Source organism: Neofelis nebulosa, chromosome 4 (genome assembly GCF_028018385.1).
Source record: "Neofelis nebulosa isolate mNeoNeb1 chromosome 4, mNeoNeb1.pri, whole genome shotgun sequence".
Classification (NCBI taxonomy): Eukaryota; Metazoa; Chordata; class Mammalia; order Carnivora; family Felidae; genus Neofelis; species Neofelis nebulosa.
Genome location: NC_080785.1, coordinates 24,654,912 through 24,725,450, shown reverse-complemented (window position 1 = coordinate 24,725,450; position 70,539 = coordinate 24,654,912). Strand labels below are relative to the sequence as shown.

Sequence of the window (70,539 nt, the reverse complement as noted above, 5' to 3'; positions counted from 1 at the left end):
CAAGGAGGCAGTTTGAGCAGGGGAGGGAGGACAGGACGATGGAGAAGCCGGAGACCCGGGGGCCCCCCAGCCCCAAGCCTGCCCTCCTCACGAGGCCCTTTGCCCTGGGTTCTCAGAGCTCTTCTTTTGTTTCCCCCAGTCACAATCCTGTTGAGCAGTTCTCTCCTGCTTTGCATACAAAGCCCAGGCACAATAGGTGCCTGGTGGAGGCTGCAGATTCCCGGGCTCTCTTTCCCCGAGTCCCCTTTGTTCGCACCGAGAAACTCATTCATCTGGACCTCGTTCATGACCATTTTTTTTCCATCACTTTTCTACGCAAAGACTAAAGTGCACTTTGCTTTTTCTGTGAAGAAAGATTATGTCGAGTAAATTTGTCAACGAATTTGCGGGGAAGCATTTAATTGACTTGAGTAAAGACTTTTCCCGAGCATTTAATGATGTCTTTGCACACTGGATTGTTGGATGTCGAGCCTTCTCTCCTTTGTCTTTCCTGCCCACAGCTGGCTAGGAAGCCCACAGAGGGTGGTTCCCCGTCCCCTGGTCTCTGACCTGCTCCGGCTGGGGCCCCTAGGCTGCCTAAGGGCCTGGAGAGGCCATTTGGTTCAAGTATCTGGATTCTAATTCTCAACACAGGCCAGGCCATACTTTTCTCCATCACCTTGGGAGCTTTAAAAATGCGTGTGCCTAATGCACATGTCCCACCCCGGAATTTCTGCCTTCATTGGGTGGTGCCCAGGGCAACCGTCTGGCTTAAAAGCTCCTGAGCTGTTCTAAGGTGAGAGGGGTGAAGGCTGAGAGGCAGCGTGGCTCAGGTCAGGCCGTCTCTCCTAGGCCGCTCATTAAAGCACCTGGGCAGCTCTCAAAAAATACCAATGGCTGGCACCAGGCTTAGTGATTGTGATTTTTTTAGGCTCGGTTGAGACCTGGGCATCAGGAGACACTGATAGACAGCCAGGGCAAGAGCCACCCCGACAGGGAAAAGAACCCTGACTACTCAGACTGATCACGACTAGAATCGGGGCTCTGCTGGGCGACTTTGGGCAGGTTGATTAACCTCTCTGAGCCTCAACTTTCTCATTCTCAACATCGGAATGGTGTTACCCACCTTGAAGCTGACATCTTGGGGGCTTTCTCCACGCTCCTGGCACTGCGTGGGTTAAGTATCTCAGTAACTCTCTCTCTCTTGCAAATTTACTGTCAGTAATCAACTGTACTACCAGTAAAAATTCAGTTTGTATTAGTACAAGGGGCTGCTTTTTGAGATGGGGAACAGAGGATGCCAGGGCCTGCTGTCCTTCCAGTCTTGGGGAAGTGTCATGACAGTGGCTGCTTATCTGAAAAAAAAAAAACACACACAAAAAAAACCCATTTCATGGTGCTGGCACTTCTGAATCAAATTTCAGCTCATTAAATCCTCCCCTGCAATTTACCAGGAGAACTCTTGGCACATATTTAAATTCCTGTATGCTTGATGGTTAAGAAAGGCACTCTTTGCTATTAGAAATAATCGTATTTGGGGCGCCTGGGTGGCGCAGTCGGTTAAGCGTCCGACTTCAGCCAGGTCACGATCTCGCGGTCCGCGAGTTCGAGCCCCGCGTCGGGCTCTGGGCCGACGGCTCGGAGCCTGGAGCCTGTTTCCGATTCTGTGTCTCCCTCTCTCTCTGCCCCTCCCCCGTTCATGCTCTGTCTCTCTCTGTCCCAAAAATAAATAAAAAACGTTGAAAAAAAAATTTAAAAAAAGAAATAATCGTATTTGTATCACAATATAAATATGAAGGAGCTTGGCTCAGGAAATGAGCCTCAAGCTTAAAATCTGATGACACCGGGTCTACACCATTTGTGTGCCTTTGGCCGAGGTCCCTCACCCCCTCCAGCTTCCATTTGCTCAACTAAATTTTAATTTTATTTTATCAAAAAAATTTTAATCTAATGATTTATTTTTTATAATTTACATCTAACTTAGCTAGCACAGGGTGCAGCAATGATTTCAGGAGTAGATTCCTTAAGCCTCTCACCCATTTAGCCCATCCCCCCTCCCCCAACCCCTCCAGCAACGCTCTGTTCTCCGTATTTAAGAGTCCCTTCTGTTTTGTCCCCTTCCTTGTTTTTATATTATTTTTGCTTCCCTTCCCTTACGTTCATCTGTTTTGTCTCTTAGAGTCCTCGTATGAGTGAAGCCATATGATTTTTGTCTTTCTCTGACTGACTAATTTCACTTAGCATAATCCCCTCCAGTTCCATCCACGTAGTTGCAAATGGCAAGATTTCATTCTTTTTGATTGCCAAGCAATACTCCATTGTATATATAAACCACATCTTTATCCATTCATCCATCGATGGACATTTGGGCTCTTTCCTACTTTGGCTATTGTTGATAGTGCTGCTATAAACATGGGAGTGCATGTGTCCCTTCGAAACAGCACACCTGTACCCCCTAGATAAATGCCTAGTAGTGCAATGGCTGGGTCGTAGGGTAGCTCTATTTTTAATTTTTTGAAGACCCTCCGTACTGTTTTCTAGAGTGGCCGCATCAGTTTGCATTCCCAGCTCAACTACATTTTAGATTGAGAACCTAGAAAATGGGTTTGAAATGTCCGCAGCTCCTATGAAGAGCACACGTTTCCAGGGCTCGTGCCCGATGCCAATGTGCCGACATCAGCGGGCAGAAGGGTGCAGCTGCCCAGCACTGCCGGGCATGCAGAGCACATTCTGCTCCCAAGGCCACCCTTCTGTCAGACTTTCTGAGCCTGATGTTGGTAGTGTGATCGGCCAGGTGCAGAGGAGGATAAAGATAAATTAGGTGCGGATTCTACCTGCTTACCCTCCAATAGAGTGTGGTCTCGAAGTTCAAATAAGTCATGCATGAAACTCACTCTAACACAGTGGAGAAGATGTCCCTCGGCAGGTCAGGGCAGGTGCGCTAGAGGAGGTAGTGTTTTACCGTCTTGAGGAGGAGGGGAGTGAGGGTCATGGGGCAGGAAATGCTTCCTCCCAATGGCACAGATGCCAAGGAGCCCAGGATGCAAACGGAGAAGTGGAGTGAGTGAAGGGGGTATGAAGAGAATCAATGGGAAATTGATGGGAAAGGCAGGCGGTTGGGGGGGGCGGGGAGGGGCTTGGATTACTTTAGGGTATTCCTACAGGTGAAATTGCTGGTCGAAGGTATGCATATTTTAAGGCCTTTGGTATACATTGCTCAAGTGCCCTCCAGAAAACATGCTTTCATGTAGGCTTTGCTGGCCGTTAAGGTGCCAACAGCCTTGACCTTGACCTGAAAATGCAGGACAAGGAAGTGCAGAGGCTGTGAGTTGGGGTAGAGTTTGTCATGTCAGTTCAACAAATATTTACCAGTCCCTGGGCTGGGGGTGGGCGAGCAGCGGGGAACAGACACAACCCTGCCCTTGGGGAGCTCAGTCTGGTGGGATAGACAGACCACAGTCCAGAGGCGTGGGCACATCTGGGCCTCCCTTGAAAGCTACAGGCAGGTTTTGGAGCTGGGAAGTCTGTCCTTTCTGAGTCCTTCCTCTTTGAGGAACTGCACTCACCTCCGCCGGGCTCCTGGGTTCCATCAGTTCTGGGCAGGTTACCCGGCTCTCCAAGGGGCAGCTAAATTTTTTAATTGCACATCAGCTGACACCACTTTCTGCTACATTCTGAAGGCCACTTTCCTTCAGCTTTGAGGGAGTTTGTAAGGTGCTTGGTGGCATCTCCCCAGCTCCCTGCAAGTGGTATGGCTGGGTCTTCTCAGGACCATCGGGTGTCATCAGGGGAGCCCTTGCAGTAGGCTTCCAAGGCCTTAAAATATGCATACCTGTTAACCCAGCCCGTGGAAATGATCCTAAGGAAGTAAGCATGAGTATGTGAAAGATTTATGTATAAAATTATGCATGGGAGCATTGCTTATGAGATGAAAAAAAAAATCATTGAAAAGGATCTAAATTTTCAACCAGAAGAGATAGGTTAAACAATTTATGGCATAGTTGAACAATAGCACTATAAATTACATCATGGAAGAATATTTAATGACATGAAAAGAACGTTGAAGACAATTGAATAAATCACATTGCACAACAGTATCCACTGGATGATCCTATCTGTGATAGAATAAAGTACATATACACGTAGAGCGAGACACACGGAAGAGAGAAAAGTTATGCGTAAAAAATATAAAACATTGCTCGCTTCGGCAGCACATATACTAAAATTGGAACGATACAGAGAAGATTAGCATGGCCCCTGCGCAAGGATGACACGCAAATTCGTGAAGCGTTCCATATTTTTCAAAAAATTAAAAATAGACCTACCCTATGACCCAGCAATAGCACTGCTAGGAATTTATCCAAGGGATACAGGAGTACTGATGCATAGGGGCACTTGTACCCCAATGTTTATAGCAGCACTCTCAACAATCGCCAAATTATGGAAAGAGCCTAAATGTCCATCAACTGATGAATGGATAAAGAAATTGTGGTTTATATACACAATGGAATACTACGTGGCAATGAGAAAGAATGAAATATGGCCTTTTGTAGCAACGTGGATGGAACTGGAGAGTGTGATGCTAAGTGAAATAAGCCATACAGAGAAAGACAGATACCATATGGTTTCACTCTTATGTGGATCCTGAGAAACGTAACAGAAACCCATGGGGGAGGGGAAGGGAAAAAAAAAAAAAAAAAGAGGTTAGAGTGGGAGAGAGCCAAAGCATAAGAGACTGTTAAAAACTGAGAACAAACTGAGGGTTGATGGGGGGTGGGAGGGAGGGCAGGGTGGGTGATGGGTATTGAGGAGGGCACCTTTTGGGATGAGCACTGGGTGTTGTATGGAAACCAATTTGACAGTAAATTTCATATATTAAAAAAAAAAATATATATATATATATAAAACATTAGTTGACTTCAGGGTAATGGAATTATAAGAAATGTAAAGCATCTTCTCCGGATGTGTCCTACAAGAAATGTTTATGACTTGTATAACCAGAGCAAAAGATACTCTATTTTTTATAGTGACATCTCCCTGGACACAGGACAAGACACGCCCAGGCAGGTGCCAGGTGCTGGGGAACCACATTTCTGGGAGCAGGCCCGGCCCAGGAGGGTCCTCCAGAGCTCCTAACCCTGCACGGTGCCACGCAGCAACCCTACTCACGCAATGTACTGCAGAAACGCGCTCGGCAGCCTTGCTCAGCCCTGGGCACACAGACCTTCCCACTCTTCAGCCTCACCGCGGGTCATGACGGAACAAAGCAGGACTCGAACCGGCCAGTTGCATAAAAGCAGAATGGACGGATTTTCTGGTCACACTGTGTTCCATCCAGCCCAGCAGGCACATTTGAATTCCTTCCCTCCCTGACTGCTCAGCCCATAGAAACCTGGTGCCTTCCGCAGGAAGCCCTCCAGACTTGACCCCACCATGCAGTGTGCTCTGAATGCCCCTGCTCGAATTAATAGTTAACATTTGTAGAGTGGTTACCGAGTACTTTCACCTGAATTAACCCAAGCTGTCCTCACAACCCTATGAAGTAGGAGGACAGCGCTCTCATTACAAATGAGGAAACTGGCAGAGAGGGGGTAAGTAACTTACCCAAAAGCACCTGCTAATAAATGGCAGAGTCAGGATTCAAACCCAGGCAGTGTGGCCCGAGGGTCAGCCCTCAGAAACACCATGCCACACGGGCACTCTGGCACACAATTGATGTCACAGTCATGTTTCCGTGGTGATTTTGAATTGTTCCCAGATTTTTCCTGGAAGACTGAATTCTTTAAGCGTCCCGGAGGAGGTGCTGCACACACCCAGCACAATCACTACTCTAACTGCAGGAGAAGTGGGTGTATCCTACCGAGCTGGCCTCTAGCTGCTAGAGCGTGTCTACAGGTGACTCTGCAAGCATCCTGGTAAAACACCTCTTTCAGGGACAGATGTCATGCTGGAGACTGGAAGCCTCAGGATGCGTCAGTTCTCAGCTTTCTTCTTGCCGTTTCTCTGCAGCACCTTCCCAAATGCCTGTTCAGTCCCCAGGTTCCTGGGGAGGGTCCAGATCTACACAGGATCGTGGCCCGAGTCCTTCCACTCCAACCGCGAGGAGAGATTCGGTGAGAAAAAAAGAGCACGCAGCCCAGAGTGTGAGCCTGTTGGAGTCGACCTCTTGGCTGTCATTTCTTTCTTCAGAGTCTCCAGGCTGGATTCCAAGCCAGGATGGAAGAGGCTGTTATGACGCCTGGGCAAATCAGCACAACCATATTAACAGGGGTTATCTCAGCGTGGGGGGATTAGGGACGGCTTTTTTTTTCATCGCTTTGCTTCTTTGCATTTTCTAATTTTCTGCAATGAACATGATTATTTGGGCAATTAAATAATTAAAGGCAGGAGGAGGGGAAAACCGTACGATTCTTGCTCTGTTCTTCACAGGGCTCTTTCCCCAACCTTCTGTAGACAGCCAAGCTCCAGGGCACCCTCTGCTTTGTGGGGTTTCCTCAGAGCTCCCTCTGACCTTTACCCCAGCAAATCTCCCCACTTCTTTCACAACCCCCACTGCATACTGCTGTACTCAGACCTTGCAGATTACACAGCGTTTCACAGGCCTGAGCCTGCTGGTCCGCACAAACCTGATGTCATGAGAAGTCATCCTTCCCGTCTTTGAAGATGATGCCCGGAACCACATCTCCAGCCTCGGCGTCTCGCGTGGACTTCAGCCCCGGTTCGGTGCTGGGTGTCCGTAACTGGCCATTCCAAAGAGCCACGGTCACAAGCATGGAGGCCCCAGCCTGCCCTCTCCCCATCACACCCAGGTGCCTCCCACTTCCCCTGTCTCTGACAGCAGCACCGTCACTGAGCCGTAGGCAACAGAGTTTATGGAACCATGACTGCTTTTCCCTCCTAGGGCTGGTGTTCTTGTCTTCAAAACATCTCTCGGGTCTTCCCTTCCTGTTTCCCCAAGCCCCCTCGCTCATGCTCCAGGACCACTGTAGAGGCCAATCTTACCATCTGTTCATCTCTGGGTCTAGCACAGGACCCAGAACATGTCTGCTCTCCATGTATGCTTCCTGGTTGAATGACTGAACGAACAAATGGGCAAAAAATAATCTTTGCTAATTTCCCTCCATGATTTCAGCTTTTTCCTTGCAATCCTTCCTATATTTTTCTGCCGGCTGAATCTCCCAGAATGGTTCCTTGACCCTGTGAATCCTCTGTGGTGCCTTTAATGGTTCCTACTCTTTGTCAAGGCCCTTTAAAATCCAGCCCCTCTTTACCTTCCTTTGTAAAGAATTTGATCTCTCTCTCCCTAAGTCTCTCCTCCACTGACATGACCCTTCAGGTGTAATCCCATGGAAACCAGCAGAGTTCATGGTGGGTTGTCTGTCCACCTGGGGCACTGCGGGATTATCTGGCACCCTGACCCTGCTCTGCTCCACCCCAACCTGTGACAGGTGTGTTTTCAGGAAGTCACTGTTGTTCAGTCAAGGTTTCTCTCATGGATATTTACCGAGGGCCCCCTATGAGCCAGGCACTGCTAAAAACTAGGGATACAAACATTTGCCCAAAGCTTTATTTACCAGTTTATAGGGCCCTTACTATATATCAGGTCCTGATCTGGACCCTCTTGGAGCTTACATTATCATGATGCAGGTAAAAATACAGACAAATTAGTAATTACCTGATTGATCGATTGACTGATTACACTTTTTGATTGGTTCTATGTAGAAATAAACAAGGTCCTCTAACATAATAACAGAGAGAACATCAGTCATCAGCAGAAATAACTTAGACCATTCGTGCATCTGACAGGCATTTATGGAGCCCCTACTATGTTATTCGGTGCTGTGTCAGGGGCGGGGAATGGTGAGGTGCCTACGAGAAGGTCTTTGCCCTTGGGGAGCTCATGGGTAAGGGGCCACATACATACCAGTCCATCCCCCCATATACACATATTTAATATTAATTTTATTTAATAGACCTATTACTTGACTGAAGTATCCAGTTGCTTTTTTTTAAGTTTACTTATTTATCTTTGAGAGAGAGATGGAGACAGTGAGCAGGAGAGGGGCAGAGAGAGAGGGAGAAAGAGAATCCCAAGCAGGCTCCGCACTATCAGCCTGGAGCCTGACGTGGGGCTCAAACTCACAAAATCTGAGATCATGACCTGAGCCCAAACCAAGAGCTGGATGCCTAACCAACCGAGCCACTCAGGCAGGCGCCCCTCCAGTTTGCTTTTTTAGTCCAATTTATAGGCCGGTGTAAACTCCTCCTCAATGTAGATTGAAAGGCATATTTCATACAAGAGAAGCTCCTTGGGATTACCTAAACCCAGAGCAGAGATTTAATCTCTGTCTGCCTATCTTCTCCCTCAACAAAGCACAGGGCTCTGTGAGGCCACCCTCCGACCCCAGTGCACCCTTGTGATCCTGAAGCTCGTGGCTGACATCCATGCAGAACCACAGGGGCCACCTTGACTGACAACTGTGGCATCTAAAGATGCCACTTGCTAGGCAAGTCCTCTGACCGTTCCGAATTTCAGGCTCCCACCTACAACGTGGGAGTAGGACCTGCTCTACCTCTTTATGTGAGTTACTGCCAAGATCAGATGAGATTATGAAAGTGCTTTGAAAAAGAAAAAGCAGTATTGAAATCCAAACGGCTAGATTACCTTTTTGTTTATTGTGAAGGTTGTCAAGGCTCAAACAAAAAGGACTTTTAAGTTTTGCTATTTAATAATAAGTCAGGTCTATCAGAAGTTTGATAACACACCATAGTTGAATACAGCACGCATTATTTGCTGTCTACCCAAGAGCCATTTCTACTCTCCTTTCAAGGTCGTTGAACCCTAACTCTTTCAGGTAAGGACAGAGCTTTGCTTCAACTATCTTGATCTGCCCCAGCCCCAGGGGGAGACTTAGGATTGGTGGAAATCAGTCATGGCAATCACATTCCACTTTGCCAGCGATTGGTCTAGGGGTAGGCATAAGTCCCAGTCCTAGCCAATGAGAAATAAGGGAAAATGTGACTTCCCTTCCCCAGCTTGAAACAGAATTTCAAGACAAGAAAATCTTTTGCCTCTGTCTTACTGGGCACTCATGTGAGGACATGATGACTGAAGGGGTAGGATCTATCTTGCAACTGTGAAGCAATAAGCACAAGGACACAATGGAAGAATAGAAGTCTGAAGGAGCAAGATTCTTTTCTTCTTCTTCTCCTCCTCCTCCTCCTCCTCCTCCTCCTCCCTCTCCTCCTCCCCTTCCCCTTCTTCTCCCCTTCTTCCTCCTCCTCCTCTTCCCCTCTTCAGCTCCCCCTCCTCCCTCTTCTCCTTCTCTTTCTTCTCCTCCTTCTCCTCCCTCTCCCTCTCCTCCCCCTCCCCCTCCCTTTCCCCTTCTTTTCCTCCTCTTCCCCCTCTTCAGCTCCCCCTCCTCCTTCCCCTCTTCTTCTCTTTCTCCTTCTCCTTCTTTTTCTTCTAAGTTTTACCTCTGAAGTTTATTGTAGGGTCAAACAGACAAAGCACAGTCAGATGAGGAAATGGGACATTTATGTGTGATTATCTTAGGTGGAAAAGTTGTATCTGAACTAACAAAATCTATTCATACATACATCTATGTGCCTTTGATCCAGGCATGTTTAGAAGAAGCAAAATCCTTGATGATACCACTGAGTTACTCCACCTGCCTTCCTCCAGGCTTCTAGTTATAAGAGATAACTAAATGCTGTTGCTGCTTAAGTCACTGTTACTTGCAGCCATTTGCATATGTAAATTGGCACAATCTCTAAGGAATGTAACTTGGCAATGTATTTCTATTTGAATGTGCATACCCTCTGACTCAACAGTTCTCCCACAGAATTACCAGAATTTCTTCCACAGATATACTCACACATAAGTAAGCATATTTAAATAACTATTTATTCACAAGGATATTTAAATACAATTATATTAAATAGTAATTAATCCAATGAAATATATTGATTCAAACATCATGTATGCAACAATATGGTTAGATTGATGGCAGTGCATCCATAAAATGAAATATATGACTTAAATGCACACTGGTAAGAAGTGGTATTCTGGATATAGTAAGTGGAAGAAGGGAGATTAATAATGGTTGAAGCTGGATGATGGGGATTTGTTAGGTCATGTTTTCTTATAAATGTAGTTTGAAGGGGCACCTGGGTGGTGCAGTCAGCTAAGCATCCAACTCTTGATTTCGGCTCAGGTCATGATCTCATGTTTGTGAGTTCGAAGCCTGAGTTGGGCTCTCCACTGACAGTGTGGAGCCTGCTTGGGATTTTCTGTCTCCCTCTCTCTCTGCCCCTACCCCGCTTTCTCTCTCCCTCAAAATAAATAGATAAACTAAAAAAAAAAAAAAAAAAAAATAATAATAATAATAATTTGAAAAATGTAGTATGGAGATTTGAAATTTGCCAAAATAAAAAAAAATTTCAGGGGCACCTGGGTGGCTCAGTCAGTTAAGCGTCCGACTCTTGATCTCAGCTCAGATCTTGATCTCAGAATTGTGAGTTGAAGCCCTGTGTTGGGCTCGGCACTGGGCGGGAAGCCTACTTAAGAATTTTCTTTTGTTGTTATCAAGTCAAGAGGCAGCAGAGTAGTAGTGTGTTTACCCACTATTGGTGTGGGGTTTTTCTTTTTTTTTTTTTTTAGAGCAAATAGATATATGAAGGATATAACATGAATATACATGGAAGGACACACCAGAAATTGGTAACAACAACTGTTTCCAGGGAAAGAAAGAGGCCTGGGAAGAGACTGAATTTTGATTTCTCTTTGCCCCCTTTTGAGTTAAAAAAAAAAAATCTTATATATTTCATTAAAAATAAAATAATATCAAGATTTATTAATGAGCCAGATGTGAAAATAGGTAGGTGATGGATAAACAGAGAGGCAGTCTGCAACCTTGCAATGTGGTTGCAAGAGCTGCTTGATGTTCCCATGGTAGCTCTGTTCAAATCCACCCCGTCATGCTGAGGCAAGAACCCTAGGCTGCTAAGGGCCCTGCAAATAAGCTAAGTCCTTACTTACAGCCAAGTTAGAAAGATGTTGGGGACAAAGAAAACTTGATGGCAATGACTGCAATAGCCGATACACGAAAACAACACGAAGCACCATTTTTTCAGGAGGTAAAATATTTCTCTTTATTTTTTTTATGTTTATTTAATTTTGAAAGAGAGAGACAGTGTGAGTGGGGAAGGGGCAGAGAGAAAGGGAGACACAGAATCTGAAGCAGGCTCCAGGCTTCGAGTCGTCAGCACAGACCCTGATGCAGGGCTCAAACCCACGAATTGTGAGATCATGACCTGAGCCGAAGTCAGATACCTAACCGACTGAGCTACCTAGGTGCCCGAAAATATCTCTCTTTAAAATGTAATTCCATTGCAGACACTTTTTAAATGCAGAAAAGCCCAAAAAAGAGATTAAAAACCATTTCTAATCCCACTCTCAGTAGTGATACCATATATTTTGGTGTGAGTGTATGATCAGAAAACACTATTTTGTAAGTGAATTCATTTTGTAATTAATAACAATTTTTTTCAGTAAACTCTACCCCCAATGTGGGGCTCAAATTCACGACCCCAGGATCAAGAGTTCCATGCTCTACCGCTGAGGCAGCCAGGAGCCCGGTAATAGGATTCTTCCTAGTTCACAAAATAGAATGATTTTTCCTGCATCATTAAATATATTTGGCAACATGTTTTTTAATGTGTGCATATTGCTTTTATGTGGCTTTTCAATAATCTTATCAATTTCTTACATTGGACATTTAGTTGGTTTCTGACCTTTTCCGTGGCAGTACAATGACAACTCACAGGCAACGCTAACAATTTCTGACTTCCACAAATATTAGCTCAATTTCCTGTCTTCCTTCAATAAATACTTATTAAATAAGTGCAAAACAACCAGGCTCAAACGAAGTAACTATGAAGGACACTTTTGAGATATTTGGGGGACTTTGTAGACTTGCTCTTTCACGATGCTAAGGAATTACTATTGTGTGATAATGGTCTTGTGGTTATGTGGAAATGCTTCCTTATTTTTTAGAGTTACATACTGAAGTATTTAAGGATGAAATGACATGATGTTTGGGGGCACCTGGGTGGCTCAGTCGGTTGAGAGTCCGACTTCGGCTCAGGTCATGATCTCAAGATTTGTGAGTTCGAGTCCCGCATCAGGCTCACTGCTGTCAGAGCAGAGCCCCCTTCAGATCCTTCGAAGTTTCTCCCAGCTGTGCCCTCTCAAAAATAAATAGGACTTGGAGCGCCTGGGTGGCTCAGTCGGTTAAGCGTCCGACTTCAGCCAGGTCACGATCTCGCGGTCCGTGAGTTCGAGCCCCGCGTCGGGCTCTGGGCTGATGGCTCGGAGCCTGGAGCCTGTTTCCGGTTCTGTGTCTCCCTCTCTCTCTGCCCCTCCCCCGTTCATGCTCTGTCTCTCTCTGTCTCAAAATAAATAAACGTTAAAAAAATAAATAAATAAACAGGACTTAAAAAAAAAAAGAAGAAATGTTGTGATGTTTGTAATTTGCTTTAAAATATTTTAGCCAAAAAAAAAATAAATGAAGCAAATATAGGAAAATAATAATTATTAAATCTAGGTGATGGGTATATTGCCTACTGTCCCATATGGTTGAAATTTTCATTTAAAAGTATGTCTTAGGGGCGCCTGGGTGGCGCAGTCGGTTAAGCGTCCGACTTCAGCCAGGTCACGATCTCGCGGTCCGTGAGTTCGAGCCCCGCGTCGGGCTCTGGGCTGATGGCTCGGAGCCTGGAGCCTGTTTCCGGTTCTGTGTCTCCCTCTCTCTCTGCCCCTCCCCCGTTCATGCTCTGTCTCTCTCTGTCTCAAAATAAATAAACGTTAAAAAAATAAATAAATAAACAGGACTTAAAAAAAAAAAGAAGAAATGTTGTGATGTTTGTAATTTGCTTTAAAATATTTTAGCCAAAAAAAAAATAAATGAAGCAAATATAGGAAAATAATAATTATTAAATCTAGGTGATGGGTATATTGCCTACTGTCCCATATGGTTGAAATTTTCATTTAAAAGTATGTCTTAGCGGCACCTGGGTGGCTCAACTGGTTAAGCATCCCACTTCAGCTCAGGTCATGATCAGGTTCATGGGTTCCAGCTCTGCACCAGGCTCTGTGCTGATGGCATGGAGCCTGCTTGGGATTCTCTCTCTCTTCCTCTCTCTTTAGCAACCCCCTCCCCAAAAAAAATTTAAAAATAAGAACTTTTTTTTAAAAAAAACCCTCAACATTATAAAAAATTAAATGCTTCATGCTAGGTCCTGGACTATGAACTGGGGATATAGCTGTGAAGAGAACAGACCCCTGCGATCTTGGTGGAGCACACAGCCTTAAGGGAACGTGTCTCCATCGGGAAGTTTCCAATGCAATCTGATGGTGCTGCCTGGACCCGTGTCAGCCTGGCTTTCCTGGTTCTCTCTACACCATCATCACTGAAGGTATGTTTCCCCACGTTTTAAATATCTACCTCTCAGCGGCCGTGAGTCTGGAAGAATCCCCAGACTGTGGTGCACTAAGAGTGCACGTGGGAAATCAGCTCTGTGGTGCATAGTGTCCCCGGGGCTCCATTCAGGAAACTTTTCCTGGGACCCCACATATGCCTGGCACTGTGAAGGTACCAGGACTTAAAAGGAGGATGGCCGGAGCCCTGCTTTCCACTGACAGCCCTAGGAGGAAATGGGAGGAGCTCACCCAAGCCAACGGGAAGGAAGGGAGTTGGCTGGGAAGGCCACCAGGACAAGCTACTTCAATGAGGGAGGAAGAGACCCCCCCAGTGCAATGGGGCGATTCCACTTGGAGAAGGGCTGGATGAGGAGTCCTGCATGCCCGCCCATGACTGGCAGGAGGCAACGAGCAGTGTATTCTCTAGTTCAGGGCTTGGCAAACTTTCTCTCTAAAGTGCTGGATAATAAACATTTTAGGCTTTTCAGACCAAGAGGCAACATCAGAGATACGTGGCTACAAGAGGGGAAAAATTCCCCCCCCCCCAATTTTTTTGGACAAAATCCAAAACTGCATTTATGGTCCCCCAAATGTAAATTTCATATCGTGTCACGGAGCCTTAACTGTTCTTTGTATTATTCTTTTTTCAACTCTTTAAAATGCAAAACCCATTCGTAGCTCAGGGCCATACCAAAGCAGGTGGGGGCAGGATTTGGCCCACCCACGTAACCTGCCAGCTGCTACCTCAGGAGATGGGTTGGTTCTTAATGGAAGGGTTTGATGTCAGAGCCGCACTTTGCGGTGGGGACGGGAACGTGCCGGATCTCGTTGTTGGCGCCTGGGCTCCCGGCCCATCTCCACTTACCAGCTAGGGGTTCTGGGGCAATCACTTAACCACCCTGGACGTCAGTTTCCTCGTCCCCGAAGCCCGACAGAGGCTCTCAGGCTGGGTTTCGTACACTCTCCTGGGTACGTGGGAAATACTGGACTCACGGGCGCGCAGAGCATCCCCAAAGGCTGCAGTGCCCGTTCCTCCTCACAGCCCTCCGGAGAGGGCAGCGCACCCAGTATAGCGCGGGGACGGGCCCCTCACCACTCAGGTCCGCGGGCCTGAGCACTGGCAGCCCGAGCAGACCCCCATCCTGGGCGGGGGTGCGGGGTGTGCCCGGCGGGGCCGCTCCAGCTCGCCCTGGCCTCCCAGGCGCCCGGGGGCCGTCGGGTCGCGCGGTCCGCCCAGCTGTCGGTGCGCCTCCGCTTAGTGGAGGGCGCCGTCCGAGCTCCCAGCCGGCTTAAGGGAGCCCCTCGCCACCACCCTGGCCCCGAGAGGTCGGGATCTCAAGGACTTCCCGCTCCCGCCAGACGTCCCCAGCCTTCCGGGCCGTACCCGAGGGTGCGCGCGTGGCTCCCGGCGCAGCGGATGCCTTCCCTCGAGGCCCCGGACCCGCCGCCGCCCGGCCCTACGGTGTCCAACGCTGCCCGGCAGGGCGGGGCCGGAGCTGGCACTCGGGGTGCGCCCGGGCCTGCCGGCCAGTTGCGCAAGTTGTGCTCGGCGGCTATAAGAGGGGCGGGCAGGCATGGAGCCCTGGAGGAATCGCGGTGCCAGCAGCTGCGAGGTAAGGCCCCCGCACCCTTCTTTTCCATTCTCCGCGGGTCTTTCTTGGCAAGCGACCCCACCCCGCCCTTCCCTGAACGCCGGGGAAACTGAGGCGGGCGAGGGGCAGGGCAGATGCCCTGGTTCTGGCCTATGGTGGCTTTGTACCAGAGTTCTATCGGGAGAGAAGGCAGCCGGGCAGATCTGGATTCGTGAGCTGTGCCGGTGCCCATGGGGCAGGAATCTGTGCCATGGAGCCAGCCAGGGTCCCAGGAGACTGTCAGAGCAGCCAGCCCCGCTGCTGAGATGCTTGGGAAATTGCCTTGAGCACACCCCCAAAGATCAGGGTACCCTGCCCCCATCTGGAGGCGATAAAGTTGAGGGTGCTGGGGAATTCTGGTATGAGCGTTCAGTTCCTGAAGTCTAGCTTCGCTCTGCGTAGAAGAATTCAGGCATCATTCTCCAGTGGGGGTCTTGATCGCCGAAGTCTGAATGCCAGTGGCTGAGGCGGAGGCCTAGAAACAGGACCACTGCGGAGTAGAGGTGGAGAGAAAACTGTCAGGAAGAACCTAAATATCTCAGAGAAATTGTTCTGAGTCTCACCACATCTGGCCTCAAAGCCAAGCAAATTGCTTTCTTCACGATGGATAAAATTGGGGTATTCTGAGGTTATAGAGCAGCGGCTCACCGGAAGTCCTATGGTATGTTTCTCATTGTTACCGCCTCTCTGGTCAATACCGCAAATGCCCACTGTTGGCAGGTGAGACCTACTAGGCCTGCCTATAGTCCACCTTCTCTCCTGGCTTGGTTTAGATTTCACTGTGGGTGTGGTTGCCTTTACATTTCAGTTCCTATAGCTTCACGATGGTGGCATTTTGGAATTGCGAATCTTTAAATACAGTGAGATCCAAGACAAGTGGCCTGCTTGTCATTTGAGAATAGCAGTTTTGGAAAGGAGGAGATGACTGATTTCTGCTAGAAGGGTGGTCTTGCGGGCAGAGGGCGGGTCCTTGCAGCCACCACCCCGGGAGCACGATGGCTCCCCTTTGTAGGAACTGACCTCTGTCATCTCTCTTATGTTCATTCTGTAGAGTTTCAAGGTGGGCAGCAGTCGGCTGGGACTGGTGGGCGCGAGGGTACCCAGTCTCTTTCTCACCAGGTTGGTCTGCAGAACATAGTGCCTGCCATTCCGTGTCCTCAGGAGCAGAGATGATGCCATGCTGATCATTTCTCTTATTTAGGTAGGGGGAAAAGGCAAGAGAAAAACAGGGGATGTTTTTAGGTTCTTCCCTCTTCAAGCGATTGAGGACATTGGGCTGAGGGGAACATTTCCATGTTGGCCAAAGGAGCGTCCTTCTCGTATTTTGTACATCTTATGCCCAAAATAACTCTTCTTGGTATTTGGGGGAAATATTTTCCTCCCCCTCCGTTCCAGGAAATGTCTCCAAGCGCCAAGGACGGAGCCAGGGAGATTGCAATGAATTCCTGCCTCTCGGCCCCAGGCAGATGCCTCTCGTGTCTGAGTGGCCCATGCAGGGTGCAGAGGTGGCCACTTGGGAGAGCCCTCCTCACAGAACGCAGGTCTTTGTCCCCGCTCCAGCCTAGGTGCCGCCCAAGGGAACAGAGAGGAGGGGCTTCAGGGGAGTAGAGTCCTTGTGTGTGTGCATCCTTGAACAGCATGCATGTGATTTAAAGGAAAGTCGAGCCAAATTGTCCTGCAGTCAGTCAATCGGTAAGCCCTGTCCTCCCCAGCAGCAGGATTCCAGTGGCCATAGCTCTCCATTCTGGCCTGCCAGCCCAGAGCCTTGAAATTCTTCTTTGTCCGCACAGTTGTCTCAGAGAACTAGAAAGAGGTTGTGCCTGCTGAAAAACAGCACACCTGATGCCGGGGCTCATAGAATCCTTTGCACTGATTCCACGTGTGACAACGGATGTGCCTTACTTCTCAGCAAACTGCATTTTACAGTCTTTCCTGCTCAGTTTGTCAGCTGCCTGGAACTGGATCGGTGATCGATGCCCATGCGCACATCTTACTGATGTCACTGAAGATTTCATCCCGCATCTGTGTGCACCTTGAGTTTGTTCTCTGGGGAGAAGCGCAGACACAGTGGGAGAAGCCACGGTGGGGAGAGAAAGGAGGGGCAGCAGTCTCTGAGAAGGAAGGGCTGGAGGCCCAGAACGCTTCCTAGGGATTCCTGCTGGGCAAAAGCGAATTCTACAATGTGACTTTTAAGATAGGGGCAGGCGAACCACGGTAGATGTAGTTTAACCCGGTGAGACAGGGAAGATCAGAGATGGGAGGGATTTTGTTTATTCTTTCAACAAATATTTAATGAGCACCTACTCTGTGCCCGGCCCGTCGGAGATGCTGGAAAAGTGGCATGCCCGCGGCTCCTGCGCCCGGCAGACATCACAGCTGATCGAGGCACCCTCTCCCTCGGAGTCCGGATGCAGCTTCAGATTTCCCTCCACACGGTGCTCCAGGGAGCCGCTAAAAATTGATCAGACTGACACCAGAATTGAAACCAGTTCGTAATCCTTGATGGGATCAGATCTAAGGGTGGTGTGTGATGAATGGGAAGAATATAATCCCCACACCCACACCCCGGCTGCTGGTTAAGTACGTTACTGTTTCTCAGACAAGGCTCTTGATTGCAAATAAGAGAAAACCACTCATGCTAGCTCAGTGTGTCAAACAATATACGGCAACCAACATCTGAAAAACCAAACTCTTAGCAGGGCATCACTCATGGTAAGGGGGAATTTTCTTTCTTGATACTTGTTCCTTTTGCGTGTGTGCATCTATATGTCCCTTGGATATAGAAAAATATATTCAGAGGGTTGAAATATACTCAAGTGAGTGTAAATAGAAGAGTGTCTCACACTGGAGGCTAAGGACAGGGAGGGCCCAGAACCAAGAAGGTCAGGAAACAGAAAGAAGGTCAGGAAGGAGCACAGGCACTGACTGTAACTCACCTGTCAGTGGCTGAATGAACTCTGATCTTTCTCAGCCACTCCACGCACTTGAAGGCAACTGTGGCTACCCCGGAGCTTCTGAGCCCTCAATAGAGACAAACTGGGCTCTCTGAAACCTACTTTAAATTCCTGGGAGAGATGCTAATTGACTTCATCAGGGTTTGGAGGAGGAAGAGATAAGGAAAGAGAGAAGCGTATTCATGGTCTCTTGCCTGTCACTGGTCATGCAAACATGGACTCCAGGGCCTGTGTGTGTGTGTGTGTGTGTGTGTGTGTGTGTGTGTTATGAGTAGGGCAGATGCCCCACAGGTGGAATCAAGCCTGGGACATTGTAGCTCTCTAGCCTCACATGTTCTACCCTTCCGCCATATTGAATCCTCCTGAACCCACCCTAGTTTTCCCCAACTCCACACTGTCGCCTTGGCCTGGAATGCCTTCCTTGTCCTCTTCCCCTGTCCTTAAAGTCTCAGTTCAAATACTGCCTCATTTGCAAAGCTGTCTTCACCTCCCCAGAGTCACCCCCTTCCTCTGTGCTCCCCAAAGTCTATGCTCACAACCTTTATGGGATTGGGTTAAGGTGAGTTATTTAAGCTTCTGTCTGTTCCACTGGATTCTGAGTAGCTTAAATAACCAGGATCCAGTCTTCCCTGTCTCTACTCATCCTTTGTTTTTTTCCCCGTCCCCAAGTCCCTTCCAACTTGGAATTGTGGAGAAAGGAAGGAAGGGAGAGTAAAAGGAAAGGATGGGAGGGAGCCCACAGGAAGAATTTCTGCCAGGAGAAGCACAGACCGTCCAAAGCTTTTCCCTCATAATTAAAAGCAAATACTACATTATTTGAATTTAATTCACACCAGCACACTAGACATTATTGAAGAAAGGGGTGTAGAAATCCCAATAGCTGGAGGAGAGAAGAAGGAAGAGAAAAATGTGTGCTGGGTTCCTGCTAGCCCCTGGCACCTTAAACCAGGAGATGACATGGGACTCTGGATAACTCAAGGCTAGCAGCCTCCACCAGCAAATTTTTCTGTGACTCTAAGGTCTCCCCATCACCCCTACTGCTGTCATCAGAAGGCTATAGGCAGCCTGACCTTGGCCCAGCAAACCCTCCAGCCTGTATCGAGAGAAGCACCCCCCTATCTTGACATACAGGCCCCACATGGTCTGCCTCATCCTCTAGGACCAGAGGGAAGGTGAAGAAGGTCACATGTGGAGGCCATCAGCTTCTTGGGGAAATGGGAGGTGAGCTAGTCTGGGAGGAGAAGGCAGAAGTGGGGTGGGGGGTGGCACCTGCATAGACATAGAGCAGGGCTGGGAGGAGTCCACTAGGGATGAATACATGTGGGGCCAGCACTCAGGACCTGGCTGAACTTGGAGAGTGGGAAACTGTGGGGGGATCGGAGGTGTGGTTATATGAGCCTCTCCTGCTGGCCTTGGAACTGTTTTCTGCGATGACATTCCCTTATCTAGTGCTGCCCTGGGAGGCTCCATTTTCTGGTTTCTCTCTTTTCTTCTCCGATGCACCCATGACAGGGGATGCCAGTAGAGATGACAGGGAGTGGCAGGGTCTTAATTAAAGGAGAGGGGGGGGGCGCCTGGGTGGCTCAGTCGGTTAAGCAGCCGACTTCGGCTCAGGTCGTGATCTCGCGGTCCGTGAGTTCAGGCCCCGCGTCAGGCTCTGTGCTGACGGCTCGGAGCCTGGAGCCTGTTTCGGATTCTGTGTCTCCCTCTCTCTGACCCTCCCCCGTTCATGCTCTGTCTCTCTCTGTCTCAAAAATAAATAAACGTTAAAAAAAAAATTAAAAGAGAGGGAAGGCAGCAGGAGGCAAAAACTAGTGACCAAGAGGCCCAGAGGATGAGCAGAGAAGTGCGGGGTGGGGAGCCAGCAGAGTGGAGGGGAGGCCAACTGACCATGCCTCCCCCAATGGTACCCATTTCCTTCACAGGCTCTGCTTGAATAATGGTCAGAGAGAAATAAAAGAGACAGGATGTTGTATCAACATTTCAGCGGCTCATCTTTTAACTAGCAGAAAGTGACAGCTCCTAAATGTTCAAAACCATTTTGGAAACTTCTAGAGGGAAAATGTTTTGCAGCTCAGGCAGTTGGCTGACATTCGCCTTTCTCCTCCCCATTTCTCTCACCTCAGCTCTCTCCAGCTAGGCACTCCTGGGTCTCCATCTGCAGCCCCGTCCATCTGATTGTGACTCCCAACCCGAACTGTCAGCTGGATGGGTCCACCTGAGGTCCCACCAGTCGCAACGAGCAAATTGGCGACGTCGCACCTCCCTCCTGCTGCCTTTGCCAATTTCCACCTCCATCCTTCACGTCATCTGGGCTGAAAGTGTTAGCCTGGGGACAGTCAGAGCCCCTCACTTCCGCAAAAGAAGCCTAGCCTCCTTATGCGGCACTCGGTGCCCAAGCCCTCCCCACCTCCTGGCCCTTTACACCTCCCGTGCGGGCTGTGAGCCCCCGTGTCCTCAGCTCATAAGTGTTCTTCAGCCTCTGAGTCCTCGGCCGGGCTGCTCGTCTCCTCCACCTTCACGAACCCAGTTCCTCCTCACTCTTATGACCCTTATCAAATGCCACCTCCTCCAAGATGCCTCCTTGATCTCTTAGCTGGAAATGGTGGTGACAACAGCTAACGTGTTGGCCATATGCCAGGCAAAGAGCTAGCACTTTACCTACGTTACTTCATTTCGTCCGCCGAATGGCCTCAAGTGGGAATTACGATTTGTATCATCCCCATTTTACAGCTGAGAGAAATGAGTCTGAGAGAGTTTGGCAAACTTACCCACGGTCCTATACACCCACTCAAGCAGAGTTCTGCTGAACTTCACAGCCCATCCTTGTACACGCGACTCCCTCCCCTCAGTTCCCCAAGGCGTGCTATCTGTTTAAACATTCCTCCTTGCATTGTAGCTAATTATGTAAGCCAGTTGTTCAAGAGCACAATTTTGTTCTTCACTTTTATCTCTAACAAATGATTCATGTTAATGTTTAACCACATGAAATACTGCGGTATATTCACTGGGCTTCCGGAAAGACCAGGAGTCTTCAGCCGGTCCCTCACTAGTCCTGATTCCTGACTTCCTATGGCTCCGTGCATGTCTTTTTTGTCTTTGAACCTGGTCCACAGTGGACGATTAATACATGTTAGCTGTCAGCTGTCAGTTGTCCATTGAGTAATTATTATGTATAAGGTGCTGGGCTCAGTGAAGTTATAGTCGCCGTCTTAAATTATTCCTGCCCTGTCCAGTCCCAAACTGTGCTCTCACCAGCCACCTGTACCACCTTCTTGGACCACAGCCAGACCCCACTCAGGTATTGACACTCAGGTGAACCCAGGAAGACTTGATATCCACTCTTTTCTGATGCCCACATCCAGGTGTATAAATTAACTAGCATTAAATTTGGCTGCATTTAGCAGAGACCCATAGTGGCTTAAACAAGACAGAGGTTATGTCTCTCTCACACACACAACACAAGTCCGGGGATGGGCAGTCTGAGGCCAGTATGTCACCTTGGCCCCACAAAGTCCTCAGGGAACTGGGTTCCAGCTCCCTACTCCATCATTCATAAGGTGAGGCCCTCGTCCTCCTGATCCAAGATGGCGTCAGAATGCCGGCTGCTGTATCCGCAATCCAGGCATGGGATGGAGGAAGGGATGAGAAGAGAAGAGGCAAAGGCACATAACCCGAGAGCTGCCACAGAGTACCTCTGCTGAAATTTAATTGGCCAGACTTTTTTTTTTTTTAATCTTTATTTTTGAGAGAGCCAGAGACAGAGTGCAAGCGGGGGAGGACCAGAGAGGGAGGGAGACACAGAATCCAAAGCAGTCTCCAGGCTCCGAACTGTCAGCACAGAGCCCGCCTTGGGGCTCGAACTCACGAACCACGAGATCATGACCTGAGCCAAAGCCGGACGCTTAACTGACTGAGCCACCCGGGCACCCCTGATTGGCCAGACTTTAGTGGCGTGGCCAAATCTAGTTGGGAGAAGCTGAGAAATGTTGTATTTATTCTGGATGGCCACATCCCCATCTAAACTTGGATATAAATTACTTGGAAAGGATGGAAGAATAGATATTGGAGACAACCAGCAGTCTCTACTAAAAGGGTTCGGTCTGTTCATGTTTGTGTACGTGCACATGATGTGTGTTATGTGTGTGAGCACGTGTGTTGTGTATACTGGTGGGCCACGTTCTCTCCACCACTTTGATCCCAGATGGACTTGTTAAGAGTTCTCTGTGGAGCTCCTCTAAATCTGGCCTCTCCTCTTAGGCAGATTGAGCCTCAGCTTCTCAATTCAAGGAACTACAATGTATTTTCTGCATCCGCCGAAGCATGTTATCAGTGGTGAGAGAGGGGCTTGTAAAACTGTTTTCCCGTTCAGGTGTTACAGGGTGGCCATTATGTGAGAACGACTATGACCAGAGTTAATCTGGCAATAAATTCTCTTGGGAAGGAGGGTGTCATTAGCGCAAGAATCCTAGCAAAGGGTACCGCTCAATCTTGTGCCGCAGGGGAAACGCCCAGAAATACCAGGCAACCTGTTGAGATGACCCAAGGCGAGGAAAATGCTAGATTCAGCGTTGGTTACGGGTAGTGTTGCCCCAGTGTTTTAAGCCCTGCCCAGTAATCACGCAATTCCAAGAAACTGCTGACCTTTCCTACCCGCCCCCCCCCATCCTTCACCACATACACACACACAATATGCAGGGGTTTGACAGGTTCATTTCATTTACTCTTTTGAGCCAGTGGGTATTATTAGTTCCGTTTTACTAATGAGAATGGGATGCTGTAGGGAAGTTAAGTATTTGCCTAGAGACTCATAGCTAAAAAGGACAGAGCTGCTGCTGAGCCCTCGGGGCCTAACCACAATACTCTCCAACTTTATTAGGATTTCGTGGAACCCTGTTGGGGGTTAGCGCCACTGAACTCCCTTCCACAAACATTTGGCGCAAGTGTTTACTCAGGTAATCAGTAGGTAATAGAGGGGGTGTCAAATTTTTAAGAAAGAAAACAAGCACAAAAACGCCTGAAGTGCCCCCTCCTGAATTACCTAGTATTTTTCATATTTGAAGTTGATTTGGTGGCACAGTCTCATAGCTTCATCCTAGAGCCGGGTATTTGTTTCCAAGGGCCATGGTCTCTGGAGGTGCCTGGGTTGAACATTGGGGTGGTTTGTAATTTGGGGCTCTCTTTAAAGGCTGGAGAAACCTTAGGGTGGGGGGAAGGCACCCCAGGCTTTCTGCGTTAAGCAGAACCCTGACTCTGCCGCTTACCTGTTTGACTTTGGGCAAGTTAACACATCTTCTCGACCTTCGTTTTCCCACGTCTATGAAATTCAGATGAAAAGCATACCTTTGATCAAGCATTATAAAGAAAGAATATATAAACAGCCACTTTTTTCTATTATATTGCCAGCATACGAATTATACTAATATTGCCACCTGTGGACAGAAAATGTACAGTCTATTTTTATCAATACCCAGATGAGGCAGAACATAAAAAGCAGAGATTAACTTTTTTGCCATCTCCAGCACCTTCATGCTAATATTTACTTACATTTGATTATCATTTCAGGCTCATGCACACATACTTAGCATGGATCACAGACTCGCATACATTTCACTTTATTACCTTTTGTCTTTCGTGTCTCCTTAAAACTGCTGCTTATTCAAGGATCTGCATATTATTAATATTAGAATTCATTGTTCCATGACTTTGAAAGTGTCAAACATTCTGGACGAACATGTTAGATAGTCTCTCCTGCCTCCACCAGCTGTTTTCTGGCCACTGTGCCCACCACTGTCCACTCTTACTGACAGCTGCTTGGGTCTTTAATACCCAGCTCAGGTGACACCTCTTCCAGGGAGCTCCCTTTGTACTCCTGTGATATCTTGCACTTGTCCTTCTTGTACAGTTTGTTCTGCCTGTATTGGAATGGACTGCTTCCCTGTTTATCTCTCCTATTAAAGCATAAGCCACCTGAGAGTAGAGAACATCTATTATTCACCACTGTATCCTTGGTGCTCGGTGCTGTATCCGACACATTTGAAGACCTTCCACCAGTGCCGGGTGGGTTCAGGCTCCCAGCGGGAGAGAAAGGAAGTTATAAAGCCAGTGAGAAATGCCATCACAGAGATATCAGCAGGCCGCTGTGGGAGAGTAATGGAGAGGACAAGTAACGTAATCTCTAGTAATAAGGGTAGTAATAGAGTACATTTCACAACACCTTTAAAGCTCTTGCACATGCATTATCTAATTTGATCCTCATAAAAGCCTCGAGGTAGGTATATTGCAGGAGATGGAGGTGGAGGTTTTCGTGGTTATGTGATGTGCTTAAAGTCATGGAGCTATTAAATGGCTGGATTCAGACCAGACCATAAAAGCTGGTTCTTTTCCTCGCAGCATGCAATAAAGTCGAATCGTCACCACCACGTCCATTTGCTCAGGCCCTGGCTTACTGCTCTGTGATCTATCCCACACCACATCACAGAGTTGGTCAGGTCTTGCCTCCCCAAGGAAATGCATTTCATTAATGTACTTCTAGATAATGAATTGTCTTTGACTCTGAGGAGATGATCACTATGGCACAAAGCGAGTCTCCTTTTTATCCACATCTGAAAATATGGTTGGTCACAGGGCATATGGGTGTTTTCTGAGATCACCGGCGACTTGCTACGTGTGGTTCCTTCTGTTTGCAGGCCCGACACGTACATCCCGGGAAGGAAAATGCTTTGTGGACCCTTGTGCCGATTCCTGTGGCTATGGCCCTATCTGTCCTATGTTGAAGCTGTGCCAATCCGAAAAGTCCAGGATGACACCAAAACCCTCATCAAGACGATTGTCACCAGGATCAATGACATTTCACACACGGTAGGGAGAGCCTGGGAAGACAATAGGTTTGCCCGTGGGGGAACCAGGACCTCAGATGTCAGCTGGAGCCTGTGCAGCCACATGTAGGGGCCATGGTGGCCTTGACTCCTCCCTACCTCACGAACAGCCGCTTCCTACATACGGGCTGTATTTGGAATTAGGAAGACTAAATGTGAATCTCCACACTTTGGTTCTCTATCTGTAAAACCTTAAGCTAGTTCCTCCATGTCTTTAAGGCGTGGTCTCATCAGCTAGCTAGTACAGTCCTCACAGGGTTGTTATGAGATTAAATTAGATAAAGCAACTAGATAAACCCTCTCATAGAACCAGACCACGGTGTGCCTTCTTTAAAGGTTTTTCGTTGTGGGTTTGGTAGCCCCCAGTCTTAAAAGCTTGCTTGCTTACCCAGCATGGGGCAATCTAGAGACTTCCGCATCTCCTGGACACCATACGTGTCTGACAGTGGCCTCGGACAGCTCAGAACCAGAGTCTTGGGCATTTTATGGAGAGCAGCATGTGAGTGTCCCTGCTTTCACGGTAGCTATCCAACAAGGCCACACGGGGTAGATCCAGAGTGTCCCAGCTTGGGTGGCGTAGAAAGTGAGGGCTGCAGGCCACCCCCTCCTGGTATCCAGCGTTATTGGAGCAGAGGAGTGAGGCGGGGCCGGCCTTGATCCCTGAGGGGCCAGAGGCCTTGGAGGACCTGACTGGGAAGGAGGAGTCCTCTGGGAGTGAAAGGGTGTGAGGATGGCTAGGGAAGAGGCACTTAGGGAGGACCTCAGTGCGTGGGGAAGAGACTTAACTAAGCAGGAATCGGGCCTTATGGCTGGTTCTACAGCAGAGGTCATTTGGAGGAGGGAACGATCTTCGAAGATCCATCTGGAAGGGGAGGGCAGGGTGATTCGGGAAGGGCAGGAAGATAGAAGTCCAGGAGATCAGCTTGGAAGCTTGGCAGTCCCCGGGGCACAAGAATCAAGGGCCTGGGCCAGGGCAGTGAGGAAGGGGAGAGGAGGCAGCCAAGAGAGCAGACCTCCACATTCATGGGAAAGGCCGAGAGCCTTGCAGAACCAACTTCTCTGAGCCCCTGCTCTCCCTTTTCCTCTCGCACAGCAGTCTGTCTCCTCCAAACAGAGAGTCGCTGGTCTTGACTTCATTCCTGGGCTCCACCCTGTCCTGAGTTTGTCCAAGATGGACCAGACATTGGCCATCTACCAACAGATCCTCACCGGTCTGCCTTCTAGAAACGTGGTCCAAATATCTAATGACCTAGAGAACCTCCGGGACCTTCTCCACCTGCTGGCTTCCTCCAAGAACTGTCCCTTGCCCTGGGCCAGGGGCCTGGAGACCCTTGAGAGCCTGGGCGGTGCCCTGGAAGCCTCACTCTACTCCACGGAGGTGGTGGCCCTGAGCAGGCTGCAGGCTTCTCTACAGGACATGCTTTGGCGGCTGGACCTCAGCCCTGGGTGCTGAGGCCTGGAAGACCTCTCGTCCCAAAGTCGAGGAGAGAACCCATGGCTCCCAGGTGTCTTCAGCAGAGAGCCTGTGTGGCTGTCCTTTATCCAGGCCCCAGGCCATTAGTCTCTCACACCTTTGAGCCACTCTTCCAAAGGCATAAGCCTTCAAGGCACGAAACCAAAGATAGAATGCATGATTCCGTGCTCACCAGGAAGGGAGACCCACCCGGCAGTGAACCGGACCTGAGGATCTCACAAAAGCCTTCCTTCCTGTGCCACCTCCCCTCTCACCGCATGCTTCAGCGTGACCTGGGGTGATTTCAGGAGGCACCCGCTGAGCCTTTGGACCATCAAGCGAGGTTCTGTCTGAGAATTCTGAGAACACCATGACGGTTACATCCACATAGCTGCAAACTCCCAAGCAACACATTATTTATTCTGCGTTTTATCCTGGATGGATCTGAAGCAAAACAGCAGCTTTTCCAGGCTCTTTGGGGCCAGCCAGGGCTAGGGACGCTGCTTCCAGCCCCGCTGGTGGGCCTGGCTAAGGCAAACCCATTTCTATGTGACTTGAGGGCTCTCAAGTTAGTTCTTTGGTAACTGGTTTTGTTTCTACCGTGACTGATGTGAAATTACAGTGTTTGCAATGGTATTGCCCTGAGCAGATCTCCAAGGACCAGGTTCTTCCAAAAAGAAGATGAATTTTGTCAAGTGTGATATATAGATGCGTGCACCTGGAGGTGGGGGAACGTGTTAGTGGGAAGAGGAAGGATCAGAATGTATTCTCTGAATTACATTTGTGTGATGGGCTCTTCGGATGGGGTGGAGTCATTTTCTCATCTCTGCAGCCACTTAGTGTGGTTTTCTGGAAAATAACAAAGGAGATGACTCCTTTGGGGGGGGTTGTGGGGTTTTGGCAGCCACCTATGGAGGGAAGCTGGGGACTGTCTATTGGGACAGTTGTGAGCTCTGGCCTTCTCCAATTGCGAGAGAGAGGTCTTTCTTATCAGGGAGTGAGGATCCCTCACTGGAGACCATGATCCCCAGAGTAGGGGTCCTTGGAATGGTCTGGGGATGATCCCACACTGGATTTATTACATGGCAGTACCCCTACTTGGGATTTGCATGCCAAATTGTGGTTCTCATCAGACTGGCTCACCCAAAGCACGACCATGTTTCCTACCCATTTGGTGTGGATTTTTATTCCAGTGGGAAAGTCTGTGGGCTTTAGCGGGTGGTCCCAAAACTTGGGCCAGCAATGCTGAGTGCCAGGACTCCCGGGCCAGGCTGCCAGGAGCGCCTTTCCCACTAGAGGTCATGTTTGGTGGGATGAATGAACAAGGAGGCTTGGGTTTTCCACCGTCCTGCCACTGTTGAGAGGCCATCACGTGACAGGTGGTGGATCTGTCCAAGGAAATTCGAATCAAAGCTATCAACGTTCAGACTGAGCACCTACTTCGCGCTCAGCCCTGATTGGTGCTATGGGCTCGAGAAGCTCACCAAGTAAACGTTAAAATCCAGTCTTGCCCTCAGGGACCTTGCATTCCCCATGGTAAAAACTTTACATGGCAGCGCTAAGGCTGGCCTTTCACCATGGCAACCAAGCTGCTGAAAGAGTGAGCTCCTGGGCAGGTGGGAAATGCTGGGCGGAGGGTGGCAGTCCTCAGGGGCCCACTGGCTAACCCTGCTTGCACTTGGTAACATTTTTGCTTTTCGGGGCCCGGCAGCATTAATTACCGTGTAGCCACAACCCTTTGAAGCAGCTTGGCTGACAATTTAAAAATGAGAAAATGCCTGAGACATAGGCACTGGGCAAGGGAGACCAGGAGTGATTGCTGGGAGACAGGAGCTGGAGGCAACTTTGCAGGAGGTGAGGGATGTGAATTGCCTGGAGGGTGGAGGCTGTTTTGTTGGCGCTGAGACACCAGGGTGAAGGCACGTGCGGCCAGTTACAAAGAAAGGCAGACAAAGGACAGACGAGAGGGAAAGGGACACATGGAAGAGGCCTTCTGGGGCAAAGAAGTTTGATATCGAAAGGGTTAAGAGTTGAAAGTTCCAGAGCAGAGCGATTCATGAGATGGACAGAGTAAGGCCCGTTCTGGAGAATATGACCTAGATAATCACTACCACCCAGTCAGGCTGGGATCTTTTAAGCCTTTCATTCACCAAAACTGGGCACTGTGGCTTATTCTCAGAGTGTAAAAGTTCTAAAATGTAAATGGTTGTCTTTTTTTTGTAACTTCAAACAATTTTTTGGTTGTTAAAAAAAAAATCCAAATAAATTAACTTTGCCCCCTGGTCTTTGTTCTGTGTCACCCTTTGTGGAGGGGCTTTAGAAGAGCTATTTGTGGGTGACAGGCCACGGCCTGGCTGGCCTCCAACCCCCACTGGGTTCAGCTCTGCCCGGGCTTGGCCACAGCCGGCCGCCAGTTATTCAGGCTAAAGGATTCCCCCAAAGCACAGAGCTGGCAAAATGAGCACATTCTGTGGGTCTGCACATCAGCCTTGAGAAGCGCCAAATTGTTTTTGAAACAAAAAAGAACGACGACAACAACAACAACAAAGCTGTAAGCAAACAACGTGCAGCCTAACAGCAGACCCAAGCAGGTGCATCGACCCTGGGAAAGACAGGACTCCTCTTGTTCCGGGCACAGAGCACAATCGTCTCTGCGGTGCAGTTAGAACGTGACAGTTCCAACCCAGGGAGGACTGGAGGTGGGGGTGGGGGGCTGGCCCATCCAATAATCACTTCCACGGGCAATTTCAAAGTATAGTTGACAGCGGCCAGTCCTTTCCTGAGTACTCGTTTAAGTGGTGGAGGAAAGGGAGACAGAGCTGTGCAATGAGGAGAAACCACAGCCGGGGGGTTGGGTATCGGATAAGGCGGGAACAGCCTAAATGGGTCACTTGGCAACTCAGGAAGTGGCTGGCCTCTGTACCCGTGAAGACTCCTGTAGCTGCAAGTGACAGAAACCCAACGCAAACCAACTTAAACACAGAAGGATTTGGGGCCCACGTTGCTTAGAAGTCCAGCATGGTCTCTTACAAGACTCTCCTCTGCACTCATCCCCAAGGACCTAGAAAGGTACCAATGCCATGACCTCTCCAGTCCCTGCCTGCCTGAGGTGGGTAGCAGGGGCCTGGGGACAATGGGTTTGCCCCTTGGTGGCCATCTGGGACTGTCCGAGATGTCTTGTTCCTGAGTAGGCACGAGCCTTAGTAGGTCCCCGAAGTGGTCTGGAAGGCAGCCCGCAGTAACAGGGGTCTCGGAGCAGAGGCCTGGAAATGTCGTTCCCTTCTCGGTGAGGTGACTCCCAGGGTCAGAGTGGAAGGGTATGTTCTTCAAGTATCCTTCCAGAACCTTTCCCACCCTCGGGCATCCTCTTGCTCTCCCCCCGAGGCTGAGCTCACATCTCCCAAACAGCTGGCAGCGTCTGACCATGTCCAACCTCCAAAGGCAGGTCTTTTGCAGAGTCTGGTGAGAAAGAAGTCGGGTCAACCCAGCAGGACCTTTCAGAAGAACCCCAGCTCAGATTCGTGCACAGCAGCACACAACCAAAAACATGACGCCCCGTTTCCCCTCAAAGAATTCAGAGTTGTTCATGCCAGGCTTTTACCTTCAAGATCTGAGTCTAGTGCTGTCTGACTACCCAGATTCACTGATTAGTTCACTGGTACATTGTCACCCTCAGCTCTTTGGGGTCCTTCCCCAGGAATGCACTGTCTCAGACCTGAGATGGTAGAGTGAGTCAAGGATGGAAAGAAGGTGATGGAGCCTCCATGCCCAGCCCTCATCTCAACCCCAGCTCCCAGCACAGAGGGTGCCTAACCCTTAGGCCAGTTACTTAATTCCTCTTAGCCTCAGTTTGTCATCTGTACAATGGGAATATAATATAGCACCTTCATCAGAGGTCTTTAGAAGATAGGATGATAAAATATTTGGGAAGCTATTAGCCCCATGGGTGAGGTACAAAAAGCAGTCAAAAAATCATGTCGTTGTTATCGGTACTAATGAGTCAAGGAAGCAAAAGGAGTGAGAATTGCTTTCGCGGACAGCCCTCCTTGAGACAGCCACAGCTTTGGTAGGGACGCCCGGGCACAGGGCTCCCCTGTAGCTCCTTAGGAAGCCCTCTCAGCCCCCATGGGGCAGCCAGAAGGTGAGGGGGAGAGGGAAGGTCCCAGTGGAGCAAATCTCAACCAGTGAGGAATGGGGGTCTGTGGATAAATCCCCCAGCCGCCCACCCTCTGGAGGGGCAATTTTAAGGGGCAATCTGTAGGACTGGGGCCTGGGTGCACACACCAGTCGCATCCAAGGGGCATTCCTGATTGGCTTTTCCCCTTGCCTGGCCCCGCTGTCCCTGCTCCTCGCTCCTGCTTCCTAGCGTCGCCTCCTAAATACGCCTCCTGCACCAGAACCCTTGTCTCCAGCGCTGCTTATGGAGCAACACAGATCAGGCAACTACAGAGCAAACAGAGATAGATTTGGATGCTGGGAGAACTGTGAAGCCAGACTCCAGATAGGTGTAGGAACCACACGCCAGAACTCAGAGAACCGTCCCTAGGAGCTCAAGGGAGAAAAGGAGAGAACGTTCCTGAGGAGAAAGGAAATCCACTTGGGGAAAGTCTGACATGGGAAAGAAAGCGAGGACAGGAAAAGGAATCTACTAAATGGAAGAATTACAAGATTAATAAGGAAGGGAAGGGAAGGGGAAGGGGGAGGGAGGGGAGGGAAAGAGGGGAACAGAGGAAGGAAGGAAGAAAGGAAGGAAGGAAGGAAGGGAGGAAGGAAGGAAGGAAGGAAGGAAATGAAAAGAGAAGAAATAAATATAAAGTTAACATTGCCAGGGTCACCTGGGTGGCTCAGTCGGTTGAGCATCCGACTTCGGTTCAGGTCATGATCTCACAGTTCATGAGTTCAAGCCCCGGGTCAAGCTCTGCGCTGACAGCTCAAAGCCTGGAGCCTGCTTCGGATTCTGTGTCTCCCTCTCTTTGTCTCTCTGCCCTTCCCCACTCACACTCTGTCTCTCTCTCAAAAATAAACATTAAAAAGCAAACAAAAAACATTGCCTGTCTTAGTGCATGTGGGCTGCTAGAACTGAATACCTGAGGCTGGGTGGCTTGTAAACAACAGAAATTTACTTCTCACAGTTCTGGAGCCTGGAGCTTCAAGATCAAGGTGCCAGCAGCTTCCATGTCTGGTGAGCACCTGCCTCCTGGTTCGAAGACCACATCTGTGACGGTGTCCTCACCTGGTGGAAGGGGCAAGGGAGCTCTCCGAGGTCTCTCCTCTAGGGCACTAATCTCCTTCATGAGGGCTCCACCCTCACCCTAAGCACTTCCAAAGGCCCCGCCTCCTAACACCTAACCTTGGAGGTTAGGATTTAACATGAATTCTGGGGTGACACAAACATTCAATCTATGGCATTGCTTTACGATCGCTGATTGAAGGAAAGATCAGGTCAAATCAAGGGAGTCTCAACCACTGACTGTTTCTTGCATAAAATGTCTTTTTACAATAAAGGGACCTAATATTAGCATTTCTTCCTTCTACTGAGTTCCCATAGCCCCTGGTCACTCAGCGCAGCTCACGGGGAATCCTTTCTGTTGAGGTCTCACCCCTACACCCTTCCCTGCCCGACTGTAAGCCTGTGCGGACAGAGTCGCCTCGCCCCGGGCCTGGCTGTTGTGTGCGGCTCAGTACAGGCCCCCCGCTCTTACTTGGTGACCAAAGGAACTGAGACTCCTATAGTAACAAGCCTGTTATATCAGGTCAGCAAATTCTATAAAAAGCCTGAAAACAGCCCTACCATGAAAGGGTAAACTTCTTAAAATTCTGCTTACTCTTGGGGTGCCTGGGTGGCTCAGTTAGTTAAGCATCTGACTTTGGCTCAGGTCATGATCTCATGGCTCATGAGTTCGAGCCCCGTGTCGGGCTCTGTGCTGACAGCTCAGAGCCTGGAGCCTGCTTTGGATTCTGTGTCTCCCTCTCTCTCTCTCTGCCTCTTCCCCGCTTGTTCTCTGTCTCTCTCTCTCAAAAATAAATAAAGACATTAAAAAAATAAAAATAAATTCTGCTCACTCCTAACTTGCTCAACAAACTTCTTCCTTTTTAGTTCGAAGATACCATCCGTAAAAGACAACATGAGACAATGATGGAAATCTGAGTAGGAATTCTATTTTAGATGATGAAAGGAATTATTACTAATTTTATTAGCTGTGGTGATGGCATGGTGGTTAATTATTTTTCAATGCTTCCTTGCTCATTAGAAATTCAAACAGAGGGGTGCCTGGGTGCCTCAGCCGGTTGAGCGTTTGATTTTGGCTCAGGTCATGATCTCATGGCTCATGAGTTCAAGCCCTGTGTCAGGCTCTGTGCTGACAGCTAAGAGCCTGGAGCCCTGCTTCAGATTCTGCAACTCCCTCTCTCTGTCCCTCCCCTGCTCATTCTCTCTCTTTCTCTCTCTCTCTCTCTCTCTCTCAAAGATAAATAAACATTAAAAAAAAGTCTCTAAAAAAAAAAAAGAAATTATATATATATAGGGTTAGATAAACAAGGTCAATAACATGTTGATAATTGTTAAAACTGGGTAATAGGTACACAAGACTTTATTACAGCAAACTCTCTACTTTGGGGCAGGATTTCCAGATCAACACTTTAGGGTAAGGTGCAGTCCAGCCTGGCCCCTCCGCGGGTGGAAGCAGGAGGGGGTGAAGGGAAGAGGGAGAAGGAGAATACGATGTGGAGCTGAGTTGTATTTAACTTCACATTTGATTTCACTGCCTGGCAGATGTCCCAGGGCCTGGGGGGCTATGACAGACTGTCAGTGTGGGTGTGAAACAGCGAACTAAAACAGAGATTTAACAAATCAAACAAGGAGACAGTGGTGAGAGCCAGCTGCAAGATATTGGAGAGGCAAGTCCTGGTGCTTATAAGAAAAAGCCAAAGGAGTGGAAATTAGACCCTCGGGCGTTGCCCTAGCTCTGCTGGGCCTTGGGGTGCCCCATGGAAGCCACGGAACTCCCCTTCTTCCTCCCCAACAGGGAATTGTGGTGTCCCCACCCCACAGGTGTCCCCCAGAGGGACCACAGGTGTCCCTCTGTATTAAATACAAAGTATAGGGCGAGAAGCCCTGAGACCATTCGTAAAGGAAAATGGGATTCCTGTGTCTTTTCCCCAGCTTAAGTTATTGTAATAAAAAAAACACTTCATTCCTACCTTCAAAACCTTGTCCCTGGGGTTCTGGATCTGGCTGCAGCCTGGAGCAGGGTCATTCCTTTTCTCCCCTGGCTTATGGCAGACCCGCCCGGTGTAGGAGCAAATCTCTATTCCGTTCCACCCAGCCACCAGCACACCTGCTACAGAAACTTCAGGAGATTCGGAGGGTTCAGAGTGGGGCAGGCCAAGGGACCTACTCAGAGGGAGAGTGAGGCTTCCCCCTTTGGGTCTAAGCCAGAGCCCTTGGCACTGAATGCTATTGAACCTCAGACAGGCCCTACCTGTCAAAGGCCAGTGTTTCATCTCAGGCAGATGTCCCCGAGGAATATCACAGACCAGAAAACCAATCCTGAGATCGCCTCGACTGTCCCATCCTATTTTTGGCCGTAATTCCTGAGGAAACCCCAACCCTCGTAGTTTCAACTTTTCTGTTTATAAAGTCTGTGTATTTATCTGAGGGAAAACTAGCAGGTGCAGCATGAGTGAAGCTCCCCACCCCTACCCTGCCAGGCCTGAGACAGTGACAGAAGGGGAAACCCCTGCTCCCTTCCACACTTGGGCTTGGACCTCCCATAGGACTCAAAATCTGGACCTGGTCTCCACAGGCCAGTAATTATTTGGAGATCACGGCAACGGCCCAGAACCCCCTTCCTTACTTCAGGATGGAGAGATTTGTGACCTTTCATTCCTTACAAGAGCAAGGCAGCGTGTTTGTTATTTGTCCCGCATACTGGATGACGGCTTAGAGATTTGGCCCAAGACTTGCCCAAAAGCTTGTATCTGCGGATTAGAACCTGAGCCTCCAGACTCGCCAGACCCAGAGGGATATGTGTCTATCTATCCCCCACCCCACCCAAGCCCACACCCACGTACGGATTTCCAGGTATCTTCTGTTTGCCGTCCCACCGCCTTCCCTCCCCATCAGAGGGACAGCCGTCTGGAAAAACACTCGCTGGCCACGTCACTGTCCTAATGTGAAGAGCTCGCAGTGTGGGTTGCTTGTGCACAGACACACACGGCGTGGAAGCAGACGCCTGTGCAGAGGGCTCCAGGGTTCACTCTCCGTGTGCTTACCTTCCACCGGCACTCCTGAAGCTCCCCGCATTAGTCACCTGTCCTGTTACTTTTCCTGGGCAAGGAGCCCTTTAAACACAGATCAGAAGGAACACCTGGGTGGCTCAGTCAGTTGAGCATACGGCTTTTGATTTTGGCTCAGGTCGTGATCTCCTGGTTTGTGGGATCAAACCCTGGGTCGGGCTCTGTGCTGACAGTACAGAGCCTGCTTGGGATTCTCTCTCTCTCTCTCTCTCTCTCTCTCTCTCTCTCTCTCTCTCATTCTCTGTCTCTCTGCCCCACCCCTGCTCATACTTGCACTCTCTCCCTCTCAAAATAAATCAAAAGCTTTAAACAAAATCGCAGACCAGAAAACCAACGCTTGGGGCTCTTGGGCAGCTCAGTTGGTGGAGCGTCCGACTTTGGCTCAGATCATGATCTCGCAGTTGGTGAGTTCAAGCCCCACATGGGGCTCTGTGCTGACAGCTCAGAGCCTGGAGCCTGTTTTGGATTCTGTGTCTCCCTCTCTCTGCCACTCCCCTGCTTACACTCTGTGTGTGTGTCTCTCTCTCAAAAATAAACTTAAAAAAAAAAAGTTTAAAGAAAAAAGAAAACCAACCCTCACCCGTCTACATCCCCTCACTTGTATATATTTTATTTATACATTTGTTAACATCTCCCTCCTACCTCCACCCACCCCACCCCACCCCACCCAACACATATAAGCCCCTGACAGGCAAGGATGCTCTTTGGGTCTGTTTTCTTTTCTTTTAATGCTTATTTATTTTGAGAGAGATAGCATGAATAGGGGAGGGACAGAGAGAGGGAGAGAATCCCAAGAAGACTCCAAGCTATCAGCCAAGAGCCGGGTGTGGGGCTCGATCTCATGAAGCATGAGATCATGACCTAAACCGAAATCAAGAATCAAACACTTAACCCACTGAGCCACCTAGGTGTCCTGGGTCTGTTTTATTTTCTACTCTATCTCTAGCACATTGGCCAGATCCTGGCCCAGAGTAAGTACAAAACAATTATTTGTTGGCTGAATGGGTATCCGACTTCAAGAGCTGAATGCACATATACACTTTGCATTTGGGCCATTAAGTTTAAGAACAGAAGAACACCCATGAGGGGAGGCAGAATTCTGGGCAGTCTGTCTGCTTAGATGATCCCAAGACAGATATGGTTGCTAAAGCCTTGCCGTGTGGACAATGCTGGAGGAAGATTGGAGGTCAATAGGTAGAATTTAGCAGAAGGCAAATTTGGGCTTAAACTCACAGTTGGAGCTGCCCTACCTTAGGGGTATGGGCGAACTTTTGTAGGGAAGCATCCCATGAGTCATGACTTTTAGTCTCCGTTCCCTTAAGTAGTCTCCTTCCACAGGACTCAGAGCCTGGCCATGTGACTTGCTTTGCCCAATGGGATAATTACCATTCCATTGCCAACCATTCCGGTTGTATATTTTTTTAATGTTTATTTATTTTTTTATTTTTGATTAATGTTTATTTAAAAATTTTTAATGTTTATTTTTGAGAGAGAGAGAGAGAGAGTGCAAGCAGGGGAAAGGCAGAGAAAGGGAGACACAGCAGCCTCCAGGCTCTGAGCTGTCAGCACGGAGCCCGACGTGGGGCCCGAACCCACGCACTGCAAGATCATGACCTGTGCCGAAGTTGGATGCCCAATCGACTGAGCCCCCCAGGCTCTCCTAAGCATGCTTTTAACTATCTGTTTCTGATGCTTTGACATTTAGGGGCCTTGTTGATGCTAGAGGGACTGCACCCTCCATAGTTAGCTAATGCCCAGAGATAACAAACAACTCTGCAGGGAGCATTCCTTTCAAATGCAAACTAGCCAATCAGCCACCACCTCTGTTGGGCTCTCACACTCAGGGCCACAAGCCCCTGCTCTAATCACCCCAGGGCCAGGTAGCAGATAACTAGAGCTAGCCCCTGTGCCTTAAAATCTGCCAAGATCATTCAAACTGGCCAATCCTAAACCTGCTTTCCCTGCCTGGCCTTGCTTTTCTGGTGTGGTTAAACCAGTGCCCAAATCATGTCCATAGGAATCATTCTCTAACTCTCAGTTTTGCTTCCTTCAAAATTGGGGCCATTCTTAAGTGGTGGCAATGGTGACCACCAAAAACTCCAGGCTTCTGCTCTGCAGCTTGGCAACTCCCCAAAGAAGAGAACTTCTCCTTCCTAATTATTCCAGCAAAAGTCTCAGGGCTGACTCTCATTGGCTTAGCTTGGATTACATGCCTCTTGCTGAGCCAACCACGGTGGCCAGGGGGATACAGTACTCTGGTTGGAGAGATTTGAGTCATCCCAGAAACTGGGGAAGGGCTCAATCCCACTTGGAATGAAAATGGGTAAAGGGTAATTTCCCAAAGGAAAAAAGGGTTCAATTACCAAAAAGAAAGAGGAATGGATTCTGGGAAGGCAGCAACAACAGACAACCTGTCCAGGAATGCTCTGAGCTTCTCTGTCCTGGCTTCTTTGATAGCCTTCCGAAGCCTTGTTCCAACATGGATTTCTTTCTACGAGAGCAAAGAGAGGGGGTTCACTTTGACCCTTTACTTACTCGTGTGAAGAACCAAAACCAATTACAACTGGCTTTTAACTTCAACCACACAGCGTCAAATTAAAAAATGATGTTTGACCTCAGGCTTTGAAGAGGGTGTGACAATTGTCCTTGGCCCTGAGAACTTCTGAAAAGAATGGAGAATATTTTTGCTATTGGTTATATTGGATTGGGCCTTGGTATGAAATCACCCAAATTGTCATTGCTCACGTTAGGCTTATTCTATTGGTCTCTCTGCTTTGTCTGGGGTCACTCTTTTCCATTGAGAAAATTGGTTCCTTTTCTCCTCCCTTATAATGGAGCTCATGCTCCCAATACTTTATCTTATAAGGCATGGCTGGGCGCTTTACAATAAGCATGATGCCCATAACAATCCTTTACAGTAGAATAACACCTTCCTTCTAGAAAGGACTTTCACTCATTATTGTATTTGATGCCCACATAACCAGGGTGTAGGAGTGTAGTATTATACTCCTCTTCTTTAGATATGAAAATAGACTCAGAGAGGGCACGTGACTGGCTGAAGTTCACAGAGCTCTGTCGCCTTGGGTAGAAGGAAAATGTTGGCAAGGAATAAACAGGCATTTCTTCGAGGCTTCATTTATTTACCAAGATTAGACTTTATTGCTGCAAAGCTAATCAGGACTAAAACCCCCGAGGAGCTAGTTTGCAGTATGCAAACTACAGTAGCTCAGAAGGACCAAAACACAAACAGAGTCACAGGGCCACCAAGAGCCATGACTAGAGCCCAGCCCAGCTCATCCGCAAGCAAGTCCAAGAGATGCAGTCCCAGCCCGGCCCCCTGGAGAGCAGTTCTCCATTCAGCACAAGCACCCGGGAGCCTACATCTGTGGCTCAGCTCTTCTGTGGAACTCCTCCGCTCCTACCTAGCGCCTTCTCTCCTCAGAGAGACTGGTAGTTGGGCCACAGATGGGACTGAGGCTTTGGTCTACAGAGAGGGAAGGGATACGTCTGGTAGGGCCTGGAATGCTGGAGAGATCTTAAGCCTGAGTAGACACTCCAGGCTGATATACTTAGGGTTTCCCTTCCAAGGACTCTCTTCTTCCTTACCCACCTCCTTGCCTTTTCCCTCTGTGCCCATCCTCTGTGCTGAAATCCCAGTCAGAGAGCTAGCTGGCACTCCTCTTTGGCTTGGTCTCCACACAACTCACAAATTCTGCTTGCCACCGAAGAAAAGAAGGGACCCAAGTAGCCAGAGGAGACAGTGTCCCTTTCACGGGAGGAAGAGCCTCTGGGGAACTGGGGGACCCTCTTCCATTCCTTGTCCTGCCTCTGGAAACTTCCAAGCCATCCTCTCACCCAGACACTCTGGACCCAGGACAGACTGGCCAGAGAGTAAGTGACCCAACCCCAGAGCACTCTGGGAAACCTACTGTGTTGGCCCCAGACCCCACGACGGGGAGGGTAGTAGATTTCCAGCCTTATCTGAGATGAATGGGACAGGGCTTATCAAAGCCTGCATGGGCCAGAAAAGAAGGAACCCAGTGAGCTCACTATGCCTTCCCAACATCAGCGAAGCCTTGCCTAGAGGATCCAGGCTGTACGCTGTTGGGACACTTCTATTCTAGAAGTTTCCGCCAGGTGGCAGAGAAAAATATCAGATGCCAGAAACGTACCCATCTGAAAGGATTTCTCCCACAGGACAAAAAGCAAAAAACAAAAAACAATCATACCTTCTCCCAGTTAGAATGTCTGCAATTACGCACCCCCTATAAGTGGAAAAAGGAAGCCAGGACTAATCAGATGACATCACTCTAGGAACCCAATGCATCCCAGCACCAATCTTTTTGAAAAGCTCCATATGGGAAGATACAAATTCAATTTGTCTTGTCTAGGGGAAAAATGAGTTTTAAATATGTTAGATCAAAAATGATATCTTATGTACCAGACATTAGTGATCCAGAACGAACGCCTTGGGAGAAAAATTGCCCTGAAAATTTTAAGTATTCAGGTTGCTAAAGAACTAGGAATTTATGCCGCAGTCCAAGCACAGAAAGTCCACACTGGACACCCACATGTCCCAGACTGGGCCACAGCCTCAGACAGAGCCCTGGTTCCTGAGGACCGGCCTGGCAGTCTCCCTCAGTAACACCTCTGCCCACCTTTCTGGGACCTGCCGCTTCCATGGCTTCCTGTTCAGCTGGGTTGCCAAGGCCCGAAGAACTGGGAAATGCCCCATGGAGCCAGTCCAAGGCCAGAGCAAGTTGGTAAGGGATGGGGGGAGAGAGAAAAAGAGGCCCAGTTTCCACTGGTTTCCCAAGCCTGGTGGACACCAAAGCTATTAAAAGGCCAGTTTACAAAAACACTGGAGGGCACTGGTTGTTCTCTTCCAGGACAAGCTGAAGGGACAGAAAGCCCCAGGAAGATCTGGGTTCGAATCCTAGCTCTGCCAGTAGCTGGCTAGTGCCAAGGGTCTTGGACAAGTCTCTTCTTTCTAATCCGTGGTCGATAAAACAAAGAGTTGGCTCTCAATGACATCCAGGTTGTCTTTCAATTCCGTGACAAAGATATTTTTCATTCTTTCTGCTCTCTCTTTCTTTCAAGAGCCTGTAGAACAAGGTAAGAGCACAGTCTTTGCAATCAGTCTGCATGGGTTTGAATCCAGGCTCAGCTGCTTTCTAACTGCGTGACCTTGAGCAAATAACTTAACCTCTCTGTGCTTCCATTCCTGCTTCTGCAAAACGAAGATGACAGTCTCTGTCTCGTAAACGTGCGAAAGGATAAGATGAGTTAACTTACGCAAAGGCCTCTGGGTAGCTCCTAACACGTAGCTGTTCTTTACTGAGCAATTACTGCATGCCAGGCTCCGTACCAGGCATAATAGATACAGAAATAAGCCAGAGAGATATGGTCCTTGCTCTCCAGGATGTTATTGTCTCCTAGCAAAATGTTCCCCAGGAATTTCCTCTCTTACGGTCACTGGTTTGTGTCCCAGAGGGCGGGAGACTCCTGGCATTCTGCCTTTGGCGTGGGGTTGGACAGGGAGTGAGTCCCCCCACAAGCCCCCAAAGCATGCACCAGCTGCCCGACATCTCGGCTTTTTTCCTTCCTGTTCCTTTACTGCTTCCCACTCCAGATTCTGCTTGCAGTCTGACTTCACAGATAATAGAAATAAATAAAATCTGCAAAAGAGCCTTTCTTTCTCCTCCCTCACCCCTTTCTCTCTCGAATTTTCTCCTGTGTCCACTGGCTAGTATTGCATCATGCAGCCTCACAGCCTCGCTCCACTTGCCCCGTTTGGGAACTACAAGATCCCTCGGTGCCTCCCTGCCCTCCTAAGAACACACTCTGGCCTCGCTCTTCCTAGAACCGGATGCAGCCATACTCTCCTTGGTTAGTGAGGACATCGGCTGTGGGAACATTCGGCTTTGTTTTCCCCCTAGGGACGGGGGCGGGGGCCGGGGAAATTGCCCAGCTCCTGCACAGTCAGCGGGGAAGGTAGTAGGGATTAATCCGGGCTCGCCCAAATGCAGATGTGGCCCCAGCCCAGGAGGGAGGAAGAGCAGTTGCTGTCTCAGGGGCCAGCTGCGGCCCGCAGCGGGGGCCCAGGGACAAGAAGGAGGCACTGGCCCGGAACCGGCAGCCCCAACGGGTTCGGTGCAGCATCCCGGAGGCCTGGGGCTGCCCTGCCCAGCCCCGCCGGGCCAGGAGAGCTGGTTGATTGATGCCTTTAATAGACATGCTGGGAACTGGCAGGCCGAGTGTTTATGCCCAAATGCACATTGGCTGTTTAAGGAATTCCCAAATCCCTCGCTGGAGACTAGATTATGAAAAACATTTCCAGAGGAATCCTGTGGCCTCCTTGCCACTCTGCTCATCCTGGGCTGCCAGTGGGTGGGAGGGTTGGGGGACGAGTGCAAAGGGCAGCCCTTTGGCCAGTCCTGGCAGGTTCTGGTCAGTCTAGGGTAAAGATAGTTGTAAACATTTCTTGGGTGCCTACTATGTGCCAGGCTCTGGAAAAACAAAAGCAATGGAGAGGAAAAAGAGGAGCTCACATCCCAATGGACAGACGGCTGCACAGAGGGAAAAGGAGGCTCCCGGAGTTGTGGGAACACACAAAGGTGGCCTTTGGGGTCCTGATGCCCCTGCCATACCCTCCCCATTCCCTCACCGCTGCAGGTGCCAAAATCCTTTTCCAGTCACAGCGACTTAATGAAGTCTTCCTTCCATCATGATTTGTTTAAAGAGGAAGTTTTTTTTTTTTTTAAGTTTATTTAGTTATTTTGAGAGAGCATGTGCACATGCAGTGGGGAGTGGGGGAGGGGTGGAGAGAGAGAGAGAGAGAGAGAGAGAGAGAGAGAGAGAGAGAGAGAGAGAGAGAATTCCAAGCAGGGTCCACACATCAGCACCCGACATGAGGCTCGACTTAGGGCTCAATCTCACAAACCATGAGACATTACCTGAGCCAAAATCAAGAATTAGATGCTTAACCAACTGAGCCATGAAGGTGCCCCTATAAAGGAAGTTCTTGAAACCTCCAAAGCCTCCAATAGTAAGGGTGTTGGGGCACTATAATGGAAAGTTTTTAGGAATCCTGACAGATCTGGGGAAGGGGAGGAATCTAGGGGAAGGTCCTCAATAAATCACACACTGGCCTGAGTCAGGATATTTGGGATTTGGTCCATGCCTTGTCACTCTAGCTGGGTGAGTTGGGGCAAGCAACAGAAACTCTCCAGCCTACCCGCTGGGGTTCTGCACTGTTTAGGTGACATGGCAGATGGGACTGGGAAGGGGGAAGCACAGTGGGAGCCTTTCCTGTCTTCAGACCACAGTGATAACACATCCCTTCCTCACATACCTAGTGTATACTTGCCGCTGAGTTTTGTTATTTTAAGTGATCTCTACACTCATTTTGGGGCTCAAACTCAGGACCCTGAGATCAAGAGTCCCATGCTCTTTTGAATGAGCCCCCCAGGCACCCTGCTGCTGAGTTTTGTATGGATCACTGTTCACACTCATTTATATGTAAATAGTTGTTGGGGCGCCTGGATGGCTCAGTCGGTTGAGTGTCTGACTTCTGCTCAGGTCAGGATCTCACAGTTTGTGAGTTTGAGCCCCGCGGCGGGCTCTGTGCTGACAGCTCAGAGCCTGGAGCCTGTTTCAGATTCTGTGTCTGCCTCTCTCTGCCCCTACCCTGCTCATGCTCTGTCTCTCTCTGTCTCTCAAAAATGAATAAACGTTTAAAAAAATGTAAATAGTTGTTGAAATAAGACAATATTTAATGAGGGTAAACAGAAGACAAAAGGCTCTTATGCTTAAGTGCGTGCGTGTGTGTGTGTGTGTGTGTGTGTGTGTGTGTAGGGTGGCGTCTTTGTAACTGCCATATTTTGTGACCCTGCATCAGGCATCTGAAAAGGCAGTCTCAGGGCCATCCAAAACAGGCTAGATGGGAGCCAAGTTGCCCTGGGATCTGGGCAGGGGAGGTTATGGGTCTGCGATGCCCAGTTGCCAATCTTTCAAACTGATGTTCCCAGTGCCTGGTGGCCCAGCAAACGCTGGCCCTTCCTCCTACCCCACTGCCATGATGTCTGGGCCACAGGGACTCGCATCCTCACCAGACTTCCACCCCCAGGCAAGGTTGACCAGAAGGCCCAGCCTCATCCTCCACACCTGATGATCAGGAAAATGCACTTAACCTCCTCTGCTATCCCTTCCGTCCAGCCCAGAAACCACCCTGCCTTGCGGCTGACAATATGTGTCCCTGCTCTGCTTCTGGGCTTCTAAGCCCAGCTTAAGGGGGAGGTCAGGAAGCGAAGTCTAAAGTCTGGGGCTCAGGTATAGAGGCTGGGCTCGGGGAGAGCAGCAAAGTTATGTAAGAGGATTAACAAGAATCCTGTGCTGGGAAGCCAGACACAGCCATTCTACCTCGCATGTTGAGTGGCCCTGGACACGTGGGTTCACTTCTCTGGACCTCAGTTTCCTCATCTGCAAAATCTTCATGCAGGACTCCATTTCTTAGGTCTGTTCTAGATTTACCCCTGTACGAGTCCATAAATAAATGTATCAGGGGGAAGACACCCAGCCAAGTCATCCAGCAGCCAGTTATATAATTCTGAGCCAACATACCAATATAATGTGTGGAAAACAAATTTTATTTCATGTGCCAACTCAGGTCTGTGGTTAGTGTCTCTCCGGAGTGCTGGGTGAAGAAGGAATCTGAAGCCTTATCCAGCAGGAGACAGGATGGTTTAGGGTTAAAAGCTGGGCTCAGAGACAGACACCGCTCCCCTTAAGAGCTGTCTGATGTGAGCAAATTACTCAATCTCTCCCAGCTCTGGGCTGGTTGTGATGGTGAAAGAGATAATGCACAGTGAAATCCTCGCATGGGGTAGGCACATAATCAATGCCCCACGCAGATGCATCAGGGCTGTCTGGGGCGGGCATAGGAGGGTCAGGGAGGGAGGTGGGCCAGGACGGAGCCCTGCCCTGTCACAGTATCTCCTTTCTCACATCGCAGTGATCATCCTGGCTGTTCACCCTGTTTCTCCCAGGGGTGAGATTAGGAATCTCCTTGGGATAGAATCAAGTCAGAGGAGATGGCCCATCCCCAAATCCTCCTGAAACAACTACGTTGCTCCTTTCTTTTTCTTTCGTAAAATTTGTTTAACATTTAGTTTTGAGAGACAGAGTGAGACAGAGCACGAGTGGGGGAAGGGGAGAGGGAGAGAGAGAGAGAGAGAGAGAGAGAGAGAGAGAGAGAGAGAGAAAGAGAGCGGGGACACAGAATCTGAAGCAGGCTCCAGGCTCTGAGCTGTCAGCACAGAGCCTGACGCGGGGCTCGAACTCACAGACCGCAAGATCATGACCTGAGCCAAAGCTGGCCTCCCAACCAACTGACCCAGCCAGGCGCCCCTTTTTTCTTTCTATCCCGGAGAAGATTTATCATTTCCAGAAATGCCTTTGCGGCGCCCCCATCCCTCTCTTCACGGAGCCCACCCTCTGCCCCTTTCTAGGGCCAGACGGCAGGAAGTGGGTGGCAGTCTCTGGTCCTCTGACCTTGTCCCGGAGGGGCTCAGGCTTCTCCTTATACAGGTCTTCCTCCAGATCCCAGTCCTGCCCCTGGACTCCAGAGGTGCAGGTGCTAAACGCACCGCCACCAGACAGACGGGCTCCTTCCCAGATGCTCACTAACGTGCTGGGTCCAGGGAGAGAATTCCACCGGCTCAGCAAATTTCCCTTTGTTGTTGGTTTTGTCTGTTGGCTCCCCTCCCCCCCCCGCCACCCCTTTCTCTTTTTCCTTTCTTCCCTCGAGTCAGCAACGCAGAGTCCAGCGAAGCAGATGGGGCGAAGGGGGATAGACGCACCCCCGCGCAGGCCGCAGGCCCTCGGGTCCCTTTGCCTCGTCCCAGGCCAACCCCGCGCTGCAGACACCCGCGCTTCTGGCCCTCTTTCCCGTCCCCGCCCCCACCGCCCCACCGGGAACTGAAGCCGGGGAGGCAGGTGCCCGTCACCTGGGGTCTGGTGGGCAGGTCCCTGCCTGCCTACAGCTCCCTGCAAAGCGTCCTCCTTTCTCCTTAGCTCGTTGAACCCTGAAGACTCCAGAACCTCTAAGAAGTGCTTTACATTGAACTCATTTCAATCTCACTACAAGTCTGTGAGCGATCCTATTATTAGGATCTGTTGCTGTCAGCAGGCAAACCGAGCAATAATAATAATATAATAATCCGAGCATAGCAAACCAGCAATTTTTCATCCGAGCATTAAGATTTGAAGGGATATGTGAAAGGCTCCTGCCCACAGAAATATTACCCTACACTCAGGTCTAAAAGTTTACCGTAGATGTATTTAGCAGGAGTATGTCCCATGCAATATTTCTCTGTTGTTTGTCTGGGATATACTTGTACTAAAAAATGATCTATTGTTTATCTGTAATTCACATTCAACTGGGCACCCGGTATTTTGATTTGCTAAATCTGGCAATCCTAGCCTTGTGGACCCTGCTCTGAGTCTGCACAGAGGCCTCACCTACCTGGAAGTGCCCTCTGCAGGCACAACCACAGAGCCCCACCCCGCTGGGGCCTGGGAGGTGGGGGGAGGGGGGGAGAAGGGGTGGGAGAGGTGGAAGGCCCCAGGTCACTCCTGTTTCTGCTCCATTCTACTGATCATACTCACCAGGATCTCTTCTTCTTCCTCCTCCTCCTCCAGCACTACAGCCTATTGCCAACTTCACAAGCCCCCACCCCGGCTTGCTTGCCCAGCAAGCTTGCCCAGGCGAGCGGCTTGCCCCACAGCTGGCCATCTAGGATGCTGCAAAAAGGATACAGGGTCTTGTCCAAAGTCCTTCCTCAGCAGCCCTAGTTCCATCCTGATGTCAGAGAGGAGAAAGACAAGAAAGTATAAGAGGATGCATAGCAAAGCTTCCAGATGTCTGTGCTGAATTACCAATGGACTCTGCCAGAGAGCCAGTAGATTGATACATTCATATGAGCAGCACGTGGTTATGTACCAGGGATACAGGAGTGAACAGCACAGCACATCCTGGTCCTGGATGAGCACACATCTAGCAGAACCAATTTCTAGGTAAGTAACGCCAGGTGGCAAAGGTCATGCCGGGAGACAGCACACAGCAGGGTCCCAGGGCACCCAGAGGTCAGGGGGCTGGGGCAGAAAAGGACCCCTCAAAGAAGAGATGAGCTGAAACCCAAGGGCTGAGCAGGAGGTCTCCAGGTAGAGGGTCACAGTGGGTAGCTGGGGGATAGAGTAACAATATTTTTGAAGTTTCCAAAACAAGAGAGAGGCTCTTGGAAATATTATGCTGAGTGAAAAAAGCCAGACACAAAAGGCCACGTATTGTATGATTCTCTTTATATGAAATGTTCAGAATCGGTCAATTCATAAAGAAAAAAAGTAGGGGCGCCTGGATGTCTCAGTCAGTTAAGCATCCAACTCCTGATCTCAGCTCAGGTCATGATCTCACGGTTCATGGGATCAAGCCCCCCATTGGGCTCCATGCTGACAGCAAGGAGCCTGCTTGGGATTCTCTCTCTCCCTCTCTCTGTCCCTCCCCTGCTCTCTCTCTCTCTCTCTCTTTCTCAAAATGAATAAATGAACCTTAAAAAAAAAAAATAAGAAAGAAAGTAGATTAGTGGTTGCCGGGGCTGGAGGATGAAAATGTCACAGGGTTTAGAGAGAGGTAATGGTTGCACAAACTTGTGGCTATTCTAAAAACTACTTAATTTTACACTTCAAAATGATGAATTGTATGGTATGTGAATTATGTCTCAATTTTTCAAAAAGGGGTTGAGGTGGGAACCTGAGGCCCTAATGAGCAGCTGAATGAAGCCCAGCTCACATGGGACGAAAGGGAGAGGTAGGCCAGGCCAGATCCTTCAAGATCACCTTCAGATGGGCTTGATCTGAGGGCTGTGGAAAACCAGGGGAAGGTTTGAAGCTGAGACTGGTCAGCTTGTCACTTTAGAAAGACCCCTCTGGCTGCAGTGTGGAGGGTGCATTGAATGGGGGCCAGAAAGACCAGTTAGAAGGCTGCTGCCATAGTCTAGATGAGGGATCGTTGGGACCTGAACCGGGGCAGCAGGGAAGGAGAGAAGTAGGATTCAAGGGAGAGACAGGCAGAACGACAGGGCTGGGGATGGCTGGATGTGGAGGGAAGGGTGGGAAGAGGAAGGAGTGGGGTGTGCCCCAGGGAAACGGATTGGGAACCACTTACCAGGACAGGGAAGCCTGGGGGCAAGCCCAAAGGAGGGGATGTCTTGAGAAAAATGGTGTGGTCCACCTTGTGGAACACCACAGGGAGTCAAACAGGTGAGGACACACAGGCGTCCACTGGATTCAGGGACAGCTTGGTCACTGATGACCCTTGAGGGGACAGGGCTGGACTGATAAGAGACTGAGGCAGATTGAGGAGGATGAATGGAGGAGGAAGAAGCAGAAACTGATTCTTGGAACAGGTTTGTGAAGGGGAGAAGTGAAACAGGGGTAGAGCTGGCAGGGTGGGAGGGCTAAAGGTGGGAGGGAAGCAACTTGTTTGAATTCTGAGAGCCTGGACAGGCGGCTGTATAGGGTTTCTAAGGAAGTGGGTGGAGCCAGGAGCACTGGCCTCCTTGTGGGAGGAGGGATGGACCGGTTTCTGGTTAGCAAGAGGGAAGAAGAAGGGGCAGAGCTGAGGTGGGTGGCGCCAGGGTTTGTAAGCCCAGAGATGAGGGAAGGGAATTGCCACACGACTTCTATTTTATCGCTGAAGCAGGGGACAAGGTCAAACACGGAAGCTCTAGGCAAAATAGAGGGACTGGCCCAGCATATGTCTGAACTGGCTCAGAGAGCCTAATGTTAAACTTCCCAGGATGTTGTGAGCCGGTTATTGAACACAGCTGTTATTAAATTCTAGTAAATCCCCACAAAAATGCTCAACTATTTTTTTTTATAAAGGTGCAAAAACATTTTGCTTTTTCAGTGAGTGGTTGCAGTTGGACCTCATCAGAATGAAAAGCTTTTGCTCTGTGAAAAACCTCCTTGAGAGGATGAGAAGACAAGTTACAGACTGGCAGAAGATACTTGCAAACTACGTACCTGACAAGGGACCAGCATCTGGAACATATAAAGAACTCCCAAAACTCAGCAGTGTGAAAACCAAACAGTTCAATTAGCAAAACGGGCAAAAGGCACGAATGGGCGTTTCACTGAAGACGGCATCCGGACGGCAAATTGCACATCGAAAAAGTGTTCAAGATCATTGGACACTTTGAGAAATGCAAAATGAAACCACAATAAGATAACATGGCACACCTACCAGAAAGGCTAAAATCAAAAATAATGGTAACACCAAATGCTGTTAAGGATGTGGAGAGACTGAATCACTCATACATTGCTTTGGGGAATGCAAAATGGTAAAGCCACTCTGGACAAGAGTATGGGAAGTTTCTTAGAAAACTAAGGGACGCCTGGGTGGCTCAGTCAGTTAATTGACTCCTGATTTCTGCTCATGATCTCATGGTTTGTGGGTTCAAACCCCTCGCCCGGCTCTGTGCTGACGGCATGGAGCCTGCTTGGGATTCTCTCTCTCTCTCTCTCTCTCTCTCTCTCTCTCTCTGCCCCTCCCCTGCTTGTGCACAATGCTCGCTCTCTCTCTCTCTCTCAAAATAAATAAACTTTAAAAATAAAAATACATTAAAAACTGTTCCATACTGTATAATTCCATTGCTATAACATACTTGAAATGACAAAATTCTAAAGATTGTGAGTTTCCAGGGATGGAAGGGTGGGTGGAGGGAGGGCTGCAGCTTTCAGGGGTCCTTGTGATGAAGCTGTTCCGTACTTTGACTGCGGTGGTCACACAAATCTGCACATGTAATAAGACTGCATAGAATTAAATACACAGAAACACAGAGACGTACACAAGTAAGTGCGTGCAAAAGTGGCAAAATCTGAGCAAGGCAGATGGATTGTGTCAATGTCAACTTCCTGGCTGTGATGTGTACTATTAGAGGTTACCCCTGGGTGAAGGGAGCTCTCTGTATTATTTCCTAAAACTGCACGCGAATGTACACTTATCACAAAATAAAATATTTTAAAGATTAAATTACATAAATTACAATGAAATACATTATGTTTGAACCGATGAACACTGGAAACGAATCACTTCCTAATTATTTCACTACTATCTATGCTCCAGAGGCTCTTTACATCTATTGTATCTACATGGTCGCTAACTGATGTCCTGCTGGTAGCTTGAAATGGGCCACGGTGGGAGTATTTATAGCGTAAGAATCGGCAGACACTGTAAATCAGGGCTCCCCCCGCCCCTCGCCACCACAGAGCCCGTTGTTTACTCTGCCAGCACACCACTGGGCTGGCCTGCTTGTTGGAGTGGAATCGTCTTTCCAGGGCACAGAATCAAGAGTTGCCTGGAGACACAAGGATTGCTAGGTGCTGCCGTGGTGGAGCTGAGGGTGGAGACCATGACTTCAAGGTGGCCCAGGCGGCCCAGCGCTGTGGAAAGCTGTTGGCTGCCTTTGTTGACGGTTGGGGCTTTGCCAGGTGCCTGCAAGGGAAGGACAAGATGGAGAGGGAATCTGGGATACAGACAATTCGCGCTTGAAGCTGGAGTGTGGAATCTGACCTGGGAAGGGGGGCAGGTGAAGGCAGTGGGGACTGGGTGATGGGGACGGTGCGAAGGTGTCCGTGGGCCAGAGGTCCCAAAGAGCCTGAGGAGCAGCGGTGTTGCAAGTGACTGAGCATGTAGCCGAAAGGGTGGGGTCTGCAGTCAGGGGGACACAATGGCCGCAGGTGTTATCTCAGGGGGCACGGTCCTGGGGATGATGAATGGGCTGGGGCCACTGGATTCCAGTGCACAGCATGGCCACGGGTGTGGGCTGGAATGGAGGGCAGGGCCCTGAGGATAAGGAGCCCAGGAGTTGGACATTTCCATGGAGGCTGGTGTCTCCAGGGACAGTGGCAGGACTTGGATTAGAGGGAGCACTGGGTGAAGAAGAGGATATGGGGGAGGGAACAATGGAGGGAGAAAAGGACTGAAGGAACAACGGAGGGAGAAAAGGACAGAAGGGAGGGGAAAAAAAGAATAGTCTTCTTAGGAGAGGCAAGAAGGAGAAACTAATGTGTAGAGCCGGAGGGTGTTTGGGAGCACCATTTAATGATATTAATCGCCTCTATTTTCATTAAAAAGGCTAAAGGGCTTGGTGGAGAATCTAAATTCCCCCAGGGACCAGACTAAATTCCTGTCTTTGTCATAAGAGTCTGAATGTATCAGATGCTTCAGATTGTGTCCCAAATCACAGGACAAAACATAATCCAGAAAACAAGTGTCCCGGTCAGTTCACTGGACCACCCTGCCAGCAGCTCCCAGAGGATGAGTGGCTGCCTCCAGGGCTTGTCTGAGGGAGGAGGCTTCAAAGGCAAAGAGGCATCAACCAGAAGGCAGGAGGTGGGACCAGATTTCAGCTGGCCAAGTCTGATTCCTCCAACGACCCGAACGGGGACCCAGAAAAACCCCTGTTCAAGCCCTAGGAATGTAAGAATGGTGGGAAGTTTTCTCAAATTGCAGAAACCAGGTCTTTCTTACTCACGTATGGATTCGTGCTACCCAGCCCAGTGTCATGCATATAGCAGGTTAGTGGGTGCTCAGTAATTGTTTGTAGAATTAAACAGAATTTATTTGAAGGGAGAGCATTTCAGTGGAAGGGTGGGGACCTTGTTATGCTTCCCTTCCAGCCAGATTTTAAATTTAAGTTCGGAGAGGGAAGGAAATATTAGCACAATTAACTCTCTGACAGTAGGCTTCCGGCTATCTCCGTGGAAGTTTTCTTCCCGAGGGAGGAAAGGTGGGAAGAGCCTTCCCTTTGCTTCTCAAATTGCCCCAAGGGCCCTGCTGCTCCAGCAGTCCGTTCAGGTCGCCCTGCTTACGGTGGCCTAGGTCAGCTCTGCAGCTAGTGAGGGCCGGGCGCCCAGCTGAGCACGCTCCAAGTAGCTGACCCCGTTTCAACCTCACCACTGCCTCTGGGGTGGAGGGGGGCTGTTGTTACGTGCAGTCTGACAGTCAGGACCTGCAGGCTCAGAGGGGGCCCTGGCTAACCGGCCAGAGGGGCGGGCCTGGGCCACGAAGCCTCCTTCTGCCTCCCAGCCCGAGCCCACTGCTGCTGCCCCCCAGCCCTAGCCCCTGGACTGAAGTCACAGCAAATAGCCCTCTCTTCCCCAGCTCAGTGATCCATCCCTCCGGATAAACACCTGCCCCGTCTGTCCCCAAAGCCTGTGCCAAATCACGGTCTTGTTCTGTGTAGGTAGAGGGGATGGCAGGGGACGGAAAAATCCAGATTCCACTTTGGAAAGAACTTCAATTTGGGGGCAAGGGCAGGGTGGAAGGAGGAGAGAAGCATAGGAAATGATTTAGAAACAGCTGAACTTTGAAAAACAGCAGAAACATCTCTCGGGTGCTGCAGAGGAGTGCATTTTTCAATGAAGCTGTGCCAAGGGACTGAAAAATTGCTTATGAGCACAGGACGTTGGCCCAGGGAGCAGTCGGACTGACAGGGCGGACAGAACTGCTAGGAGGGCAGCTTGTTCGGAGGCAGCAAAGGAAACTTGGAGCACATTCGTAATCACTGAATTCCAGGAGGTCACCAAGTTCTACAGCCCCTCAATAATGTGACCGCTGCATAGGACGGAGACCGAATCCAAGGGCCACGGAGTGCTACGGCCACTGAATACTACAGTAACCAAATCCTACACCTCACATATAAAATTCTGGTATTAGTGCTCCAATAGATTAGGTCCTCCTTGACAATAATGTTTGTTAAAAGAGTAACAGTCTTGAGGCCCCTGAATTCACCAGTTGGTCCACTGTCTGGGTAGCCACAGTAAAACGACAGTAGACAGAGGTTGGGACCGAAGGGAGGGGAAAGGGAGAGAAGTCCTCCCTCCAAGCCTGGAAGCCAGCCCACACTCGTCAGCCCCGCAACACTAAAATTGCTCGTGCCTATGTTTGGTCAAGGTGGATGTTTGTGGCCAAGAGGGATCTGGGTTGTAACCGTGTTCGGGGATTTGGAAAGGAGGAAGTGTGGGGTTTTCGATTTTACCTGTTGGCCATTCTCCTGGGCAGCCAGGGAGCCCTGTTTGCCTGTGACTTTTCCCCGGCAGCTCACGTTGGCCATCCAGAGAGACTCCAGGAGGTGGAAGATGGCTGGGTCTTAGTGTGGTGGCCACAGTCGCAGGAAGTCGCCATGGTCAAGGGCCTCTCAGGGAAACTGCCTGCAAGCACAAGGGACCTTGGCAGGGCCTCCCCTGCCACATGCGGTTCTCCTGCAGAGCCCGCATCGCCTCCCACGCTGCCCCTACCCCCTGTCTCCATGCCTCTCTCTGCCCTCCCTGAGCCTGCCACAGGAGGACAGGACCGGGTTGTGTCCCCTCCCCGTGTTCCCAGGTGATTTCACAGAGGGCACGTGACAACTCCTGACAGTTGCCTTGGGCTGAGCGTGGAGAAGGGCAGACAAGAGGCGGTCAGAGGGGGCCGAGGCCCAGTTCTCGTGTGCCTTCCCTTTCCCCCACACCCCTCCATTTGGCCTCACCCAGGGCTCCTGGGGTGGGTCACAGTTGTGAGGGACCCCCTAGGACCCACCCCCAGCACCCCAGTCCCAGGCAGAAGTCCCGCCTGCCCTGTGGCACCTTGATTCTCCCCTGTCTGAGGGGTCACTGAGGAGGGGGATGTGGCCGCTGGTCCAGCTGAGGGTCTACAGGAAGAGGACAGCCACATGGCCACGGCCCGAGGTGTGGAGGCACCCGCTGAACTGATTCTTCTGGGCGGCAAAGAGATTCCAGTACTGCCTGAGCCCCCCGGGGTTTGCTTTCTTCCTTCCTTTCCTCATCACAGCGATCCCCGTTCATTGTGGAAAGTACGAAAAGTGCAGAAAAATGTAAAGAAATGTAAAAACAATAACGGATGATCCGTAACCCCGAAGCAAGCACGAGTAAAAGTTGCACAGACTGTCTTGCAGCCTTCTCTGCTGTCTTCCTTCACGTGGCTTGTTTCTCTTATCAGCAGGTGATAAGCTGTCCGCTCCGGAGCTAAACGCTCCAAATACTTCGGGATGCTGTTTTTTTTTTTTTTTTTTTTTTTTTAATTTTTTTTTTTCAACATTTTTTATTTTTGGGACAGAGAGAGACAGAGCATGAACGGGGGAGGGGCAGAGAGAGAGGGAGACACAGAATCGGAAACAGGCTCCAGGCTCCGAGCCATCAGCCCAGAGCCTGACGCGGGGCTCGAACTCACGGACCGCGAGATCGTGACCTGGCTGAAGTCGGACGCTTAACCGACTGCGCCACCCAGGCGCCCCCGGGATGCTGTTTTAAAGGCTGTACGTGATGGTTAACTCAATCTTATGTCAGCTCGACCGACCGGGCCATGGGTTGACCGGATTACATCTTACTTCTGGGTGCGTCTGTGAGGGTGTTTCCAGATGAGATTGGCATTTGAATTAATGGGCTCAGTAAAGTCGGTTTTCCTCCTGAAAGTGCGTGGGCCTCATCCAATCCACTGAGGGCCTAAAACGAACAAAGGGCAGAGGACGGAAGAACTCGCCCCTTTTCTCTGCCCCGACATGGAAGCTGGGCATCTCCCCCCATCTTCTTCTGCCCTCAGACATTTCCCACCCTCAGCTCCCACAATCGGCTCCCAGGTTCTCAGGCCTTTGGGCTCAGACTGAATGACACCGCTGGCTTTTCTGGGTCTCCAGCTTGCTGATGGCAGACTGTGGGACTTCTCAGCCTCCATAACCGAATGAGCCAATTCTTCATAATAAATCTCGGTAGATAGAAAATAGATAGATAGTTCTCTTCTCTGGAGAACCCCAACTAATGCAAAAGCCGTATCATATATCTACCCACGTATTTATTCAAAATGAGGTACTGAAACAAAGGGGGAAAAAAGAGAGACAACCCCCAAACGGACTCTTAACTATAGAAAATAAACAGAGGGCTACCAGAGGGGAGGGGGGATGGGAGAAATAGGTGAAGGGGATAAGAACACACTTCTCGTGATGAGCGCTGAGAAGTATCTGGAAGTGTTGAATCGGTATATCGTACACCTGAAATTAGAACCACGCTGTATGTTAGCCACACTGGAATTAAAGTAAACAAACAAGCAAGCAACTTGCTTGGTCCACTGGAAGGAACACATGACACATCACACATAATGATACGGGGGAGGGGCGCCTGGGTGGCTCAGTTGGTTAAGTGTCCAACTTCGGCTCAGGTCATGATCTCACCGTTCATAAGCTTGAGCCCCACGTCGGGCCCTGTGCCGATGGCTCAGAGCCAGGAGCTTGCTTCGGATTCTGTGTCTCCCTCTCTCTCTGCCCCTCCCCTGTTCATGCTCTGTCTCTGTCTCTCAAAAATAAATAAACATTGCAAAAAAAAAAATTTTTTTTAAATGATACGGGGGAAGCAGTGAACGCCTAGGAAGGGTGCCCAGTCTCCAGCATGTGTGGTAGATGTGGAGGCGGAGGGGAGAAAGGCTTCCAGAAAGAAGCTGAGAATCAGCTGGGAGAAGGAGGGAAAAGTGGGCACTCTGGAGAGAAGGTGTGGAAAGGAGAAACAGCGAGTGGGGGGCAAAAACTGAAGATGTAAAGTTTAGTTAGAAGAACAGGAAAATTTGGTCAAGTAAGCATGGCCCCAATTAAGAAGAGCTCTTAGTACTTCCAATAAAGTTGAACCTTTATCCTGCGGCTGATAGGGAGCCATCGTGAGGATTTAAGCAAGGGAGAGAGTGACATGCATGTTAGGGACGCGACCCCAGCTAAGGACGGAGCTTGAGATGACCCGTCTAGATGGCACCTGTCCAGGGTAAGCAAGGTCTGGCTCACGCAGTGGTGGCAATGGGCAGATCAAGGAGAGGCAGCCTCGAGAATTATTTAGGAGGTAGAATTGGTACAGCGTGGCAATGTCGCGTAGAGGTAAGGGCAAGAGAGAAGTCTCCAGCAACCTTGAGGTGCCTAGCTTGGATGATTTGGTGGATCATGATGCCACAAACTGGAACAGATGATGTAGGAAAAGGAGTGAGCTGGAAGGTATTTTAGTTATTTCTATTCCTGCATTAAAAACCTGCTTAACATGTGGCCTTAAACAACAATTTATTATCTCTCATGATTCTGTGGGTTAAGAAATGGGCTGAGGACAGGGCGCCCGGGTGGCTCAGTCGGTTGAGCGTCCGACTCTTGGTTTCAGCTCGGGTCAATGATCTCACAGTCTGTGAGTTCGAGCCCCACATCGGGATCCACGCTGGTAGCATGGCGCCTGCTTGGGATTCTCTCTTTCCCGGTCTCTCTGCCCCTCCCCTGCTCGTTGCCTCTGTCTCTCTCTCAAAAATAAATAAATAAACTTAATAAGTAAGTAAGTGAATAAGGAAAGAAAGAAATGGGCTGGGTACTTCTGTTTCACACTCTGGGGTCATTCACTTGGCTGCACTGAGCCATTGACTGGGAAGGTCCATGGTCTTACTCACATGCCCAGCCTCTTGGTTCTCCTCCACAGGGCCTCTCTCTCCTCCCACGTGGCTAGCATCTGTCTTCTCCTGCCTTCAGACTCAGAAGAGGACCCAGGAGAACCTATGGTGAAGTTCCATCCCTATTCTGAGTCTGAGGGCCGGAGGAGACCAATGCCTCAGCTAGAAGACAGTGAGGCAGAGAGAAAGAATTCATGGAATGCCCGGGTGGCTCAGTCAGTTAAGCATCTAACTTCCGCTCAGGTCGTGATCTTGTGGTTCACGAGTTCAAGCCCTGCATTGAGCTCTATGCTGTCAGCACGGAGCCTGCTTTGGATCCTCGGAAGCACTACAGCCACCCACCTCCCATTCCAGAGGGAGGATTCGTTTCCTTGCTGGGAGTGCTGGCCGCTCACAGCTGGGTCTCTCTCCAGAAACCGTCCTCCCCCAAAGTTACACCCTCTCAAAGCACAGCCCCCACCCAATGGCTGGAGGATGTGGGGGGCTACCAGAGCCCAGCCCCCTCACCTCTCTTCAGGACAACTCGGAAGGGCCATCCCCGCTGGAGATCTCCCCCTGGGATCAGCTGATGATTCTGCTGTAGCTATGCCGCAGTTCAACTTCTCCTCTGGTCCGGTCCTCTTCCCTCACTCCGGCTCCCATAGGGATGCTGCTCCCAATCCTTCCCTGTAACTAGACACAAACCTCTGTCAGGATGTGTCCCGCCAGCGCACGGAGGCGGAGAAGGAAGAGGCTGAGCTCTGACTGGGCCAGGAAGAGTTAGAGAGAGCCTCTGGAACGGAAGCAGAGCCTCCCACAGGCAGCAAGGTTTCTGAGGCTGCAGTCTGAGGGAGAGGTCTACATGGAGTGGGTAGAACGAGAGGATCAAGGGACGAAACACTGACCTAGCCCATCACTCATGTTAGGAATTTAGGTCGTCTCCAATTTTTATTGTTATAAATAAAAAACATCAGAATACACGTCTTGATACCTAAATTCTTTTGTCCACAGTTCTAGTCAATTTTTTTTTTAGCCCAGATTTGAGCACTGAAATTGGAAATTACAGAATATAAGCATTCTTGAGGCTACCAGAACTGTCCAAGGCCCCTGTTCACATCGCCCTTACACAGCATTCATTCTCCTTCAGCCAAACTCCTAAATTTATAAGAGACTTGATTTAGGGAAGGTCATTGATTCAGCTAGAGAGTTAATTATTCATTTGAATTGGTTTGTGCAAAAGGCTCCAGAGAGCCCACAAGAATAAATTGAAATGCTATTAGAACTAACAGGCGAATTTAATAAAGTGGCTGCATGCAAAATTCAATAGCTTCCTCATCAACTAGCAACAACCAATTAGAAAATAAAGTGTGGGGGGGGGGCGGCAGGGGGTAGAGAGCATAATTACAACAGTAATAACGGTAACAAAATGCTCAGGATTGACTTTAGCAACAAACATGGGAAACGGGAAAACTACATCTTAAAACTCTGTGAACTTTCTAAAACACACGCTATAATTAATTAGATAGAAAGACATGCTATGTTTCTAAATGGGAAGAGTGAACGTGCTATCGCGCTAACTTGTTGATTTAACACCATCCAATTAAATGTCCAAGGAGGTTGTTGTTTTGCTCTTGTTAAACATGCCACAGTTATTCTAAAGTTTACTCAGAATAAATACACAGGCAGGAATGGCTAAGAGCAAACGTGAAAATGAGTGAAGGAGGAATTTTGCTTCATCAGATATTAAATAGACAATGAAGCTAAAATTGTGAAAATAGCATAGTCCTGATGCAAGACTTGGCAGATGCCCCCGTGGGTCACGCTTACAAGCAGAAGCTAGTGTGCAAGGATCTAGTGTCTGATGAAGTCCATGCCACAATCCTGGTAGAAGAGGAAGCATTATTTGGTAAGCAGTGTAGAGACAACTGGCTAACCATCTGGGGGAAAAAATGATACCTTCTCTCCCACCACACATCCAAATAAATAAAATTCCAGTTGATGAAAGCATCAAGCATTGTTATAGGTTGAATTGTATCCCTTGGGAAACTTTTTATAAATAAAGAAATACATAAATAAATATATATGTGCCCACATTTTAATAAAAATTATATCTAATTAAAAATTATAATGTGATATAAGATATTAAAATTATATATAATTTATATATTTCTATACATATATATTTCTATTATATATATTATGTAATATATTTCTATTATATATTATATATTATATTATGTATATATTTCTATATTAATATATACTTTAATATATAATATTAATATATTAATATATTAAATATAATATTAATAGATTTCTATTATATATATTATATATCCCAACTCCCTGCACCTCAGAATGTGACTTATTTGGAAACAGGGTCACTGCATATGTAATGAATTAAGATAAGGTCATGCTAGAACATGGTGGGCCTGAATCCAATTATGACTGGTGTCCTTATATGAAGACAGCACGTGAAGTCAGAAGAGATGGGAGTCATATCCTCCCACAAGCCAAGGAACCTTGAGGCTACCAGGAGCTGGAAGCAGCAAGGAAAGAGCATTTCTGAGCAAGCATGGCCCGGTCCACCATCCCCTGACTTCTGGCCTCCGGAACTTGAGACAACACATTTCTGTTATCCTAAATCACCCAGTCGGAGGTACTTTGTTACAGCCGCCCAAGGAAACCAACACAAACGTATAAATTAGAACCATTAAAAACATTCAAAGAAAATATAGGAGAAAGATGTATATACTTTTTTTTTTTTTAATTTAATTTTATTTAAAAAAAAAATTTTTTTTTAATGTTTATTTATTTTTGAGACAGAGAGAGACAGAGCATGAACGGGGGAGGGGCAGAGAGAGAGGGAGACACAGAATCGGAAGCAGGCTCCAGGCTCCGAGCCATCAGCCCAGAGCCCGACGCGGGGCTCAAACTCACGGACCGCGAGATCGTGACCCGGGCTGAAGTCGGACGCTTAACCGACTGAGCCACCCAGGCACCCCTGTATATACTTTTTCAAAAGCAGTAAGGCCTTGATAAGCATAAAAGCAATGGAAAAAATTCAAAGGGAAAATCAATACTTTTTATACATTAAAAAACCTTAAACCTACATAAGAAATAGGTTTATCAAAACTAAAAGGTGAACAGCAAATTGGGAGAGTAAACTGCTACAAAAGGACAAGTGGCCATTATTCTTAATGTATAAGACTCTAAAACCCCAGTAGAAAATTGGGTGAACAACCCCCACAGACATTTCACAAAATGAGCATGACTGTGAACATTAAACATGTTAATAATCAAATTAATAATCATTAATTTCATTAATAATCAAAGCCACGTCAATTAAAAGGTGGAAATTTGCCTTTCAAATTAATAAATATTTTAGGGGTGCCTGGTGGCTCAGTCAGTTAAGCATCTGACCTCAGCTCAGGTCATGATCCCCCAGTTCCAGGGTTCAAGCCCTGCATCGGGCTCTGAGCTGACAGGGAGCTCAGAGCCTGGAGCCTGCTTTGGATTCTGTGTCTCTCTCTCTTCCCTTCCCCAGCTCACACTCTGTCTGTCTGTCTCTCTCTCAGAAATAAACATTAAAAAAAAATTTTGAAAAAACCCAAATTAATAATATTTTATATGACAGTACACTTAGTAAGAGAATAATAAAAATTGTCCTTCCTCCCATCATATCGTTCAAAGTATAAATTTCTAGTATTCAAAGCATAAAATTCTAAATTTTTTAGAACGTAATCTCTGATGCTGGGTATAGAAAGTTTTAAAAACTCATATCCTTAAAAAGAATTTTTTTTTAATTTTAGAGAGAGAGCCCATGCTCAGTGTGGAGACTGACACCAGGTTTGATCCCACAATCCTAGGGTCAGGACCTGAGCCAAAATCAAGTGACAGACACTCAACCCACTGAGCCACCCAGGCATCCCAAAAGTTCATACCCTTGGACCAAGTGATTCTCCTTCTAAAAATCTATCTTCAAGAAGCAAGTAAAATTGGGGCGCCTGGGTGGCGCAGTCGGTTAAGCGTCCGACTTCAGCCAGGTCACGATCTCGCGGTCCGTGAGTTCGAGCCCCGCGTCAGGCTCTGGGCTGATGGCTCGGAGCCTGGAGCCTGTTTCCGATTCTGTGTCTCCCTCTCTCTCTGCCCCTCCCCGTTCATGCTCTGTCTCTCTCTGTCCCAAAAATAAATTAAAAATGTTGAAAAAAAAATTTAAAAAAAAAAAAAAAAAAAAAGAAGCAAGTAAAATTTAGCCAAATATTTATCTACAAAAATGTTCATCACTGCACAATTTATAATAATGCTAAATTAGAAACAGCCTCAATATCCAACAAGAGGGGAATCATTGCACAGCGTGTAATGTTAAATTATATAACCATTAAAGGAGGTGATTTCAACTTATTTAATGACATGAATGTATTTATAATAAAAATGTAAAACTAAAAAGCTCACTATTACATGTATTTTACAAAACACACACCTGCAGGGGACAACGGAGATTAAAATGAAACAGAGTATCTTTTCTCCTAAACAGCATGATTTATAGATGGTTTTAGTTTTTTTATTGCACGAAATATATGTAACATACAATTTGGCATTTTAACCACTTTTTTTTTTTAATTTTTTTTTTTCAACATTTTTTATTTATTTTTGGGACAGAGAGAGACAGAGCATGAACGGGGGAGGGGCAGAGAGAGAGGGAGACACAGAATCGGAAACAGGCTCCAGGCTCCGAGCCATCAGCCCAGAGCCTGACGCGGGGCTCGAACTCACGGACCGCGAGATCGTGACCTGGCTGAAGTCGGACGCTTAACCGACTGCGCCACCCAGGCGCCCCTTAACCACTTTTAAGTGTATAATTCAGTGGCATTAAGTACACTTACAATGCCATGCAATCATCACTTTCATCCATTTCCAGAACTTTTTCATCATCCACATGCTGAAACTCTATACTCCTTAAACAAAAGCTCCCCATTCCTCCTTCCCCCAGTCCCTGGTGACCTCTATTCCAACTTCTGTCTCCATGAGTTTGCCTATTCTAGGTACCTTATGTAAGTGAAATTATACAAATATTCTTCTTTTGTGGCTTATTTCACTTATCGCCATGGACTGCATGTTTATTGCCCGCCCCCCTCGCCATTCATATATTGAAATCCCAATCCCAAGGTGATGGCATTTGGAGGTGCGGCCTCGGGAAGAGAGTGGAGCCCTCATGAACAGGATTAGTGTTCTTATAAAAGAGACCCCAGAGAGTATCATCACCCCTTCTGCCATGTGTAGTGACAGTGACATGATGACCATCAGTGAGAAAGCAGGCTCTCACCAGACATAGAATCTGCAGATGCCATGGTGTCGGACTTCCAGCCTCCAGAGCCACGAGAAATAAGTTTCTGTTGTTTATAAGCCACCCATACGATGGTATTTTGTTACAGCAACCTGAACAGATCATGACAGTTGGCATAGTATTTCCAAGATCCATCCATGTTGTGGCATGTATCAGAATATCATTCCTTTTTTACGGTTGGTTAATATTCCATTATATGTAACTTACATACCACATGCTGTTCATCCATTCATCCATTTGGATGACATTTGTGGACATTTGTGTTGTTTTCCCCTTTAGGCTACTATGAGTAATGTTTCCATTAACATTAGCACACTCGAATGTTTGAGTTCCCGCTTTCAATTATTCTGGGTATATACCTAAGGAGTGAAATTGCTGGATCATATGATAATTCTATGTTTAACTTTTTGAGGAATGGTTGGTTTTAAGTCTTAAAAATTTTCTTCTGCATTTTTCAGATTTCCTCCACTAAGCGTGCATTTTTATAATCAGAGGGAAAGAATGAACATATTATTTTCCAATGCCTCCCATTGCTTTTCTTTCTTCTCTTTACACATAAAGCACTGCTCCCATGGAGCCAAGCAAAAGATTGCTCAAATTTACCCCTTAACTGAGAGCAAGGGCTGCACACATCCACAGAATGACTATTCCAACATGCACCTGGGATTTGTTTTAATCAGGCATGGTAAGATGTCAGACATGGAGATGTTGTCTGTTTTTTTTTTTTCCCCATTTTATTGATATATAATTGCCAGATAACATAATGTAAGTTTAAGGTGTGTAGCACGATGATTTGATGCACATATAGATTGCAAAGTGATTACCATAATAAGGTTAGTTCACCCACCTATCGCCTCATATGTTGCCATGACAACTGCCTTTACAAGAATAGCTTATTGCCTACAATTCCCAAGCAGAGGGGTCTGCCATGCCACACAGGGAACCAGAGTCATTCAGAAGGCTGAAGGAGCAAGGGGAAAGCGTAGGCACAAGCGTTTATTGTGATTTCCATGGAAAAGGCAAGGCAAGCCAGTGTGGACAGATTTAGGATTGGCCAGTTTGAATAATTGCAGTGGGCTCTGGGCTAAAGGGGAGGCCCCTGCTTGTTGGGTACCTGGCCCAACAGGTGATTTAGGGCAGGGGGAATACTGACTTGGTGTGAGAGAGGTAGATAAAGGAGGTGGTTTGCATATGAAAAGTGCTCTCAGGCAAGGTGTTTACTATCCCTAGGAATGAGCTAACCCTAGGAGGACCATCAAAGTCCCAAGACGGCACAGCATCATAAAATACAGAAAATAAAAAACACGATTAATGCAGTGATGTGTGTGCAAGATTTCTCTTTAAAGCTGTTTGTAATAGGAAAGATTGGAAGCCAGTGAAATTTCCATATAAGGAAACAAGGAGCTGGTTAAACGTGATGTCACAGTAATAGCATCAAATGCTATGCAGTCGTGAAAAAGAATGGAAGGATCTCCAAGAGGTGCCACAAAAAGGAAAAAACCCTGGTGCAAAACACCAAGGTCTCCATCATATGGACCCAGGTGCTTGTAAGTGCAGAGAGTATCTCTGGAAGGACGCCCAAGAAATTCTAACACGGGTGCCTCCAGGCAAGGGAACTCACTGGCCTCTCAGGACCAAGGTTAGGAGGGATAGAGAGGTACTATATCTTTTAATTTTGTGCCATGTGAATGTGTTGTTTATATCTAAAAGAATTATATTAAGATTTTTAAGTCATGGGCACCTGGGTGGCTCAGTTGGTTAAGCATCCAACTTCGGCTCAGGTCATGATCTCATGGTTCATGGGTTTGAGCCCCACGCTGGGCTCTGTGCTGACAGCTCAGAGCCTGGAGCCTGCTTCGGATTTTGTGTCTCCCTCTCCGTCTGCCCCTCCCCCGCTCATGCTCTGTCTCTCAAAAATAAACATTAAAATTAAAAAAAAATTTTTTTTAGAGAGAGCATGCTTGCACAAGAGCAGGGGAGAGGGGCAGAGGGAGAGAGAGAGAGTGAGAGAGAATCTCAAGCAGGCTCTAGGCTCAGTGTGGAGCCCGATGTGGGGCTCAATCCCACAACCCTGGGATCATAACCTGAGCTGAAATCAAGAGTTGAATGCTCAACTGAGTCACCCATGCACCCCTATATTAACTTTTTTTTTTTTTAATTTTTTTTTTCAACGTTTTTTATTTATTTTTGGGACAGAGAGAGACAGAGCATGAACAGGGGAGGGGCAGAGAGAGAGGGAGACACAGAATCGGAAACAGGCTCCAGGCTCCGAGCCATCAGCCCAGAGCCTGATGCGGGGCTCGAACTCACGGACCGCGAGATCGTGACCTGGCTGAAGTCGGACGCTTAACCGACTGCGCCACCCAGGCGCCCCTTAACATTTTTGTTTTAAAAGAAGTGGGGAAAAGGCCAGAGGTCCTATTATGCCTGTTATAGGTTGACCTGTATCTCCCAGAAGAATATACTGAAGTCCTAACCTCTGGTACCTGTGAATGTGACTTTCTTTGGAAATAGGGTCTTTGAAGATGTAATCAAGTTGTGACAACGTCATTAGGGTGGGGCCTAATCCAATATGACTGGTGTTCTTAGAAAAAGAGAGAAATTTGGACACACACACACACACACACACACAGAGGAGAATGCCATGTGAAGACCAGACTCAAGTAGAAGGTGGCCGAGTAATGTCAAGGGAGAGATTGAAGTGATACATCTTATACCTAGGAATGTCAAGGCCAGGGATTACCAGCAAATGTCAGAAGCTAGAAGAGCCAAAGGCAGATTCTCCCTCTGAGTCCTCAGAAGGAACCAACCTTGCTAATACCTTGATATTGGACTTCTAATCTCCAGAACGGTGAGACAATAAATTTCTATAATTTTAAGCCCCCCAGCTTGTGATGCTTTGCTATGGTAGCCTTAGGAAGCTAATATAGACCCTTTCTCAACTCCCCCTGGAAGCCCCAATTTCCTGGTTATAATGCTGGCAAATGCTTTGAAAGAAGCTCAAGGTGGAGGCACAATTTCTGGACATGAACCCTCAAGGACCATGCAAACTCCTTCCAGCCCAAAGCTCTGGCCTCTGGGTTCCTCTCTGTCCCTCCTCCAAGGAGCAGAGCAGGCTGAGAACCTGGGTCCAGACCAAACATCCGGGGATGAATCGGGGCTTTGGATCCTAGAATGTGAGCCCCAAGCTGGCTGGAACTGAATTCTGTTCACTGCCCTCAGCAGCTCCTACAGGAGCACCTGGCAGGAAGTCTGTACTCGCTTAATAGTCATTGACTGAAGGGAGGCGCAGTCTCTCTTGGGTCTCACTTGATCATTAAATAAGCACACTAATCAGCATCCACCTCCTGACCTTATGAGGATTAAAGACGCTAATGCCCCTGAAACCCTTAACAAGATGCCTGGAATATAACAAGAGCTCGGTAAGAAGCAGTTATTAACACTGTTACATTTTGGCAAACAAGGCTGTTCCCTATAGCAAAATTGGCAAGAAGGTTTCACCTCACATGCCAACTCATTGTAGTTGTCGGGTGAGTTTGCCTAGACTGTTGTGTTGAAAAGATGCTGAGGTCAAGTCTGGGCTGGGTGGCAGGAGCCAGCTCCTCACCAAGGTAAAACATGGAAACCAGACAGAATGTTCTCCCTGCCGTGTTGCGCGGAAGAAGGAAAGGCTGAGGAGGGCAGGTTGCCCTGGGGCAGAGCCTCGCCCACACATCTGGGTCTCCCTGCAGAGGTGGGACCGGTGCTGTGCTCCTACCCTGAAGGACAGGGTGGGCTCCCTCACCCCAGGCAGGAAAGAGGTGGAAATTAGCCAGTGATCCGGTAGTGGGCAAACCCTTCTAGGACAATTGGCCCTTCTCCTCCTTCCTGTGAATTTACCCAGGGCACTGGGTGCAAAAGATATCATGGAGCCCCTTCTTCCTATGCACCCCAGATACTGCTGGCCCCGACCGAGGACTTCCCCACCCTTCACAATGCTTCTCCAGTCAGTACACACTAATAGTTCTGCAAAGTGGGCTTTATCGCCTCTACAGATGAGCAAAGGCTGGAGTGTCTGAGTGATGTGTCCAAGGTCACCCTCTTGTCCCTTGGCCTTTATCCCGTGTCACCACAGCCTCCTGGGGAGATGGGCTGTGAACAGGGGCGGAGGGGGCGCTCCAGCGTCAGGGAGGGGCAGCCCCACTCTCTTTCCTTCAGCACCACTGGGGACACACTTGGCTTTGCCTGGCTCCCGTGGTGCTTCTTACCCTCGGGAACTTGGAATCTCTTGGGAGGAGACTTGGCCTTTCTCTGGCTTTCCTTCGTTTGTCCCTCACTCCACTGGAGCAGGTCAGATTCTTCACTGCCTTCAGGAAAGGGGATGCTAGTCCCCTGTTAAAACCCTACATTGCCTAAAGCTCACCAAGAGGGTCAAAACCCAGAGGCCCTGTGGCAGGTTTCTGGGAGCCATGTGGGCCCTGCCCCCAAGAACATTGATGTTCCCTGGAATGTTGGGGCGCGCTGGCTCACCACTAGGGGCCTCCCCCCGCCACCGGCGATTGCTTTCACTGCATTCACTTAAATGCCTGCTCTCTACATTTGCCCTGGGAGCTGGTCAGACAGAAGGAAAGACACCGCCCCCCACCCTCCTATAGCTGTACCCCAGCAGAGAGGACAGGCCCAGAAAGAGACTGTCAGTGGCGCCACTGAGGGATCTATTGGTGTTCCAGGTGCACAGAGGGGACAGGTTCAGCTAATTAGCCTAGGTCCGGGATGTATATTCTGAACTATATGGAAACGCATGGGGTGCTTGGTGCAGGTGGGGAGTCTCCTGTTCCAGAAGGTGTGCGAGCAGGTGGCAAAGGGACCTCCTGTCTACCTACACAGATTTCCCTTCTGTCTTCATCTGGGCCCTGGGTGTGGGGAAAGGGATGGGATACGGATTTGCTGAATGAGATGATCCTTAGCAGACGCCCGACTGAGTGCTCAGGAATTGTCAGCTGCTATTTTCTGAACCACTGTACTTGATTGAGTTTAGGGCACCTATCGTCTTGCGGAGAGTAAGAGAACAGGAGGTAAAGGGTTCTTCCCCTTCGCCAGCCACATCCACACACAGCTGGCCACAGGGCAGGAGAGCCCGGCAGGCAGCTGTCCCCACAGACGGGGAGCAAGGGTGTGTGATTTCCTGAGCAGCCTCTTCAAGCTTAACATCCCTTTAATAGTCCTCGTTAAGTGCCCGCCCCACTCACCCCAGAGATTTTCATGACTATGGAAAATAGCCATTATCTGACCTCCAGGGCAATGAAAATATCTGCAGAATTCCAGGAAAGGCTGTTATAAAACCGAGTAGGGCCAATCCACCCTTACAGAAATGCAAAGCCAGGGTAAGGAGGAAATCATAAAGTAAATGTATTCACTGCTCCAACTCTCTTCACCGATTTTGATGTATATGAGTACATTTGGCCTCTGGTAGCATTGGAGAGGGAGAGACAGGGAGAGGCAGAGGGAGAGAAACAACAACAAAAATCAGTGATGACTCCTTTCTTTTGCCCTGGAGGGGAACGGAGGTGGTAAAGCAAAGGACTCAACGTTTAAGTTAATAATTTATCATGAAAACTTGGCATTATTGATTCCATGAATGAGGTTTTAAAAGGTTTTGCTGCCATCCAAAGAACATGTGAGAATAAAAATGTCCTTCCCTTTCTTACCACGTAATTTGAAAAAGACAAACCATTTTTTATCCTAAAAATGTTCGATGTACCTGGCAAAAAGTGTTTTCAAATACAAGACAGCTCCTTAAATAGGCCCCAGAGATAACTTGGGGCCAGGTTGGAGTCCTGCTCTGGTGGCCAGGGGATCTTAGGAGGGGCATCCAATTGTACCAGCTGTGAGACGGTGGGAGGAACGATTGCCCTCTGATGACCTCAGCCAGGACTGTGGCAAAGGGGAGAGTAGGCAAAGGCTCTGAAAAAGCAGCCCCCCCCCCCCCAGCCGGCCTTTCAGGGAGAGGAGTGGCGCTCCAACCCAGCCCGCATGGGGGTGGGGACGGGCGGGTCCGGATGCTGCTCTCCACCTGTCACAGCGGGACCACCTGCCCTCAGGCAAGCTTCTCCAACCACAAGGCCGTCCCCACTCTGCCTCTGGGAAGGGTCAGGAGGCGAAATGAGAAGATGTTCTCTTTTGTGTTCTTTCTCCCATCAAGGAAAAGCCCCTCAAGTCTCGAGTCTCGGCTGCCCTCTCCCATGGGTGAGGGGGGGTGGCTGAGGTTGATGGGCAAGCCCCAGTCTTGCTTTGCCCACACTCCACTGCTGGTAGAGGGGAGCTGCTGTGATGACGTACAAAATGGAAGGTTTTTATAGGAAGGAGTGCGGAGCAAGAAAGTTATTAGCAGAAGAAAAAAGAAAAGAAAAGAAAAGAAAAGAGAAGAGAAGAGAAGAGAAGAGAAGAGAAGAGAAGAGAAGAGAAGAGAAAAGAAAAGAAAAGAAAAGAAAAGAAAAGAAAAGAAAAGAAAAGAAAAGAAAAAAGAAAAGAAAAGAAAAGAAAAGAAAAGAAAAGAAAAGAAAAGAAAAGGCAAAGTCACCTCCCCTAAGGTATAAGGGCAGGGGGTCTAATTAGGTGGGCTCATCATTTTTCTTTGGGGGATGGAGAGGGCCCATGTAGTGCTTATGAGAAAATCCCTGATTGACAGGCTAAGATTCACATTTCTGGGGGAGACCAAAACTGCAATCAGGTTAGGCATTAAGCCCGGGTTTGGTGACTTGGCTTTAAGCGACACCATCGTGGGCCTGTGGTTTGCCTGGGGTCTGATTAAGCGAGGGAGGCTGCTTCCAGACTTCCAGTGGACATCACCGGCCTGGTAGGAGCCAAAGCACTCCGCCTCTAAGTTGTTCTTCATTTCTGGGTGGCGTTACTCAACTCTGAGGGAACACAGGCCTGCTCTGCTCCCCAGAACCCTGCTGCAGAGCCGGTGGTGTTATGAGGGCTAGACAACCTCACATACTTGGCAACTGGTGGCCATTGGGTTACTGGAGCAGTTATGTTTGTTGGGATGCCTTTAAAAGTTACTGTCTACAATTCTGACACCAACTACAATTCTGCACCCAAGTCCAACGTGTGGATTTCCCCAGACTACGTGATTCTCCGACACCGGTTCAGTCGTCCTGCAATTCAATTCTGACACCATCTACCTGGAGATAACGTCAGATTCCACAGGTTAAAGGGCTCAGTTCTATAAGACTGCCTCCCACCTCCGCCCCCTTTAGATGCTGGTCACAAGCCCAGGTTGTCACCTGTGCTTCCGAACCAACTAGCTATAAGATCAGAGGTTCCGGCGAGCGCCCCCCTCACTTTGGGTTTGATTAATTTGCTAGAGTGGCTCACAGAACTTACATTTTACTCACTAGATTGCCAGCTTATTATAAAAGGATAGAACTCAGGAATCGCCGGACAGGAGAAATGCATAGGACATGGTATGGGGAAAGGATGTGGAGTTTCCATGCCCGCTCCAAGTGTTCTACTCGCCCCTAATCTCCACGTGTTCACCAACCTGGAAGCTCTCCAAAACCCATCATTTTGGGTTTTTATGGATGCTTCATTACATAGGCCCAAGTGACTAAATCATTGGCCACTGGCGGCTGAACTCAATCTCCAGCCTCTAAGCACATGGTTGGCTGTTCTGGCCACCAGCCCTCATCCTTAGGTGCATCCAAAAATCACTTTTTTTTTTTTTTTAAAGTTTATTTATTATTTTGAGAGGAGGGAGGGGCAGAGAGAGGGAGAGAGAGAATTCTAAGCAGACTCTGTGCTGTCAGCATGGAGCCCAACACGGGGCTCGAACTCACAAACTGTGAGATCATGACCTGAGCCCAAACCAAGAACCAGATGCTTAACCAACTGAGCCACCCAGGCACCCCCAAAAATCACCTCACTAACAGAAGACATCTTAAATTGCTCTCTTCACAGGAAATTCCAAGGGTTTTAGGAGCTCTGTGCCAGGACCAGGGGGCAAGGACCAAATATATATTTATTATAAATCACAATGTTATTAGAAGGGTGCACCAGCATTCTGTCCTCTCATTACAATAGGAGAACAACGTTCTGGACCTCTCTCTCCGTCTAAGGTGCCAAGTGCCATGACAGGGTCTTCCCCAACATGAGTTAGCATACAAAGAATCTTTTCTGAAGTCGTCTCATCAAGACACAGCATCTGAATATCTTTTGGTTGAAGAGTGATGTGGACAGTAGAGTGTCAATCCAGGAGAGAGGAAAAGGAGGGGAAAATGGAGAGGTTAGGAGTGAGCAGACACTTGAGAATCTGTTTCTTACAGCTAGGTTTTTGTGGAAAGAGCCTTTAACATCCAGCCCTATGCAGGAGGGCGGGGAGTCCCTTGGGCAGAGGGGGACAGGAATCAGATGGGTTCTGGCCACAAGGCAGACCAAGCAGCATCTGAGCAGACTGAAGGTCAGACAACAACGCAGGGAAGAGGAGGAGGACAAAAGGAGAGATGGGGAGGAACTGACATTTATTGAGCACCTACTGTAAGGAAGGAGATTGGGCAAAAGGAAAACAAAAGGACAAGCTGGGGAGAAGTCACTGAGGCAGATATGTCTGGTTTACCCCTCGTCTTCATCATCCTCGATAACCAATCTCTACAGTCAGCCATGTGCCAAGTCCTGAGGCTGGGATTACAGGAAGCAGGTCCTTGCCACTGGAGGCTCACAAGTCTCCTTGAGGAAGCAAGACCTAAAGATACGACAAGCCATAGTAGCATATGCTCTGTCAGTGGATGCCAACTAGTTAAGTGTCAGAAACTGAGGGACGGATTGCAGTTCCCTGGTTTGGGGAGGGCCCCCGGGGAGAAATCCGGCTTGAGTTTGGATGCTGGGTAGCACACAAGTGGAAAGGAGGGACAAACTGGCGTGGACAGGAACAGCAAAAAGGATATGGGCGGTGTGTTCAAAGGACTGTGACCAGCAGTTTATTATTCTGGTTCTATCGCTTTGTGTTTTGGGGCCCTTTCACATACGTCACCTCAGGAAATGACTCTCTTGTCCTTCATAAGCCAAGCTAAACCCTGAAACGGATGGCCTTCAGGGAGTTCCACAGAATGAAATGAACTCCTACTATGTGTAAATCATTGTTAAGTATTGCAGAGTATGCAGAAAAGCGTAAAATATAGTCCCTGCCCTCAAGGGCAGAAAGGATTTTCCTTCTGTCAGAAGGCCAGTGAAAGAGATTCGGGATGACTCTGCAGCAGTGGAGTCCTATGTCTGATAAATGGCAGCAGGTTCTGGGCAGCATGGACAAGTCCAAGGAAAATTAGATTAGCCATCTATCAATGTTCCACTTGTGGGTGGTCCAAGGTATTCTGGTGACTCTGCAGTTTTCTTCTCAGAATTAGTTACCGGGCTCAGTCCTGTGTCTTCCATATTCTTCCCCAGGACATTCCTTCTTAAGCACAGAAGCCTGTCTGCAGCCAAACACCAGTTCAGAATCAGAAGCCAAAGTAATTGCAGATGTACCCATGACCCATCCATGGCTGGGCCACTGAGTAACACCCCAATCAATGAGCAGTCTCAGACTCCGCAATTCATCCTGGTAAGGAAGAGGCCTTAGAACAAGAACGAAAGAACCAAAATAAGACCACACATATGGATAACTTCTAAACTGGTCAACCTTGGACAAAGAAGTCTGAAAATCTCTATCTGGCCTGACAGAAACACAAAGCAACCTCATCCTGGCCCTTAAAGCATCAGCTGGGTCTGAGTAAGAGAAAGCACAGGTGAGCACCATCTGAAACTAACTGAAATGCAAATTCATCTTGGGCATCCCCACAGTCTGATGATGGAGCTACTGGCACGATGGAGCGGAGAAGATTCCAGGAACTTTCCAAGTAGCATGGGCGGAGTTGCTACTTATATGACAGAAAGGGCAGATGTCTGTCAATCGGTTCTCAAAAAGTGAGTTACGGGGATATAAAGCAGAGCACTAGCCACATGGGTCAGTCAGTAGGCAGGAGACTGAAGATGGCCTGCAC

General features: G+C 48.7%; 1 protein-coding gene, 2 long non-coding RNA genes and 1 other non-coding gene across 8 annotated transcripts; 3 read left to right on the top strand and 1 right to left on the bottom strand.

Annotated features, from left to right (window-relative positions):
* The first annotated feature begins 4,174 nt into the window (after positions 1-4,174).
* Positions 4,175-4,281, top strand: LOC131511162 (U6 spliceosomal RNA). The gene has a single exon (XR_009261368.1). It is a non-coding gene; the product is annotated as a U6 spliceosomal RNA (small nuclear RNA).
* Positions 4,282-5,742: 1,461 nt separating this feature from the next.
* Positions 5,743-6,384, top strand: LOC131508384 (uncharacterized). Its single transcript, XR_009259988.1, has 2 exons — positions 5,743-5,894; positions 5,989-6,384. It is a non-coding gene; the product is annotated as an uncharacterized LOC131508384 (long non-coding RNA).
* Positions 6,385-15,016: 8,632 nt separating this feature from the next.
* On the top strand, positions 15,017-27,548 carry LEP (leptin). 5 transcript variants are annotated; one of them, XM_058724390.1, is made up of 3 exons: positions 15,017-15,075; positions 24,737-24,908; positions 26,019-27,548. In XM_058724390.1, the coding sequence occupies exons 2-3, from the start codon at positions 24,765-24,767 to the stop codon at positions 26,376-26,378; spliced, it is 504 nt and encodes a 167-aa protein (XP_058580373.1). In that variant the 5' UTR covers positions 15,017-15,075; positions 24,737-24,764; the 3' UTR covers positions 26,379-27,548. The 5 variants fall into 5 exon arrangements, with proteins under 5 accessions (XP_058580373.1, XP_058580374.1, XP_058580375.1 ...); XM_058724391.1 differs by lacking the exon at positions 15,017-15,075 and adding an exon at positions 15,286-15,754; XM_058724392.1 differs by lacking the exon at positions 15,017-15,075 and adding an exon at positions 22,782-23,009.
* A 614-nt stretch (positions 27,549-28,162) lies between these two features.
* On the bottom strand, positions 28,163-52,779 carry LOC131509026 (uncharacterized). Its single transcript, XR_009260265.1, has 4 exons — positions 51,779-52,779; positions 45,345-45,537; positions 31,502-31,611; positions 28,163-29,837 (listed from the first exon to the last, which is right to left on the bottom strand). It is a non-coding gene; the product is annotated as an uncharacterized LOC131509026 (long non-coding RNA).
* Between the last annotated feature and the right edge of the window lie 17,760 nt (positions 52,780-70,539).

Bases quoted from the DNA above. Each gene is read 5' to 3' on its own strand.
- LEP (XM_058724390.1), top strand. From the start codon at position 24,765: ATGCTTTGTGGACCCTTGTGCCGATTCCTGTGGCTATGGCCCTATCTG. The intron at 24,909-26,018 runs GTAGGGAGAGCC...CCTCTCGCACAG, and splicing joins TCAATGACATTTCACACACG to CAGTCTGTCTCCTCCAAACA.